This window comes from Psammomys obesus, unplaced genomic scaffold (assembly GCF_907164565.1).
Source record: "Psammomys obesus unplaced genomic scaffold, mPsaObe1.curated_primary_1811, whole genome shotgun sequence".
Taxonomy (NCBI): Eukaryota; Metazoa; Chordata; class Mammalia; order Rodentia; family Muridae; genus Psammomys; species Psammomys obesus.
Window position 1 is genome coordinate 1,335,829 of NW_026596034.1, and position 68,645 is coordinate 1,404,473.

The following is a 68,645-nucleotide window of genomic DNA, read 5'->3' on the forward strand; positions in this document are numbered from 1 at the left end:
TTCATTGCCATCAGACTCAGTTTTAAAACACCCTGATTGGGGCTGGAGAGATGGCTCAGAAGTTAAGAGCACTATCGGCTCTTCCAGAGTCCTGAGTTCAATTCACTTGAAGTGCTAATACACATAAAATTCATAAACAAATTTCCCCCTTCAAGACAGGCTCTCTCTATGTAGCCCTGACTGTCCTGGAACTCTCTGTAGACCAGGCTGGCCATGAGCTCAGAGACCTGTTTGCTTCCACCTCAGTGCTGGGATTAAACCTGTGAGCCACCATGCCTGGCCATAAATACAAAATAACAACCCACTTCGTACAACTGCTTTTTTAAAATTTTGTTTTGTTTTTGGGGACAGGGTTTCTCTGTGTAGTCTTGGCTGTCCTAGACTCACTCTGTAGACCAGGCTGGCCTGGCACTCAGAGAGCTTCCCGCCTCTGCCCCCCAGAGTGCTGGCATTACAGGCAAGCACCATTGTAGCTGGCTCAAATAACTGCTTTTTGATGTTTTATTAAACTGTTTTATTTATTTATTATGTATGTGTGTTTTCCCTGTGTGCATGTCTAAGACAATGACTGATTCTCTGGAACTGGCCTTACTGCTGTGAGTAGCCATGAGGATGCTGGGAATTGAACCTGGGTCTTCATCAGAGCCATCTCTCCAGGTGCCTCCCCGACCCCACACCTTTGAGATGTGGGTTTCATTCTGCATCTCTGGCAGGCCTGGAACTTGCCATGTAGACCAGGCTGGCTTTGAACTCAGGGACAGCCACCTGCCTTGAGTGCTGGGACTAAAGGTATATATTCCCAAACCTGGTTCCTTCTTAAATCTTGCACCCATGTGGAGGTTTCTTGGGATTCCCTGGCCTGGAATGCTCGTCTGTGTCACGCCTGAGAAGTCTCCCAGGTCTCAAGGACAGTAGGCCCCCTCAGGCTAGAGAGGTCCTGAAAAATGGGGAGAGGCCTCCAGCCCCAGCTTTTCCTGTAGGCATTAGAAAGTCTGAGTCAATTAGCCTGCTGTGTGAGTGGGCCCTGAAAAAAAAAAAAAAAAAGATCCTCTGCTGCCCTGGCAGTGACTCAGGCGGCCAGAAAGCCCCCTCCCCGGGGATGCCAGGCCATGGATGGTGACTTTTCACTTCTGTGGCAGATATCCAGGCCCAGGCCAGGTTCCTGGGGGTGGCCCAGAAGTGTCTTGGTCCCACAGCTAGGACCTGAGAGGGCGCTAGGGCTGGGTGCGGATGAGGAGCTCTTCTCAAAGATCCTTTGTAGGAGCGGCTGATGGGGGAGGTGCCGGGGACCCCGCCCTGTGACTCAGCCTCATTGCTGGGCAGTGACTCATGCCCAGGCCCCCTCCGAGCCACCCGCAGCAGGTGCTGCCCGCTCCAGCTTCCACAAGTGTCCTTTACAGTCCCTTCCATGGCAACTACTCCGGCCTATGACCCACACTCACTTCCGGGAGTGCCCACGTAGCTCTGACTGCCTTGGGCTGCTGGGTGCGACCGTAGAGGGCACCTACACCCTGCCCCTCCTGTGGCAACGGGCTGGGCTCCCGGGATGTCCTAGCCTTTGACTCACTTTTGATACATGAAATTCTCAAACCGGATTGGAGGTAGCCTCTTCCTGAGTCCTTTAAAAAGTGAGGAAACTGAGGCTACGGAATTTGGTGCAGGCAGTAGACTCAAAATGGGTCAGTACTTCTGCAACGAGGCCTCCATTTTACTCATGTGAAAGGTAAACTGAGGCAGCAACCCAAAGCCCAGGCCTGCCCGGCTCCGCCCCCGCCGCAGTCCTCTCTTTGCCGCCAGCCCTGGGCTGCCAGCCAGCCCGCCCGGCGCCCGCCCGTCCGCGTCACGCCGCGGTGAGTCATTGCCTGCCCCGCCCCCGCACCAACAAACAGCGCGTTGCCTGGCAACGGCGGCCGACCATCTCCTTGGACCTGGGTTCGAGCCTCCAGCCAGGGCAGGAGCCAGGCCCTCGCCTGGAGACTTTTCCTGCGTTGGGGTTCAGACCAGGTCTGCAGTTCCGATGTGTACAGAAGGTTCAGGAGACCGCTGCGGTTTGAGAACAATGGAGTTCTCAAGTAGACTCACCCACCGCTGGGTCCCTGAGGAAAGGCCCGTGGGAACTGGACCTCGCCAGTCAGAGTTGCCCTTGTAGAAGCAGACTGCTTGGGTGGATGGCAGTCCAAAGTCTGCACAGGGGCATTTCCATTTCTGCTGAACGCCCCGATTCTAGGCAGGTGCTTGACATCTGTTATTAACAAGTTAATTTTTGGTGGTGGTGGTGGGGGGGCGGCGTTGGTTCATTAGACAAGGTATCTTGTGGTACAGGCTAACCTGGAACTCACTGTGTAGCTAACGATGACTTCTGTCTCCTGACCCTCCCACCTCCCCGTGACAAGCCTGGGCATTCCTAGTCTGAGATGGGAGACAGCCTCAAAGCACTGACATCTCTTGAGGACAGAATCCCTGATGTGTGACTTGAATGGTTGCTGGAATTGTTGTGTCTGGAATCTTCTAGTCCACACTGGAGCTAGGCGCTTTGCTGGAGCTCTGGACACAGACAGCTAAATCCTTCCCTGAGGAAGCAGAGAAACTTCCCTAAGTGTCAGTGTTAATACTTTACTTTGGGCTCCTGGCACCCCATAATAGTCATTAGTCACTTGGCCTTCTTTTCTTTTTTAAGATTTATTTATTTATACATATGAGCACTCTGTTTGTTTGCATGTTTGCCTACATGGCAAAAGAAAGTATCAGGTTCCTTTATAGATGGTTCTGAGCCATCTATAAAGTTGCTGGGAATTGAATTTAGGACCTCTGGAAGAGCAGACAGTGCTCTTAACTGCTGAGCCATCTCTCCAGCCCTCACCTGGCCTTCATAACAACTGCCTAAAAGGAGATGGTTTTTGTCCCATTTAGGACAAATGTAGGGGCTGCGGAGGTGGTTTAATAGTTAAGAGCATTTGCTGCTCCTGCAGGGGACCTGAGGTCAGTTTCCACCACTTAAGACTGGTGGCTTGCAACTTCTTGTAACTCCAGTTCCAAGGGATCCCATGCCACCTTCTGGCCACTGAGGGCATCTGTACTCATGTGCACATACTCCTGTCCACACACTATAGTCATAATTTTAATTTCTAAATTTTAGGTTTATTTATCTTATGTGTATGAGTATTTTGTCCACATGTATGTATGTGCACCCCATGTGGAAATCAGAAGTGGGTGCTGGATCCCCAGAAATTGGAGTTATAGGCAGATGTAATCTTAACCCCCCCAGCCATATCTCCAGCACCACATATACTCATAATTAAAAAAATAAAATCTTTAAAAAATATCTACAACACAACGGTCCCAGCCTGTGACCCTGTCGCTCTGGGGGGCAGGGGCAGGAGGACTGATCAAGTTAAAGGCCAGGCTTAGCTAGACAGTGAGTTCCGTCAAGCCCAGACTACACAGCCAGATCTTGTCTCAACTTCCACTGCAAATAAAAAGTAAGGTTTAGTTGGCATACAGGGTAGTGCACACCTATAACCCCGGAATTCGGGAAGCTGAGGTGGGGCTGGGGTTCCCCCTGGTCCTGCACACAGACAAACACACTTTATTTTTTTGAATTTTTGTTTGTTTGTTTTGAGATAGTGTTTTTCTCTGCAGTTTTGGCCCTCCTGGAACTCACTCTGCAGATTAGGCTGGCCTTGAACCCACAGAGATCCGCCTGCCTCTGCTGGCATTAAAGGTGTGTGACACAACTGCCTGGCAATAAAATGTACTTTTGAAAAATTCATGCTGGAGTGTGGTCAGGAGGCAGAGGCAGGCGGGTCTCTGTGAGTTCAAGGCCAGCCTGGTCTACAAAGTGAGTCCAGGACAGCCAAAGCTACACAGAGAAACCCTAACCCAAAAAAACAAAAATAAATTAAAGAAAAGAGAGAGAGAGAGAGAGAGAGAGAGAGGTGGAGAGATGGCTCAGCAGTTAAGAGCACTGTCTGCTCTTCCAGAGGTCCTGAGTTCAATTTCCAGAAACCACATGGTGCCTCATAACCATGTATCCTGGGATCTGATGCCCTCTTCTGGCCTGCAAGTGTACATGCAGATAGAGCACTCATATACAATAAATAAATTAATAAAATCTTTTAAAATAAGTAAATAAATAAAATTCATGCTGAGCCAGGCAGTGATGGCGCACTGCTTTAATCCTAGCACTCAGGAGGCAGAGGCAGGAGGATCTTTTTGAGTTCGAGGCCAGCCTGATCTACAGAGGGAGTTCCAGGCCAGCCAGGTTTACTTACTGAAACCCTGTCCCAAAACATACTTTAACTACAATTAAAATAAAATGAAAAGCCCCTTTAGTTTTGAATTTAGAAGACAAAGTAGCTCATTTTAATATAATTTTTGTGTTTGTACAGTTGCCTCCTAAATATTGTACAGGGGCGTAGCTGGATATTTTGTTGTTACTGTTGTTTCTTTGAAATGGTCCTACAAGTGGCTGTCCTGGACTCATTGTATAGACCATACTGGCCTCAGATTTACAGAGGTGCTTCTGCCTCTGCCTCCCAAGTGCTGGGATTAAGTAAACCAGACTCAAATTTACATACTTTAAAAAGGAAGAAAGCCGACCTAAAACAAGACTATGAAGCAGAGGCAGGCAAATTCCAGGACAACCAAGGCTACAAAGAGAAACCTGGTCTCAAAAAGCAAAAACAAACAAAAAGCCGGGGTGGTGCACACCTTTAATCCGAGCACTCGGGGAGGCAGAGGCAGGAGGATCTTTGTGAGCTCGAGGCCAGCCTGGTATACAGAGTGAGTTCCAGGACAGCCAAGGCTACACAGTGAAACCTTGCCTCGAAAAACAAACAGACTAACAAACATAACAAAAAACTATGGCTGGGCCTATAATTCCACCACTTAGAAGGCTGAAGATGGCTAGGAGTACCTCAGCCCTAAGCTATACACTTAGTTCCAGCCTTGTCTTCCAAAACACGCCCTCCCCGCCCAGCGAAACAAAGACATAGAGTGTATTTGGAAATCGAATGGAACTGCATGCTTTGTGGTCTGGAAACCCCACCTGGGGGTGGGGGTATGAAGCACACCTGGAGCTAAAGTCATTTAATTGTCTTTGGCGCCAACTTGGGGTCCCTCCCTGCACCTGGCAGAAGCTAGTGGATGCGAATCTGTTCCCATTGTACAGAGGTTAGGTGAGGCCGGGGGAGATCACCAGTTCTTAAGTACGTGGGTGATGGGTTTGGCGGGGACGGTGGGCCTGGTCCTCCCTGTCCCTGCTCTGGTTGTTGCCCGTTCGCTTGTTTTACCTCCTCCCGCAGCCAGCGACAGGAAGTGCACACGCATGGGAGCGGCGGGGCGTCTACTCAGTCCCCTTGTCCAGACCCATCTCGGAGAGCCCTGGGACAGGGATCCCCCCCCCCCCCGCCCCGCTCCGGCTTCAGGACCCCCGTGCCGAGCCCCGCCCCTGCCACTGTTTACTCCGCGGCCGACTCCAGGAAACTTTGCTCGGCCGCAGTAATTTTATTTGGGAAAGTCGGCCGGTTACCATAGCAACCACACTGACGTCAGAGGGGCTGGGGCCCGAAATCCCCCGGAAGGGAGGGGGTGTCGAAGAGGGGAGACCCCAAGAACAGCTCTCTTTAACCCTGTGCGCTCCAGCACCTAGCGCCCGCCCACAACCAAATTTAACTTCTTGAGCTGCCTCCCCCTGCCATCCACGTTCCCCTTGCCAGGGCTCCATGTCAGCTCTGGTGTTGGGCTAGGCCTGGGCCCAACATCCTTCTGGTAATACCTCTCCGATGGGCCACTCCTGTGTCACCCACTCCAACGCATCCTGGTAACTACCCATTCCAGGCCACTCCTGAGTCACTACCCATCCTGGGATAGTCCTGTGTCACCCACCCCAACAGCGCCCTGGTAACTGCCCATTCCAGGCCACTCCTGTGTCACTACCCATCCTGGGCCACTCCTGTGTCACCCACCCCAACAGCGTTCCGTAACTACCCGCCCCGGGGCTATTCGTGGCCACACACCCCTCCAGGGACCCTCGCAATGCTGTTCATCTCCAAGGACCCCTCCGAGCCGCAAATGGCAGGCCGCTCTGCCCTGCCTAGCACTAGGCCCCATACCGGCGGCGGAATGGCAGAGCTGGGCGCCCTCCCCGGATGCGGGGAGCGGCAGTGCCCCAGCGAGGGGGCAGGGATCTGGTGGGCCCGGGACAGTCCACAACACAGCCGGTCGCCACGGCGACAGGAGGCGGGCTGCCTGACGGCCTGAGGAGCCAGCCGCCAGCCAGTGGGGAGGAGCCTCCCTAACCGCAGTGACGTGCGGCCTCCCTGTTTGATGTCTCTGTGCTGGGTTGCCATGGGGCCCAGGGCTCCCTGCGTGTGCGCCCGGGTGACCTGTGGGGCGACCTTCAGACCTGACAGGGTCCCTTCACACAGCCCTCCCCCGCTCCAACCAACTTGGTGGGATCTAAGAGGTTCCACTTCCTGAGGGCCAGAGCATAACAGAACCAGCACGCAGACATTTCAGTCTTGTGTATGTGTATGTGTGTATGTGTGCGTGCATGTACGTATGTGTGTGCCCACATACCTTTGTCTTGCCTTGTCTTGGACCCCTGCATTTCTTCCCTGATCAAAAAGTCAATAGCTGAGTTTGGTGAGCTGAGATCCTGTTGGCTCCTGTCTTGGGTTGGGGCAGATAACGAGGGATACTGGGGGCTCCTTCCTTGGGACTGGGAGGTGTTGCTTAAGGCCACACGTGAGGGTGACGAATCTGTTCACTCACTGGTGAATGGATGTGACGGTGCATGCCTGTCATCTCAGCTCTGGGGAAACTGAGGCAGGGGGATCATGAGTCCCAAGCCAAAAGAGCCTGTGGGGAACAATGAGACTCAGTCTCCACAAAGCAAATTGGAAAGAGAAGTGTCCACAGAAAACAGATGAGACTTTGGCAATGTGTGTCTGAGGATAGGGTGAAGGGGTCTCCACAGGGCATGTGGAGGGGTCACCCCAGGGATTGGTCTGTGCCTGAGTCTTTCTGTATGACTCTGTGTCTATACAGGACACCAGGGGAACCATGCATGCTCCTGTTCTCTCTCTCTGCCTTTATCTCTTTCTTTTTTTGAGAGACAGGGTCTCATGTAGTTCAAGCTGGGCTCAAACTCACGATATAGCAAAAGGATGACTTGGAACTCCCTATCCTTCTGCCTCCACCTTCCAGACAGGGAGGGATACATTCTGCCGCTCACTCTGGCCTTCAGCTTGTCATTCCTCTGCCTCGGGAGTGCTGCGCTGACCAGCTAGAACCCAACTTTTTGTCCTCATTTATACCTGCTCAGGGGCCATGAGGCCATCTCTCCCACTTCCCAGGGCCCTCCCTGAGTTGGAGAATTCTGTGCCACCCCAAATCCTCCCCTGGGGCCCCAGCCGGGTGGGCCGCTCTTTCCCCTCCTGCCCCAACCTGTCAGATCCTGCACTGTGGGCCAACTTTGCCTGTCGGGCCCCATGTGGAAGGAAGCTGCCGAGTCCCCAGGGCTTGGGCCTCTGGGTAACAACTTAGTGCAGCTCCCCCCCCCAAGTCCCATGCACACCCCAAAGTTCGAGAGTGCTGGTCTGAGAGGGTTAGGGTGGAGAAGTGGCCGAGGGCCACCTGCCCCCCCCCCCCCCGGGTGCCAGGTCACCTATCTCCCCTAGCATTATTCAAAGGGAAGGTCTTTCCTCCCCTCCTCCCAAGATGGGGACTCCCATAGCAGTCTTTGGGATTGTTGGGGGTGGCTGGGAGGAACCGCACCCAGAGCAAAGGCTGCCCGGTTCTGGGAAGGCCTTGACCCGTGCTGGTGTTCAGTGTGGGCTGGGGTCTACCCGCCCCTGTCCTGCCCTGCAGAGGGCCAAGTGGCCGTCCAGCACGCCCAAGGAGGTTGGCGTGGCCACAGAGGGCACCCTGCCCCTCCTTGGCTGGGTTTTGTTCCCGGCCCCCTACCTGGGCACCAGGCCAGGCCCTGAGGCAGGGAGGGCCCCGTCCGGGGGAACAATGCCACCATGTTCCTGATGGGGGGGGAGGCCTAAGGATGAAGAGGGAGAGACACGCACAGAATAAGGGAAGGATGCGATTGGGGGAGGGGGCTCTTTCTCAGGAATGTACCCATAGCTGTGGAGTCTCCCAGAGGTCCCTGGCGGGTAGGAGAGGGTGCCGGGAAGCCTGGAAAGGGGAGGGGCACAGTCTCAGGGGTCACCTGGCCTACAGTCAAAAATTCTTTTCCACAACAGCAAGAGAGGATTGGGTGAGCTACAAGAAGGGACTTCCTAGACTGGCGAAGTAGGCGCTGTCGAAGTGAAGACTGGTGTTTGGCAGGACCCCAGAGTACCCCGGCCCATGCCCATGCCGGATATGGAGAAAGTTGGGCCTGAGTTGGGGGACAGGCGAGAGAGCGCGGGGCGGGCCGCCTCGGGGGCACATGACGGCGGCGCCCGCCCCGCCCCGCGCCCGCCCCCTGCCCGGCCGTGGGGGGAGGAGACGCGGAGGTTTTAAAGGCGATCTGGGCCGGCCGGCGGGGTGGGGCGCGGCCGGCGTCGTCTCGCCCGCGCGCAGCCGGGCTCCCCTCCCCCGCGGGGAAGTGGGGTCCGGCCCGGGAGAGACTCGCGGGGCGCGGGCGGCGACAACTTTCCCGCGCGGCCCGGGGACGAGAGGGGCCGTGACCGCCTGGCCTGGGAGGAAAGAGCTGGATCTTGCTGCGGGCGACAGCAGGTAGACTTGCGGGCCCTGAAGGCCTGACCCCGGCGTGGTGCGGCGCCCAGGCCACAGCCCTTGGTCTTGACGAGAGGCCTGGTGTCCTGTGCTGGCCCCAGACTGACCTCTAGATTTGCAGGCCACTGAACCCCCTCGGCTGGGCTTGACCTTCCAGCTTGGCCAGGCCCCACTGGACCTCCGAGTGTCTAGGAAGTGCCCAGGCTCCCTGTACCTGCCCCCTTCCCAGCCAGCAGCAGCTGCCCGCCTCTGGCAGGGTGGCCTGAGAAGGTAAGTCTGAGGACTGGAGAGGACCCTGGCCCGGGGATTGCCCCAGCCAGCCCAGCTCAAAGCCTGCAGGACCCGACAGGTGCGCAGGCTTCCAGGCGAGGTGATGCAGGCCCGCGCTGGCTGCTCACCCACGCACTGTGCCTGGGCCAGCCTGGGCACGTGTGTTCACACCACCATAGTGCTGGGAAGGGAGGATGCTGCTCTGGGGAGCATCGTAGCTCTCTGTCCTTGTCCGGGAGGGTCCCTTGAGAGCATCCTTAAAAACCCTCAACTGGGCAGTCCTTGTCTGAGGACCTAGCAGGGGGCCTTAAAATAGCTGTGGGCCCAGCCCAGGGCTGGCACGCGGCGCATATGCGTGACAGGGCGTGTCTAGGGGGGTCGGGCCTGTCTGCGCTGGCCCAGCCTCTGAGCTTGGCAGATTCTTGCTTGCTGGAGAGAGGCAGCCAAGGCGGATGCCCCGCGAGGCACCCCCATGCCATGGCCACCCTGTGCCTATTGCAACTGGAGGCCAGATGTTCCTAGCAGGCTCCAGCTAGCCCCATCCTTCTGCGCTTCTCTGCACCAGGCCTGTGTGGGGCAGGAGGGTCTGGCCGCCGTGCTTGTGCGGCCCAGGTTGGCTCAGGACTCAGTGAGATCCTCCCGCCTCAGCTTCCTGAGTTCCCTGATGACAGAGTGCACTGCTGTGCCTACCTGTTCCCACAGCGCTGTCAGGCTAGTTTTGTCGTCTGAGACAGTCTCAGGGAAGCCCGGCTGCCCTCAAACTTCTGAGCCTCCTGTCTCCCACCTGAGAGCTGGGTTGACTGAACCCAGGGCCTGTGCATGCCAGGCAAGCATTCTGCCTTTTGAGCTACATTTCCATCCCTTTTTTAGGTGATGGAGACAGGGTTTCTGTGTCCCTGGCTTGCCTCAAACTTGCCCCGAAACTCAGAGTGGTCTTGAACTCCCCATTCTCCTGCCTGCAACTGTCAAGTGCTAGGATGATAGACATGAGCCACCAGCTCCAGCCCAGGCGGCCTTTTTTTTTTCGTGGAGATAGTGTAGACACCTGGGAATGACGCTCCTGCCCCAGTTTTTCCATCTGTAAATGGGAACATTTGGAGAAACTGGAACGGAGCACACCGTCCCTTCAGTCTCCTGGAGGGTCCTCTGGCCTCTTCATCTCCTGCTGTTGAGTGTCCTGAGTGGAGGCGTGTCTTCGCCGCTGGTCGTGGGGAAGGACTGAGGGTGGTGGCGTGGGCGTGAGAATTCTTGGGTAGGGAAGGACAGCCCATGCCGGGCCTGGCTGAGTCACACTCCGGCGGCGCCCTGCCTCAGGCTGCTGGAGCTGGCGCCACCCTGGGTGTGGCTGCTGAGCTGTGGCCCTGGGCAGAGCAGGGCTGGGTGGCCAGAATGGGCACATGGGCCTTGAGGGGTTTGGGGGAGCAAATTTGAGATTTCCCTTGGAACCTCCCTTTTGTCTATAGAGCCGCCTTCCAGGACCGGGGCCACAAGTATGCGTTGGGGGCTCTGAAACCCTGAGTCTTGGGCCTGGGAATAATAATAAATATAAATTTTATTGAATCAAAAGAACTTTTTTGAGGCATGGCCTCATGTAGTCTATTCAGGCCTGGAACTGGATAAGTAGTCCAGGATGGCCTTGAACTCCTGATCCTAAAGCCTCCACCTCCTGAGTGCTAGGATTACTTGTGTGCACAAGATCCCATGCTTCCTGCAAAAGAGCCAAGCACTCTCTACCCACATTCAATTTTGAGGGTTGAGACAGAGTCTCATTTCAGAGCCTACTGTGGTCTTGAACACATGGTAGTCCTCCTGCCTCAGCCTCCTGAATGGTAGAATGACAGACAAGCCTCACAATGGCTAGCTGGTTCCTGAAAGTTTTACAGTGTGAAGGGAGTGAGCCAAAGCCTTCCAGAAGACAGTGAGTGATGGAGGCCAGGGCTCCTATCTCCTATCCCAGGCCAGGCCAGGCCTGGGATGAACTTCACCAGTGGACTCTGATTGGTTTGAGGGGAACCCAGCGCCGCAAAAAGAATGTTAAGAAATGGGAGTAGGGGATTTGGTTGGACTGTGTGGCTGGCGGGCAGCGAGGGTGGGACGTGGCTGTCTTTCCCTATTTATACCAAGTGATTCAGTTCTCCCTCACCCCTTCCTGCGCCCCCTCCACTCGCGGGTAGGCACAGAGCCCACCCACTTGCCTATGCCCTGCCCCCCAGCCCAGGCCGGCTGTCTGGTCCCTGCGTGGGGACGGGCGTGGAGGGCAGGCATCTGCGCCGCAGGTCGGGTTGGCCCCAGCCCAGCCGCCGAGCTCCTGGAAGAGTCTGGGCCATTAGCGAGCGCTGGTGACTGGGGCGGGGGCGGGGCGGGGCGGGGCCTGCAGCCCTTGGTATTTTCCGATCCTCGCTGCTTCGCGAGGGTGGAAAGTATTTGGGGATCAGGCTCGGGGACGGCCGGAGGGCCTCTGCCTTCTTTGGGGTCCACTGTGAGTCCTCCAGGGAGGCAGAGGAACAAGCACCAGCTGGGATGCCACAGCCCAAGGCCCGCCCTGTTCCCTAAGGCCTCCAGCGACAGGACCTCAGTCCCTTTAGGTCTTCTCCTTCTACGAGACTGAGAGGCACGGTCCTTGGTACAGGGTGTCCCAGCTGCTGAACACCTGCGGGGTAATGCCCCTCCACGCCAGACACAGACCTCTGGTGTGTGTAAGGATGGGAGTGGCCTTGGCCGTAGCCTTGGGCTCTTTGTAGGGGAAACCCCACAGGAAACCAGCCTGGCCAAATGGCCGCCCTTCCCGTTCTGCTCCCTGGGACGAATGTGCTGTCTCACTTCCGGAGTGACTGGAGAGACTGGTCAGCCCGAGGCCCTGAGTGGCCCCCAGGCCCCAAAGGGACAGGTGTGGGCTGGGACCTGGTGGGAAGGAGGGTCGCCAGTGTGTGTGTGTGTGTGTGTGTGTGTGTGTGTGTATGTATGTATGTGTTCGGGGGACACACAACCGTCATAGGCAATGCCAGATCTAGACGTTAGGACGTCTTGACGTCTTGCCTGTCGTTGATGATATGACAGAATCCTTTTGTCCTGATGCCACATGTCCTCCAGTTCCTTACGAAGTAGAGATTTTCTTTCTTTTCTATGGTGTGTGTGTGTGTGTGTTGGGTATGTGCATGTATGTATATGTGCCTACAGAGGCCAGAAGAGGGTGCTGAATGCCGTGGAGCTGGACCTGTGGGCAGTTGTGAGCTGGGGAACCACACTCAGGTTCTCTGAAAGAGCGACATGCAGTTCAGGCCACCTTTCCAGCCCTGAGCATTTCTTTTCTCATGTACCCCAGGCTGGCCTCTGGCTTGCTCTGTAGCCACATTTCTTGATTTGTTTTCTTCTAGACAGGGTTTCTCTGTGTAGCCCTGGCTGTCCTGGAACTCACTTTGTAGACCAGACTGGCCTCAAACTCAGAGCTCCACCTGCCTCTGCCTCCCCGGTGATGGGATTAAAGTCATTCGCCACCACTGCTGGTGACCTTAAATTTCTTATCCCCGTCTCCACTTCCTGAACACCGGGATTACACCTGTACTTCATGGTAGGGTACCGGGGATGAAGCCAGGCCCCACACAGTGCTAGGCCATCACCACTGACCCTTAGTCCTTGTCGCTTTTTTTTTTTTTTTTTAATTAAAAATTACTTATTTTGTGTGTATAGGTGTTTTGTCTGCATGCATGTCTGGTGGTCGCAGAGTCCAGAAGAAGGCGTCGGATTCCCTCACACTGGAGCTAACAGCTGTAGGCAGCTGTTAGCCTCCATGTGGGTGCTGGGAACTGAACCCGGAACTTCTGAAGAGCAGCCAGTGCTCTCAACCACTGAGCCATCTCTCCAGCCCTTTCCTGTGAGACACAGTCTCACTTGGTAGCCCAGGCTGGCCTCTAAGCCGGGATCCTCTTCCCTCCCTCCTGGAGGCAGGCCTTACAAGTCTGCCACCATGTGCCATTATATTGGGGTCTGAAGTCATTCATTATTGCTATTTTGTGGACAAAGAGACTTTGTCACAGAGAGAGGCTATGTTCTTTGCCTAGAGTCAACCAGCCAAAAAGCTGCTTGGTCACATTGCAGGCCAACAAGCTTCAGAACGGAGTTCACCTAGCCAAAGGCCTTTACCCCTCCTTTTCCTTTTCCTTTGTTGGTGTTTGTCTTCCTTTTGAGAAGGTCTCAGTATGTAGACCAGGCTGGTGTGCACCACTGTAAGGCTTTTACGAGACCTGGTCCCGTTGCATGACATGGGCTGTCTGAAAAACCTTACCCTTCTTCCCGTGTGTGCAGAGTGCAACCTCAAATGTACATTATCAAAAATGAATGTGCGTGTGGTGTCCTCAAAGGTCAGAGATACTGGGTCTCCTGGAACTGGAGTGACAGGTGATTGTAAGATGCCACATAGGTGCTGCGACCTGAACTCAGGTCCCAACGAGAGCAAGTGCTCTTCCCCATCTCTCCAGCCCCTGCGTCCTGGAGCTGGTGAGGCAGGCTGACTGTGAGCGCCATGGACTCCTCTACCTCCCCAAAACGCAAGTGTGAGCTGCCATGCCTGGGATGGCACAGGCACTAGCGCTTACGTGGTAACCGCTTAGCTGATCGACCTGTCACCTCAGACCCTGACACTTTTAAAAGAAGATGTGTGTGTCTGGTCTGTGTGTGGTTTGTGTGTGTCAGTGCCTCAGAGGCCAGAAGAGGAAGTGAAATCCCCTGAAACTGGAGTTACAGGCAGTTGTGAGCTGCCTGTTGTGAGTGCTGAGACCACCCTCAGGTTCATGCTCTAACCACTGAGCACGTCTCTCCGTGCTTTCCCTGAGACAGGGTGTCACTGTGTAGCCCTGGAAGGTCTGAAACTCCTTATGTAGACCGGTCCGGCCTTGCGCTCACAGAGGTCCACTTTCCCCTGCCTTTCAGGAGCTGGGGCGAAGGTGTGCGCCATTGTTCCTGACTCTCTTATTCCTTCAGGTTTTTGAGACAGGGTATCTCTGTGTAGCCTTGGCTGTCTTGGACTCTCTTTGTAGATCCAGGCTGCCTTGAACTCACAGAGATCCGCCTGCCTCTGTCTCCCAGAGTGGTGGGATAACAGGCTTGCGCCACCACACCCGGCTCATTCCTGACTCTTAAATTTGTTTTTATTGTATGTTTGTGAGTGATTGCCTACATGCACAAATGTGCACCAGGTGTGTGCCTGGTACCCACAGAGGCCAGAAGAGAGCATCAGAGCTCTTGCGATGGGAGTTAGATAGCTGTGATTGTCATACGGGTTCTGGGAAGGGAACCTGGATCCTCTGCTAGAGCAGCAACCGCTCCTAACTGCTGAGACGTTTCTCCAACCCTGAAATTCTATGCTTTTTATATTTTACATTTATGTGTGAGTGTGTGTGTGTATGTGTGTGGTCACAAATGCAGAGCTCAGAGGACAACTTGTGGGGGTCAGTTCTTGGGGTTTGAGCTCAGGACATTGGGCTTCATGGTAGGTTTACTTGCTGGACCATCTTGCTGGCCCCTGGAATTTTATTGGCAGTTGGGGAAGCTATTCTACATTGGGGGGTCCTAAATTCTGTGGCTTGCCCTGGTACTCGGTGCCAAATATCTTCTCTATAAATCTGCACTGGCCTACCTGGTAGAGGGTCTCGGTCTTTTTGTTTGTTTTGTTCTTTGAGACCTAGGGTCTCGGACTGCAGCCCATTTTGGCCTAAAGCTCATTGTGCAGCTTGAAGCAGGCCTTGGACTCCTTCTTGGCCACCTCATGTCTCAGTCTCCTGGGTGCTGAGATGAGCTTGAGCCAACAGTGAACCAACTGTTCTTGGTCCACTTTACAGATGGGGAAACTGAGGTTTGGAAGACCTTTGGGAAACTTGGGGAGCATGTCCTGAAACTTTGCTGAGGTAGTATCAGCCTGCTTCTCCCAGCTTGGGTCCTGGATCGTGTGGGGTGGGGGTGGGGTATGCCTGAGCTGGCTGGAGGAGCTGGAGGAGACAGCTTTGAGACAGGAGGTGCTGGAGTTTCCTCCTGCCCTTCAGGCTTCTAGGAAGTGGCGCCAGCTAGGATGAGGTCACTTCCTCCCTCCAACCGCCCACCTCCCTCAGCTTCCTCTCTCCATGGCCCCATTTGGCCTGCTTTAGGCTCAGGGCTGTGGGTGGGGAGAGAGACAAGCTGAGTGGAAACCAGCTGAGAAGGCTTTGCAGCCTGTTTGGTCTATTAGGCTTTCTGGCACCTCCAGCTTTGTACAAAGGCCTGGGGCTGGAGGCACCCCTGGGCTCCCTCCTGGAAGCAGATAGAGGGCTGGGGTGTGGCTGAGCAAGTCAGTCTCCAGCACCTTGTAAACTGGGTGTGGTGAGGTGCACCTGTAATCCTAGACTGCAGAGACGGAGGCAGGAGGACTACCAGTTTAGAGACGGCCTCAGCTATGTGCGACCCCACTGGACATAAATAACAGAAGATAGGCAGGCAAGCACAGTGTTCCCAATCTCATTCTCCTTTCTTTCTCCCCTGTAGGTGCTGCGCTCCGACCCCACCTGCTGTCCCCGCACTGTGCCTCGGCCGGCTGGGGTTCCTGGGGATGGGATTTGATGCCAGTCACAAATCACATTGCCAGGGATTTCCAACTGACCCTGTGCTCTGCCTTGGGGGCTCCTGTTGCCAAGGGATGCCTGTCCTGGGTACTGGGTGACAGAGAAGCCCATCGTGACAACTGGCCTGAGGAGCAGGGCTTAGCTGCTTGTGAGCAAGGTCCACAGCAAGTCGTGTTCACAGTGGCTAAGTTCCGCCCCCTGGACCCCATCTCTCAGGCCGCTGCTGCCCACCCTGCTCTGCTTCCTGGCCAGCATGGCTGTGCCTCTCCCTGGGCTCCGCCTCCTGTGCCTACTGAGCTGAAACAGTTGATTCCAGTGCACTGGCTCAGTTCAGCAGGAACAGGAGTCCAGCCCCCTAGGAGCTGGCACCCCTGCACAATGGCTGCCATGACCGGAGACCTGGATGGAGTGGGGGTCGGAAGCAATGCGTGACCAGTCCTGCCTAGGTCCAGCTATCTGCTGTTGGCCCTTCCTCTAAGCCCACATCCAGGAATCCCACCCCACGTGGCCACACCTTGAGATTTTTGTGGTTCCCAAAAAGAACAGATAATGAGTGGGCGATCCTTGCATTAAAAGGCATAGCAGTTGTGTCCCCGCAGGGCCTGGAGGCCCTTCCTCTCCTCAGCCTGGTGGGGCCCAGGCACCACCCCTTACAGACACCTTCCTTGTAGTCAGTTACCCAAGAGGAAGCTGTTTTAGGCCTTCTGACCGTTAAATGCCAACTCCCGGCTTCCGCAGCAATCCAGGGTGCCTAACACTCCCATGGGGCCCACAGCTTTCTCCTGGTAACAGTGGGGCAGACAGCAAGCTCTACACAGGTCCTCAAAGGATAAGAACAGATCCCAGCCCCCTCCCCGCGTTGTGCCTTTCGGAGTAGTCTCCAAGAGTTAAAACGTTGCCTGCTCCCCTCCAATCAGAGTAGATGCAGACTAGTTGGCATGGGGCTAAGTCACACTCCCCAGACCCTCCGTGTCACCTCCCCACCCTGGCAGGGGCAAATCAAAGCTTGGGGGAGGAACAGTCAGAGCTCGCATTGAATGTTGTGCCTGATTTCCAATGAAATAAAAACTGCCGGCTTCATCCCTTAAAGTCTGGTGTCTCTTCATTCCCGCCTCCCGCATATGGACGGCTGGCGTTTTTCTTTTCTCTTATTTTGAGATGGCGGCCCCCTGTGTAACCAGGCTGACCTTCAGCCTCTGGAGTTTGGGATACCAGTTGCAGCGGTACGCCCCACCCTGGGCTCCTGACTGCCCCTATCCCCAACCCTGTCCCACCTTCTAAGGAGGAAGGTGTCTCAAGTTTATTTCTGTGGTCAGAAGTATCCTGATTAGACGGTGCTGTGTGGAGACAGCTAGGACCTGAAGATGCTGAGTGGTGACATCTGGGGGCGGCCTGGACTGGAGGGATAACTCAGGCCTGGGGTGTTCATGAGAGAACAAATGTGGAAAAGAACTTGGGTTTGAGGTGTGATAGGAAGGAGACACTAGGCCTAACGGGGTGGGCGACATGGAGTAACAGGCAAACCAGCATGCAAACCTCCCGGTTCCGCGAGGGAGTATATTCGTGACCGAGAGGAAATGTCCCAGGTCCAAGAATGTCATCTGCGTACGCCGGGCCACCCCTGCCCACGAGGTGCCGGAGCTTCGAGCAACTTGAGTGCCGCCCACACACACCTGAGAATCCTGCGAGGCCGTCCGCCGCGGATTGGCTCCCTGCGGCAAAGGCCGGCACCCGGAGCCAGCAGGTGCGGCCAGCCCCACAGGGCGCCACCTCGAGCGCTGCTGCGGCGCCCCACCGCGGCCGGCAACCCGGGGCACCCCGCCCCCGCCCAGGGGAGAACGGACCTAGAAAGTGACCCAGACAGTGGCTAAAGATACAAAGAACCCGACAATGAGAAGACCAAGGCACCGTCACGAGGATGAATCCACCTGAGGGAAGGGAGCCTACATGTTCAATGGGCAGGTCACCGCGGACGCAGGGGTGTCCCCAGCTGCACTCAGCACCTGGGGCGACCTCCCAAGCTCCGAACGGCATTCTCTGGAGCCAGGCGCCCTCTGGCGGTCATTTTCTCGGACGTACGGGCAGTCTGTAGGTTCGGGCATTGTTAGTGTCCTTCCTGCCTTGTACGGAAGTTATGACACACAGACGGTAAAGCAGTAAGGCTGCCAGTGAGAGCTGGCTCTTTGTGTCACCAATATGCTACTGGAGGAAGCCAGCAGCCCCGCCCTGTCCCACTCTTGAAGCTGTGCCCAAAAACCAACATGGAAATTGTTTTTGGTTAATGGAACCCAGCCCTGGGTGTGTGTGTGGCAATGCAACCCAATCTCAAAGTTAAAAAGAAGTTCTGTTCAATCTTTAAAAAAAAAAAGAGAAAAGAATACAGTATAGGATTCAATAAATAGGAAAGAAAAGTTACAAAATGATGCCAACTTTTTCCTTAATATACAAGAGAGAAGACAGGTTCATCAGGGTGGAGTCCCTCCCTTCTCTTCCTCCCCAGGCCAAGGCCTGTGATGAAGGGCAGCCTTTGTGAGCAGCTAGGGCCTGAGAGAGATGCAGAAATGGCTACACTAAGGAAGTGAGGAAACAAACGGAGGTGTAGAGCAAGAGGAAGACAGGACGGGGTCCCTGACTGCCTGCCTGTGCCTCCCACAACAGGTTGGAGGACAGCCTGGTTCCTGAGTTGTGTATCCAGTTACTAGTGGTGGGGTCTGGGCAGCAGAGAGCTGTGCCCAGTCTACCCTGTGACCTTGGTGCCCAAGAGAAGACAGGTCCTGGCTGGACAAGGGCATTTGGGGTGAGGTATGTGGCAGAGGCCCAAGACCTCTTAAAATCCTTCAGTGGGGGTGAGGCATTGATTTGTGCTGGGCGGCTTGGGCCAGGAGCACAGACCGGCGGGGCAGGACCCCTGAGCTGTGGCAGAGAGGGAGAAACACTCGGGATTTAACCACCTGATGTGAAGTCCGCAGGCACCTGGGTGGTCTCTAGAGGATCTGCTACACTGAATTTAAGGGCTAATTTCTGGAAAGTTCTGCCTCCCAGCCCTTCTCCGGAAGCCCTAGCTAACCCTGTGAGTTTGGGAAAACCAGAGCTTGCTTCTTGCTTATGGGGTGCCCAGGCACATCCCCTCTGCAGGCATCTAGTTAGTGGTATGGCTTCGGATCCTTAGATCTCCCATTTGTCCGCATACTCCTAGGCACACACTTGGAATGGTGTCACCTCCTGCCTCCCACCTTCTGTGACTTAATCCTGAAGTGGCCAAAGGCCTCCTGTTTCAGGAAGGCAGGCCGGGGGATCCCCATGCTCCTAGTTTTCTGCAGTCCCTCAGCCAAACCGCTCCCGAACCAATAGCATCAACTTCTTCTTCCCCTTGTAGGTCTGTTTAAGGTTCTCTAAGAACTGTGCGAACTGGAGGTGCCCGTCCGGTGCCAGAAGGAAGGTCTCTCGGGCTTTGCCCAGGAATTCAATGAAGTCACCATAGTGACGTGGGCTGATGTGGGTGAGGCGTGAGTGGCTAGTGGTGATGTAGGCAGCTACTGCAGCATCTAGGAGCTGGCAAAGTGGTGCCCTGTCAGTCCCAAGTGGCTTGGTAGCCCTGCGGGCTCCCAGTGGGCCCAGACCAGGTGCTGAGAGCGTCCAGCGCCGTAGGATGTCTGAAAGCATGGGTGCACAGTGGATGCTACGGATGATGAGAGGGACAATGGCTGATAACTCATGCCGCCCCAGCGAGTGACTGAGTGAGCAGGCCCACAGCACGTCATTGACCGCGGGGTGGCTGTCTTGGTTGAAGGCGATGCTGAGTTGTGCCAAGGCTAGCGTGGCCAGCTTGTAGGCCCGCAAAGGCAGGCCTCTATGCTCCATGTAGCGTGCCACAGTGAAGAGATGGGCATGGCCAAGGCCACCGGCTGCAGCATCCAACACAATCTGGTAGGCAGCCTCGAAGGCTGCATGGTTCTTTTCACACAGGGTCAGGGCTGGCAAGGCGCAGTTCTGGGGATCCTTCATGGCACACTGTAATGCCAAGGTGCGGGCGCAGGCCCAGAGCTCCTCTCTCCCGGTTGTGTCCAGTTGCAGCCGCAGCAAAGTGGCATGCGTAGTGCCTGTCACTGCCACTATGGTGACTGCCTCCACTGGGGTGAACAAGGAATACCAGTTCTTCATGATGCTCATCAGCGCTGGTGGGCCTAGGTACAGGGAGAGGGAGCAGAGCAGAGTGTGTGTGTGTGCAGCAAGGCCCTGCCACTTCCCATCCCGCCCTGAACCGTCCAGCTTCACCAGGCAGACTTTTTTTGGAGGGGTCCTCACTGTGCAGCTCTACTTGGACTCAAACTCAAGAGAGCCACCTACTTCCACCTTCTGAGAGCTGGGATGACAGATGTGGGTCACCATGACCAGCTGGTTGTTTTTGGTTTTTTAAAAACAAGGTCACATGGGGCTGGAGAGATGTTTGGTTAAGAGCACTGGCTGCCCTTCCAGAAGACCTGGGTTTGATTCCTAGCACCTACATGGTAACACACAACCACTCCTAACTCTAAGGGATCGTCTGGCCTCCACAGGCACCAGGTGCACATAAGGCACACAGATACACATGCAGGCAAAACACCCATACATATAAAATTAAGTAATTAATTTAAAGCCAACAGGCAAGGTCTCCTACAGTCCCGGCTGACCTTAAGGTTGCTCTGTGGCTAAGGATCCACTTTTGGTCTTGCGGTTTCCACCTCCCACATGCTAGGATTAGTCATGTGCCCAGGGTGTGCTAGCCCTGCACTCTAACAAATGAGCTACCCTTCCTTTTCTACTGGCACTCGGGGGATGAGGTTAGGAACCTTGCCCCCGCCAAGCACTTACTCTACTGCTGGGCCACACCTCTAGCCCATGGCGTCTTCAGACAGGGCTTCATTATGAGCTCAGGGTGTCTATACTGCGGGTACTCCTGACTTAACATCCTCAGTGCTCAGGTTCTAGGCACACCACCATGTCTGGATAGAATAAATTCCCTTTTTCAAAGGAGCAGGAGCGGCTGGACTGAGTGGAAACCATGGTGGTGGCTAGCATCTGGAGCCTCCTCCCCACTCCTAACTACTTCAGCCTGGCCAACCACCAGACTGGGTACCACCCCACCTGTGGTTCCCTCCACACTGGCCTAGAGCTGGCAACAGACAAGGAAGGGCCTGCTTTTGTTTTATTTTTATGTGTTTGCTTTCAGGAAGAATTTTTACTATGAAGCCTTAGCTGTCCTGAAACATTCTATGTGGACAAGGCTGGCCTCAGACCCATAGATCTACCTGCCTCTACCTCCTGAGTGCTGGGGTCAAAGGGCTGCACAGCACGCCAGGCAGGGCCAGTTTTTCTGGTGGCTGTGTGGTTTCCTCAGCAGCCCCTCCAGGTACTCACCTATCTCTGTGGCACAGCTAACAAGCCATCGCACCATCTCCCTGCGTCGCCAAGTCATTGTGCTCAGTGTCATCCGCATCACCTGAAGGGAAAGGGAATGGTGGGTCCCCAGAGTCCTGCTGATGGCTTAGGCCCAAGGAGGCTGGAGGCAGAGCTGCTGAGAATCCTCATCTCTCTGGCCCTACTTTCTAGCTCAGTGAGACAGGGATAAAAACAGACTGGGAGGAGGGGCTCGGTAATTAAGAGCACTTGCTGCTCTTGCAAAGGGTGGGGGATCTGATGCCTCTGAGGGCACCCACACATATATGCACATATCCATACACACAGCACAAGTCCTCCTGAACATGCACACACACACTCACACATAATTAAAAATATATTTTAAAAAATGAACCTGTCGTGATGGCAAACAACTTTAGTCCTAGCACTTGGGAGGCTGAGGCTGGCAGATCTCTGAGTTCAAAGCCAGCCTGGTCAACAGAGCTAGTTCTAGGACAGCCAGAGCTACACAGAGAGACCCTGCCTAGAAAAACTGGAAATATGGCTCATTTACTAAAGTACTTACTAGGCCAGCATGAGAACCTGAGTTTGACCCTCAGTATCCATGAAGAGCAAAGATCAGGGGCTAGAAAGCTGGCTCAGAGGTTCACATGCTTGCTCTCCCAGAAGACTCAAGTTTAGCTCCCAGAACCCATGTCCCAACTCCAGCAACAAGGGATGGCCTCTTTTCTGGCCTTTAAGAGCATCTGAATGTACATACAGACACACACCTATACACAGAAATAAAAATGAATCCTGAAGGAGAATCTACTGCGTGGTGAGTATCTCTGCAGTAACGCTGACCACCACTGCTTTGGTCTAAGTTCTCTCTCAAAATCCCACTTATAACGAACCAACCAACCCCTCTTTCTAGAAAGTTCCATTCCTCAAGTCAGAAGATTCTTCCCTTTAGCAAAAGCACTCGACTGCCAGCCTTTGTCCTCTGTGGGTCGCAGCCTAAAGAAACCTCTTACATTTGCCTGTCCTGAGGCTCCAGGCCCGAACCTGCCTCTGCCACACTGGTCCCTTCTCTCTGGTCTTGTCTCCCCGCTCCTCAATCCCTACAACTATTTAGAGCCTGGGAATGATGACTCATACTGTGTGAACTGTCCTAAGATGTCCCTTCAGTTGTGAGCATGCTCGTGTGCGTGTGGAGGTCAGAGAACAACCTTGTGTGCCTTACTCAGGATCTGCCCACTTTGTAGTTGTTTTTAAAGATTTTTGGTTTTGGCTGGGCGGTGGTGGTACATGCCTTTAATCCTAGCACTCAGGGAGGCAGAAGCAGGTGGATCTCTGAGTTTGAGGCCAGCCTGGTCTACAGAGCGAATTCTAGGACAGCCAGGGCTACACAGAAAAACACTGTCTTGAACTCTTCTCCCCTAAAACTGTTTTTAATTATGTGTGTATGTATGTGAGAGTATATGCATGTCAGAGCAGGTTCCACTGGGAGCCAGAAAAGTTGGATCCCTTAGAACTGGAGTTATAGGTGGTAGTGAGCTGTCACCCAGGGGTGATGGGAACTGAACTTGGGTCTTTTGGCAGAGCAGCATGTGTCTTAACCGGTGATCCAGCTCTCCAGTCTCCACCTTGGCCTCACCTGCTAGGATGCACTGGTGGGTCAGCAAGCCCCAGGGCTCTGCCTGTCTCCAGAACATTTTCAAATTTCTCTATGTATGTCTTTGGTTCTTAATTTTTTGAGACAGGATTTCTCTGTGTAGCCTTGGCTGTCATGAAACTCACTTTGTAGATCAGGCTAGCCTCAAACTCAGAATCTGCCTGCCTCTGCCTCAAAAATTCTGGGATCAAAGGTACACCAATACACTCAGCCAATTATAGCTTTAAATTTTTCTTAATTACCCTGGGGACCTAATTTTCATCCAAGCACATTATTGACCGGGCCACCTTGAGAGCCAGTCTTAGCATCTTTTATTTGTCTGGTCTTTTTTGAGACAGGGTCTGCAGCCCATATTGGCTGTGAACTCAGGTCCTGCATAGCCTCCTTAATGGCAGGTGTGTGTCACTACATGAAGTTGGTTTTCTTTTATTTTCTTTTTGGTTTTTCAAGACAGGGTTTCTCTGTGTGTAGCCTATCTGTCCTGGAACTCACTTTGTAGACCAGGCTGGCCCTGAACTCACAGAGATCTGCTGGCCTCTGCCTCCTGAGTGATGGGAGCAAAGGTGTGTGTACCACCACCCACCATCTGGAGAGCATGGAGCTTTTGGAAGAACAATCAGTTTAACTGTTGAAACACCTTTCTAGCCTCATGATTTTTATTTTAAACAACAGCACCAAGAGGTAACCTCTGGCTCTATTTCTTTCTTTTTTTATACTGGGACTGAAACACAGGACTGAGTATACCCTGCTACAGACTTGCAGAGTCATACCCAGCAACTGATTCAGTTTTGCTTGTTACAATCTTTATGGGTTGGTTTACCTATCTCTCTCTCTCTCTCTCTCTCTCTCTCTCTATCTATCTATTTATTTTTGAGATAGGGTCTCAAATAGCTCAGACCGACCTCTAACTTTCTGTGTAGCCAAGGTTGGCCCTGACCACTGATCCTCCTGCCTTCACCTCCTGAATGCTGGAATTATAGGTACGTACCAACACACCTGGCTTATGTGGTGCTAAGGCTAAAGCTTTGTACATGTTAGGCAAGCATTCTACCAGCATCCTCAGCCCCTCTTGTGGCCCCTCTTGTGGCTCATCCATTAGCTTGCAGACCTTGCCCTGCCCCTCAGGATTCTCTGCATCTTCAATCACAGTCCTGGAGATGGGTTCCCACTCATGAACCTCAAACCTATAGTGATCTCCTAGCACCTCAATTTTAGTCTATAACTCCATCGTCAGAAGTGTGACTCCTATGCCAGCCTTTGCCCCAGGGGCAGAGCACCCACTCAGCCATCCCAGGCCACAGCACCCTCCTGGTGCTGTTAGCTGAAGTACCTGCAGACCAAGCTCCAGTGCGATGCCCAGCAGCATGGTGTCAGGTGGAGCGCTGGCTGGTGTGGCTGTCTTGCAAGCATCCTGTGCCAACTTGAAGAGCAGGGCTGGGGAGTGGATGTTTTGCTGGACCGAGGCCAGGACTGCATGCAGCCACTTGGTATCTCCTGGGCAGAAGTAGGAAAAGAGGACACAGTTGGAACATCAGTGTAACTGGAGCTGAATGGCCTGTCACACCAATTCTCACACAGGACCTCGTGTGTACAGCAGCTCTAAGAGGCTGCACAAATGTTAGCTGTTTTCTATGTTTGCAGGGGGAGGAGATCGACCTTGTGCGTCGATCCTCAGGAGCTGTGTCCACAGCCTGAGGCTGGCTTTACTAAAGCTGTCACCATTGCTCTAGATTCTATACTGCCATCACTCTGTTCCAGACACACTAGTCTTCTGTTTAGCATTACCATAACTTTGCAGTGCTGGGAATGGAACCCAGGGCATCACACATGCTAGGTTAGCACCCTATCTCCAAGCCACATTCCCATCCCATCACTGGAGGATTCTAGGGAGGGCCTCTACAATTGAGCTGCAGTCCCCATCCCCACCCCCACCCTCATGTCTGATTGAATCTTGTTCCACAGCTGTGACCCAGCCTCTGCACTGGCTGTACCCCTCTGCCCTTGAAAGAAGTGTGGATTAAACTGTCCCCAGTCTCCTTCCAAATTCTTGAATTGGAAACCTCTGATGGGATGGGCAACCAGGTTAGATGAGGTCAGAGGGTGGGCCCTGTGAGGGGTTGGGTACCCTTCAGAGACAAGGAAGAACTTTATGTTTCCTCAGTCTCCCACTGCCTCCACTAAGGAGTGTCTGTGTAAACCAAGAAGGGAACCCTCACTGCCAACCAATCCTTCTGACACCTTGATCTTGAACTTTGGCCTCCTAATCTATGAGAATCACACTTGAGCTGCCCAGCTTCTGTTACTTCGTTACTGCGGCACAAGCATGGCTTTGCCCTCATATGGGTCTGTATTTAAGCATCCAGCAGGTTGAGCAAGAGTGTGGCTCAGTGGCGGAGTGCTGGCCTAGCTTACACAAGGCCTCGGTCCCACCCTCAGCACCATGGGAAAAAAGACACGGCTGCCTACTTTAGTGTCCCATGTGACACGGGTACCTTCTTTCTTTGTGCACTGATCGTCTCCTTGTTTACTGTCCATGTTGTGTGTGTTCATGTGAGTGTGGATGTGTACATGCATGTATGTGGAGGCCAGAGGTCAAGCTCGAGTGTCATTCCTCAGGCACTGTGCACCTTTTAAAAATATATTATTTTAGCTCTTAGCGATGGGAGACTTAAGATCTTCCCTGCAGAGGACAGCAGACAGTGTGGACTTCTCCAACCTTTCCCCAAACCTCTGAATAAAGTTGTTATAATAATAATATATATATATATATATAATTATATGTATTATACGTATATGTATATATATGTGTGTGTGTGTGTGTGTGTGTATATATATATATATAATTTTTTTTTTTTTTATATAGGCCAGAACAATGTGTTGGGTCCCCTGGAACTGGAGTTAAAGATGGCTGTGAGCCAATACATAGCTGCTGGGAACTGAACTCTGGTCCTCTGCAGGAGCAGACAGTACTCGTAACCACTGAGCCACCTTTCTAGCCATCCCACATTTCTTTGAGACAGGGTTTATCACTGGCATAGAGACCCTGAGGATCCTGGCTCCTCTTTCCCAGTGCTGGGGTGACAAGTATGTGCCACCACACCCAGCCTTTTGTATATTTTACTTCAAAGACAGGGTCTTAGTATTTAGTAGCCCTGGCCAGCCTGGAACTTACTATGTAGACCAGGCTGGCCTCAAACTTACTGAAATAGGCCTGCCTCCGCACCTGCCTCCCAACTGCTGGGGTTAAAGGCAGGTGCACCTAGCCTTACTTCCACCTTCTTATGGATCTGGGGACTGAACTCAGGTCCTCTCCTCCCTCATGCTTGTGTGGCAAGTGCCTTACCAAATGAGCCACCCTCTCCGCAGCCCATCTGTTTGTTTTGGGGGTGGTAGGGTAGCGCAGGGTTTCACACATGGTAAGCAGGGTCTCTAACACTGAGCCCTGGGTCCCCGGATAGTTGATGCAACTTCACAGAGCATGGGGTTGGGACAGTTTTGTTCCCCGCCACCTCCCAGCATTCAGCAAAGAGTCTGCTGGGTGCTTGCAGAGGATGTGCAAGCTGCAGTGGGAAAAGCCATTTGGTGAAAGGAGTAGAGCAGGTATGGTGGAGCATATGGCCAAGGGAGGAAGATGATGATTCAAGCATGGGCTGCACAGTACACTCCAGGCAAGCCTGGGATTCATTGTAAGACCACGTCCTACAACAAAAATGGCCTGGAGAGAAGGCTCAGTGGTTAAGAGCATCGGCTGCTCTTGCAGAGAACCCGAGTTTGATGGCTAGCTGTGCCTAGTTCTCACATAGCAGCTCACAACTCTCTGTAGCTCCAATTCCAAGAGATCTGATGCCCTCCGTGGGCACAGCACACACATGGTGCACACTCAGGTAACGTGCATACACACAAAAAAGAAAAATAAAAACAGCAAATAAATGAAGGGTAAAAGTGGGTAGGAAATGGAAGAGGGAAGGAGAGGAAGCCAGGGGGACACCAGAACACCAGGACAACGGCCACTGCTCTCACCCTTGGCAGCGGTCAGCATGGTGGAGGCCAGTTCACATTGGCGGGTCTCCAGGTGGCCAAGGATGAACCAGCGGGGAAAGCGGTTGCTGACGATGGAGTCTAGTGGGTTGGGGTGAGCTTCTCCAGCTGGGAATGTTGTCTCCAGCACAGGCAGCCTGGGACAGGAAGGAAGCAAGCAGAGTGAGCTGAGGCTGCCACTGCTACCTCCTGTCCCTACCTAGAATTTCCCAGCGAGAGGCTGGGAGTGGGGAGGCAAGACTTAGTTGGTAGAATCCGGCACGCCGAAGGCCCTGGGTTCCATCCCCAGCACTGTAATAAAAAACAGCTGGGACTTTAATGGCTACTATGCTACAGAGAAGATATACACCCTGGCAAAGATGGGGAGAAAGTAGAACTTACTGAGGTCCTGAGGTCTAAGCTCAGTATTAGAGCAGTTGCCCAGTAAGCACAACACCCTGCATTTGGTACTGTGCTCCAAAACAAAAGAAAACAGAAGCTTACACACTGTTGCCATGTGAGTTAGTACAACCATCATAGAAAGCAGAAGTCCCTTGGGAAACTAAAAACAGAAACACAGGCACACAGCCTAGCAAGTAAATCAGAGTGTCAAAGACACAAGGTGCCTGCTATGCACTGCACCACAATTCACAATGGCCCCAATGTTAAGTCAACACCCAGGAACACGTTGAACAGCTACAGAAAACTTAACACCTGCACACAAAGGAATATTATTCAGCCATAAAGAGAATGAACTACTACTGCCTGCAGCTCCATGGTTGGAACAGGATGGTATTACATTCACTTCGACAAGCCAGGCACAGGCAGGAATGCCACACTTCAGTCATGAACAGGAGCTAGAGCCAGGAACAAGCCAGGTGTGGTGGCCGACACCTGCCCCAGCAGCACTCCAGAGGCTAAAGCAACAAGGTTAACGTCTCAGGGCAAGGGCTGGAGAGACTGCTCAGTGGTTAAGAGCCCTGCTGCCCTCCCAGAGGACCTGGGTTCAATTCCCAGTACCTACATGACAGCTCACAATTGTCTGACTCCAACCTCAGAGAATCCAACACCCTCACATAGATGTACATGCAGGCAAGACACCAATACACATAAAGCAAAAATAAACAAACTACTTAAAAGAGTCTCATGCCAGCCTTGATTTCCCAGAAAGAACCTGTCCTAAAAGAGAGAGAAACAAACAACAGGTGATATTCTAAAGGGGAGTGGTGAAACACTGCCTATGCTGGGGAGTACAGGTGAGGGGCGGGAAAAGTTGGATCATAGGTGTCGAAGTACATACAGTCTTTATCATCCATCCAACTATAATTATTTACATATTCCCCATTACCATCATTCTCTTCCTCTCACACCATGTATCAACTATCTAGGTTTTGAGATCCAGTCTTGTTATGTAGCCCAACTTGTTTTGGAACTTGAGATCTCAACTCAGACTCAATGTGCTGGGATTACAGGCCTGTGTCAGCATAGCTGACTATTAAGAAAATGCAGGGCTGGAGAGATGGCCCTGAGTTTAAGGGCACTGGCTGCTTTCCCAAAGGTCCTGAGTTCAATTCCTAGCAACCACATGGCAAAGAACCATCAAAAATGAGATGCAGTGCCCTCTGCTGGCAAGCAGGTATACATGCAAGCAGAACATCACATAAATAATAAATAATAAATAAAAAAAAGAAAGAAAGAAAGAAAGAAAAAGAAAATGCATTTAGGCCTGGAGATGGAAACACTCCTTTGGAGGCAGAGGCAGGTGGATCTCTGTGGGTTCAAGGACATCCAGGGCCACACAGAGAAACAGTGTCTTAAAAAAACCATCAAACAAAATAAAGAAAGAAAATGCATTTAATCCAGGTGTGGTGGCATATGGCTTTAGTCCCAGCATTCAGGAGGCAGAAGCAAGTGGGTCTCTGAGTTGGAGGCCAGACTGGTCTACAGAGCGAGTTCCAGGACAGCCAGGGTTACACAGAGAAACCCTGTCTCAAAACAAAACAAAACAAAACAAAAACCAAAGACAAACAAACAAAAACAAACAAACAAACAAACAAAAAAACTGAAGGAAAAAAAAACAAAGAAAAAGAAAATGCATTTAGCTAAGTGTGGTAGTGCATGTCTGTAATCCCAGGTGCCGGCAGAAGAATCATGAGTTCAAGGACAGACTCTGCTTCAAAACAAACCAAACCTCATCAGAGAAGACCAGGTACTGCTTAGCTGTTCTGGGAACCGGTAGCTTGTGACAGGGGGAGGTGTGTGTAGACACACGCCGTGTCACCCCTTCCTCTCACTGGCTCCGACCACAGGCCTATGGAGAGCTCAGAGGCTGCGTTTCCTTTGTATGAGCTTCCACAGGAAGAAAATGACGCTGTCACCCTGCAGATGCGCTGGGGACAAGTGTGCCCAGAGTGGCCACCAGGCTCTGCCGGCCAGCCCCAGCCACTGCGTGGAGCACTCCTCCCACCCACAGGGCCCTTCTGCTCCCCTCCAGGGTCTTCAGTGATTTTTTTGCCAGGTTCCCTTGAAGCCCACATGTAAAACTGCAGCTTTTTGTCCAAGTCACCCCTTTTTCTGTTCTCTCCCCACCTCCTGGAGCACCAGCTGCATGAGGCAGAAGGAGTCCCTGCCAGCCTGGGCTCCACCGACTTTGTGCTGCACTTGCAACCACCAGCACATTACTTGATCCAGCTGGGGCAGAAGCATTTGTTGAATGACTTAATGTTGCCACTAACCTAGACATACTTTACACATGAACAGAAATATAACTGCTGAAGAAGCACGTGTGTATATGGGCAATGCTTGGCACTGACCCCAACCTTAGAACACAAGGCCAGCCTAGCACTGCTGAGTCATGCCCCAGGGTGGGACCCTAACCCTCCACTGAGACAAAGCCTCCTAGAAAAGCCTGCACGTGGACAGCCTTTGCGGTTGTAGCTGTGAATCATTCTCCAGCTCATCATATTAGACACTTTGATTTAACAGTGAAACACACACCCTGCTGCATGCGCTGCGGGAAGACTCACTAGCTCCCGGCCCTTTACTCCCTCTCCCGCCCTTACCTCATGGCTCGGAGCGCCAGGCGGAAGGCCAGATCTGGGTCGTGGGGCAGCAGGGCAGCAAACAGGTATCGGGCACAGGTGTGCATGGGTACGCTCTCCCGGAAAATCACTTCTCCGAAGCCACTGAAAGGGCCTCCTACAGGGACAGGGTGACCTCAGTCTCCACTATCCCTGTGCTCCAGATGAAGGTGGAGGAGAGGAAGAAAAGAGGGGTGCCTAGGCAACACTGTGTGGTGGAGAATGAGGCTACAGGATGAGGAGGCACACCTACCCCAGCAACAGCAAAAGCGGAAGAAGACTTAGCAAGAAGACAACAGGGCCAGACAATGGGCGGGGCTACACTATGGGGTGGGGTTTACAGTGCGGTAGGCTTGACAGGTCAGGCACCTTTGGACCACAGGCTGAGCGGACTGAGCTGGAGGAAAGACCCCCACACCCGGTCCCACAGGGCTACAGCGGCTGGCTGCAAGCGCGCTCACCTTCCAGCAGCAGCCCAGCCTGCTTGCGCAGCACCTGCACCAACCGCCCGTCCAGCTCCACCTCCTCCAGCAGGGCCAGCAGCTGCTCTTCGTTGCGCACCACTTTGTCTTGGGCATACAGGCCCTCCGGCAGGGCCCGCTGCTGCCCCAGCCCCAGCAGCGCCACTTCCAGGGCTAGTGCCAGGTAGGACTCTCCAGGGCTCCCCGGCACTGGCACATGCTGGTACGCCAGCTTTCGCTTCTCTGGGGCGGAATCTGGGGAGACACGTCCACAGCTGCCGAGGTCCAGAACACCTCCCCCTTCTACAGTCCCAAGCTTGGTAACAGTAGTGGAGAGAGGTTCCGGGAGAGTTCCACGTCTCTTAGCCCTGGCCAGTGGCCCCCTGACTTCGAGGAGAGGCTACTGGCTCCTGGCCCTGGTAGGGCGCACAGCCAAAGCTACCAAGCTTGCCATCTGACCTACATTATCTGGCTCAGAGTGGGTGCAGGCCCTCCTGCTGGGGTTCTCAGGGTGAGTACCTGGGAAAAGATTGTGAGGCTCCTCCTCCACGCGGCAGGCCTCCAGAAGTGCCCTGCAGAGGCAGCCAATGGGATCCAGGGGATGGCCCACCCAGCCTTCAGTGCTTGTGACGCAAGTAGCACCTTTCTGGAGCAGTTCTGAAAAGGGAAGAGGCAGGCTCTATTCAGCCCCCCCCACCAAGCTCCGGAGGCTTCTTCTCCCACACCCAGTCTCCCAGTCCTACCTGCCAGGCTACTTCGTCTTACCTCGTCCTACCTCGTCTTCCTGAGACATGCAAATCAGTGTTCTCTTCTCCTACCCTGACCCCCTCCACATCTCTGCAGCCAAGCTCAAACTGCTTTGAGGCCCACCCAGAGGCAAAAAGTTCTCCTAAGACACCTGTAGGGCTACTTATCCACTGACCTCGGAATGATGCACCCTTGCCTCTGAGTTCTCCCTGTGCTGTTCCCGAGTCACCTAGAGATTAGCTCTGACTCCACCATTCTTGAGCCTTCTCCTCCCTTATACCCCTCATTTCACCAGCTTCATTGCTGAGAACTCAGCCAGTAGCTTCCTGTCTCCAGATTTAGTTACGGTATCTTTCTTTCTGACACAAGATTTCTCTGTAGCCCTGGCTGTCCTGTAGAGCAGTCTGTAGAGCAGTCTGGCCTTGAACTCACAGAGCTCCATTTGCCCCTACCTCCCTGAGGGATTAAAGGCGTGCACTATCACCACCTAGCTTGTCTTCCTTTCGTTCAGTGCGACTGGTGTTACGTTTATGTGCATATGGTACATGGACCTGCACATGTGTGTGCTTGCCCCAGGCATATGATGAGGGGAAAGTTCAGGGTTAGGAGTCCTCCTCCAGCTACCTCTATCTTTAGAGACAGGGGCTCTTCAGTGACCCTTCAGACCTGGAGCCCACCTGCTAAGCTACACTCGCTGCCAGCATGCCCTGTGACCTGCCTGTCACACCTAGCAACGTGCCCAGCTTTTATTGCAGGTAACGGGTATACAAACTCAGACCCTCCAACTCTCATACTTGCACAGTCAGCACTTTAACTAGTGCGCCATTTCCCTGTCTTTTCTTTCCTTTTTCCTTCTTTTCTTTTGAGCCTGGGTCTCACATGTCTGGGTGGGCCCTGACCTCTGACCTTGAAGCTCTAACTCTCTTGCCTCCACTTCCTGAGTGCTAGGGTCGGAGGCATGCCTGGCTTATCAAGTGCTAAGGTGTAAAATGCATGCTAGGCAAGCACTCTACCAAATAAAACAGACCCTCAGCCCATGTTTGTTGCATCTGAAACACAATTTGCTGCCCGTGTTTAAAAGTGAGCAAATTCTACATCAAATAGCCCAGTCTTCTAGCTTCTCTTTCCAACCTGCAACCATTCTTGATAGTCATGTAGTGCAAACCTGCCTACTACAGGGTCTGGACACGTCTACATTTCCCAGTCTCCTGTGCACGAAATGTGAATGAAGAAAGGGAATGCCATCATTCTTCTGTGGCAACTGCCCTGTGGGTAGGGGTGGCCAAGGCAAGGTACGAAAAGAGGTTCTGGTGGCAAGTTAGGGTGTCTTCCTGGGAACTGGCCCAAGAGCTGTACATAACTGTTAGCAGTTTGAGCCAATTCCTATTCTTTTCTGTTCTTTTTCTTTTGCTGCTGGGACTCAGACATCAACAAAGACTTCTACCACAGAACTGCCCCTGAGCCATCGAGTTTTCCCACCACCTAGCACTTCAGTTTTAACCAGTAGTGTTTTTTTTATGATAAAATCCTTTCTATCTGTGAAACTGAAGCGGGAGCTGGGATAGAATCCAGACCCTCTTTGTGACTTCTTATGGGGCTGGTGTTTATCTTGGGCACCTGGGTCTGGAGTCCGTGTCCCCACGCACCTTTTTTTTGCTGCTTGTAGCTATCGAGCTGGTGCCGCCGCTGCAGCCGCAGGGTGTTGATTATGGAATAGGCCAGCCGCAGAGCCTTGTGGGGGTAACCGTGGGCTCGCAAAGTATCCACTCGTGCACAGGCAGTAGGGAAAGGCTCGCCCAGCCAGATGGGGTGGCCCTGAGGGTCAAAGGTTGGCTTGTCACCTCCCATGTTGCCAGTGAGGCTGGGGCCACAGGAATCACTGGCCAGGATCCTCTGCAGGTGGCTGTCATTCCAGTGCAATTCTCCAGCCTGCAGTGCTCGGCTGAACACCGTCCGGCGGGGGCTGGTGCCTGTCACCTCCTCTTCATCCTCTGAGCCTGCAGGAGAGGTGCCCAATGTGATAATGCTGGTGCTGGCGGTCTTGCTGGCGGTCAAGTCATAGCCAGCTTCTCCCACTAGTTGCCAGCCATGAGTTCCACCCCAGGCAGGTGATGCATGTGAACTCTTGAAGCAAATCTTCAAAGGGAAAGTGGGGCTAGTGTCTGTCACAGCGCTGGTACACAAGTCAGAGAAGTCTCCTTCCTCCCTGCTTGCCCATTCTTGTTCCTTCTCTCCTCAGTCTCTTTGCCTCTCTTTAATCTCTCTGCTGTTTTTCTGCCATCTCCCTCTTTACTTGTCTCACCCATACCCACATCACTGTCCTCTCTTACTGGACTCCTACCCTTTTTCTTATCCATCTTCTCACTGCATCTTTTGCTAACTGGAGGTCCATCAAGCACTGTATCGCACTGTCCTTACAGTGTCATTACTTTTGTCCCCAGGTGTCATTGCTTGGCACTTGCTCCCTCTGGCTAGGAGGACAACCAGTGGTCAGAGCCTTCTTTCATCTCTCTCCGGGGGCACAGTGCTATGATAGAAGGCGGTGCTGCCGTGAGTAGGGATGTTTTTGTTGGAAACAGGTGGCAGGGCCCCTCCCCTACCTGTCCTGGAGGTCAAAGCAGGCTGTCGGCTGGGGATGTCAAAGGAGTAGTTGCCCTCTTCCAGGGGGCACACATCTAGCTTGTCCCACGAGCCAAGCAGCTGCAGCCAGCCTGACCGCTCATCAGGTTTGCAGTGGGGGCTCAGAATGACACAGACCCATAAAGCTCCTGGAGAACAGAGAGAGGCTCAGCATCCAGGCCAACATCATTAACACAGGCTGACAAACCGATGCTGCTGCTTGGGCATGTGTCCTGAACCTGGGCTGCAGCTCAGTTTCTCCTCACATTTACGGAAAAGAAATAAAATAGGGCCAGTGAGAGGGCACAGTGGGTAAAAGTGCTTGCCACCAAGACTGATGACCTGAGTTCAGTCCCTTGGACCCACACACAGGAGACAACTAACCCCACAAAGCTGTCCTTTGACCGCCATGTGTGCAGTGTGGTATGCCAACATAGATACACACAATATAAATAAATGTAACTTCTAGAGAGAGAAAAACTGAAGTATAGCAAAGAAACTCCACTAGTCTGCCTGCAAGCTCGTCAGGGCTCAAGCCAGGGTTTGCTGCCTACCATGTCTGTGTGTTATCTCTTTCTCCTTTTTCTTTCTCTCTCCCCCCACTTTTTTTTTTTTTTGACAGGATTTCTCTGTGTAGCCCTGGCTGTCCCAGAATTCATTCTGTAGCTCAGGCTGGCCTCGAATTTATAGAGATCCGCCTGCCTCCGCCTCCACAATCTGTCCCAGTCCCTCCCTCCCCCTGCTGCCCCTTGGAATCTCTTGTCAATTGAATATTAAGATAAGATTTGTCTTTGCTCTTGTTTTGAGGCAGGGTCTCACCCTGTAGCTCAGGCTAGCTTGGAACTTCACACTTCTGTCTCAGCCTCCAAGGTGCTAGTACTATAGGAATTCCCAACTAGCACTGCCACATTTTCACATTTTTGAATGGTGAGAAAAAAATATTAAAAAGAAAAAGGAGAATATTTTGTGACTCATGCAAATGATACAAAGTTCAAAGAAACAAGAGTAGCTGAAGGTTGTGCATGCTTGTAGCCAAGCACTCAGGAGGCTAGGCAGGACTGTGGTGTCAGCCTAGGGTACAGCATGAGACCATCTAAAACCAAAAACTGCCCATAGATATATTGTTCAAATACCTTCCTATGTGTTCAATAACTGAGTGCCTGTGTACAATCCTGTGGCCTCGTTCCTGCCACACAAACACCTGACCACTGGCTGCGCCCCAGCCCCTTGGTGACAGATCTGGCTGCTTATCTGCTACACTGGTGGAGCCCAACAAAGCTCAAGACACTGTTTAGCTTTGGGAAACTCTAAGTTGTGGCCTGGCCTAAAACTATCAGCTCACATTCTAGGATCCATCATCTGTTGCTTCTATTAACCATGATGAGGGTTGAAAGGATTAAAAAAAGAGCAGGAAGGCACGGTGGTACAAGCCTATAATTCCAGCACTCAGGGAGGCAGAGGCAGGTGGATCTCTGTGAGTTTGAGGACAGCCAAGGCTACACAGAGAAAACAGAACAAAACAGAACAAAAGCAGGACAGGAGCAGGCTGTTATTATTCTTCAAACAATACAATGACAACTATTTATTTCTGTGGCCTTGACCTTGTACTTTAAGTCACTAGCGGTAACTTAGAGAACACAAAGGGCCAGCTGAATCCCAGCTCAGGAGTGCAGTACATGCTTAGCAGGCCTGAGGCCTGGAGTTCTATTTTCAGCATCAATCAATCAATCAATCCAGCCATTTGTGATGGTGACCTGGGAGGTAGAGGTAGAAAGACCAGGAACCCAGGGTCATCCCTGGCAACACTGTGAGCTTAAGGTCAGTCTGGGCTATCCTGAGATACTCTATCAAAATCAAAACAAAGCTGTACAGAAAGGATAGGTATAGATTCTCTGTAAACACTGCCTAGTTTTATTTAAGGGTCTTGAGCATCCCAAATGTCTGTGTCTTGGGAGGATTTAGGACCAATTTTCCAAGGACACCAAGGGACAAAGCTATGCAGCACTTAAGCATCTCTGCAAGCAAGCATCCTCCCATCTACCCACCATTCATGAACATATCCATCCATACTGGCTGGAGCTGGAACTCAGGGTCTCACACCTACTAGGTGACCCTGCAACCACTGAGTCATTTCCCAGTCGTAACCATATAATACTAACCATGAGTCTTCCCCATCGAATATTAGTTCCAGTAGAGCCAAAGATTTGTGCCTTGTTCTCTCTGGGAGTTCCAGCACCCAGTAGGGTGGCCAGCATGTTGGCAGTACTTAGTAGTGTTAAGTGGAGGGAAGATCTGAAGCACAGATGCTAATGTGAATAGAAGCCAGGTTCTAGGCCTTACCCAGCTCATCCCACAGCTGCCGGCACTTGTCTGTCATGCCAGCACCCTGCTGTCGCCACAGGGCCAGGCGAGGGTCCTGCAGAAACTGCTCAGTCATGAGGATCAGCATGCGTGCTCCATTAGAGTCCCGTGCCCGCAGCATCTCCCGCACCTGTGCAGAGAAGCAGGCGGTAAGAAAGGGAAAGTTGCGCCAGGACCTCTGCTCTGCCCACCCCCAGCCCTGGCACCTTGCTGAACATGGAGCGCAGCTGCTGGCTGGCCCCATAGTGGCCACCATTGGACAGCAGCTGCTTCACCTGCTCCTGGATCTGCTCCTCATCCAGATGCCAGCAGTTGGCATCTTCTGTGCCTGCACCCGCCGTGGGATCCGGGGCACCTGCGAGTGAACAGACAAGTGTAGAGTGGGAGAGGGTGTCAATCTTTCCTCTGTCCACTCCTCCAAAATCAATAATCTATCCCATCAGAACCAACACCCACTAGTGTGCCTGTCCATTCACACCAGCAATCCACCTATGAGCTCACCACCAATCCTTTTGTCCCTCCACCCACTCATTTATTCAATTATCCTACCATCAATACATCTGTCCATTGGTCTCTCCATCTGTCCATCCACTGATTTGTCCCAAAGACTACAAGCCCCTCCACTCACTCAGTCAGGCACTCAGTTCATTCACCTACAGAAACACTGTTTGTATCCATTCATCTCTACAAAACATCAGCCACTCATCCATTTACTCATCTATCTTCTTAACCAGACACCACCCATCCATATTAAGCCAGTTTTTATCCCCTGGTTCACCTCCACACCAGTCCCTCCACACCCACATCCATTAGACCACTTACTTCACTGCCTCCAATCCACCTACGATGTATATGCTCATCCCATGACCCCACCTGCCCACCTTTCTCCTTGTCTTCCCAGTCAAAATACCCACCCTCCTATTTATCCACCAGCCAGCCATGTTGCCATCCATTGAGCTACTCTGGTTCACAAATTATGTTTCCCCTCAAGCCCATCACTCCTACATGTTCCTCCTAGAATACCTACCCATCAGTCCCTGGTGTATGCACCTACTGGTCTGTCTGTCTAGCTTTCTTTCTTTTGTTTTTTTATAAGACAGGTCTCAACTCTATAGTTCTGGCTGTCCTTGAACTCACTACGTAGATCAGGCTAGCCTCAAACTCACAGAGATCCACCTGCCTCAGCCTCCTGAGCTGGAATTAAAGGTGTGTGCCACCATGCCTGGGTACTCACTGGCCTTTCAGAGTCCCATAAAAGCCATCTCTACCTAGCTGCCCATCTTCCCCTCCAATGGCCAGCCCCACTCACCTGCCACTGGACTCAGCTACCCATCTGCTCATCCCAAAATTCTTCCATGACATCGGTTCACCCTAATGATAAATAACCTCCTAGAACCCACCCAGTACCCCATGACCCACCCTAGCTCCCACCCACTACTCATCTACCTGCTACCTTCCTACCATTCTAGCCAAACAAACCATCAGCATACCCTCCTTCCCAGCATCTCCCAGATCCATCCATGGCTCATCATGACACCCACCTTAAGCCTTTACCCTGGGATTCCCGTGTGGGAGCACCTCACACTGGGCCTGCACCCTTCTTCCCTTGCCCACTGCCTCATGTCTCTCTCTCTCAACATGAGGCAGGGTGTTCCAATCCACTTCAGCCTCCCTGGTTCTGAGATGACAGGCCAGAGCCACCACACCTTCCTTCTTTCTACTGCTTGGGTGCCCTAGGGTCAGACACCTCATGATGTGCCTCTCTCTAGATGTGTGATTCCCCCGAGGCGGGGCACGATGGCCTCTGCATCACAGTCCCTCCTTTCCTGCACTCACCATGAACCAGGTTGATCTCAGAACCCAGCAGGAGGATCTCATCAGCAAGGCGCTGGGCGGTGGGTAGCACCTCAGTGTGGTGGGCACTGATGAGATACTGCACAAACTTTTGAAGTTGATCACGGTTCATCTGTGACAGAGTCTCTGAGATGGGCAGCCTCAGCTCCACCTGGTGTGCGTGACGGATGCGGTACAGGGACAGTGCTACCACATGGGCACAGTAGAAGAGGTCTCGGTTGTCACAGCCACAACTCACAGATGTGATCTTGCAGCGGTCAAAGCTGATAGAGACGCGGTAGACCTGCTCTGGCTCTCCTGGGGCCCCCAATTCTCGGATGTTCCCACTCAGGTGGAACCCTAAGATAAAACACACACAGTAGAGACTGTATCATCCCAGCAAGATCTGGATGCACAGCCCTGTTGAGAAACTGAGGGCGAATCATTCATGCCTCAGTTTTCACCATCTGTCCACAGGCCGCAACAATGCTCTCCCCAGGCAGGTCTAATAACTAAATGACAAGCATTACTCATGGCAAGCATTTAGAATGGTTTGACATAGAGTTAAGTCACAAACAAACCCTTATTCTTTTTTTTTTTTGGGGGGGGGGTGTTTGCCTCATTGTTCTTCACTTTGTTTGTTTGTTTATTTGTTTGTTTGTTTTTAGGCATAGTTTCTCCGTGTAGCTCTGGCTGTCCCCGAACTGGCCATGTAAAACAGGGTGGCCTCAAACTCATAGAGATCCACCTGCCTCTGTCTCCTGAGTGCCAGGACTATGCTGGCCTCCACCTTATTTTCTGAAACACATTCTCTCCTTGAACATGAAGCTAGCTATGGAGATTTTTGTCTCTGTCTTCTTAGTGCTGGGGTTTACAGACATGAAATACCACCCCAGGGTTGTACATGGATGCTGAGCATCTGAACTCAGGTCTTTATGCTTGAACAGCAGGCACTTCATCAAGTAAGCTTCTCTGTCCCTATTCCAATGATCAATAAATAGTATTAGCAGTGTTGACACAATGTTTGAAATGCTTTCACCAGCCCTTGGGTTGCCGTGGTTACAACCAAGCTTCCAAAGCTCTAAACTTCCTGAGAACATGCCGAAGGCCTGTGGCACCTGAGGACAAGGGGATGATGGAGCAAGTCCTGGGCAGTCCTGGGTGTCTGTCAGGCTCATCCGACTGGTTGGGCAGCCTGTGTCATGAAACCTGTGTCATGCAAGGAATGGCTTCCTCATACCAGGGGTGACCATGGGGCCTATGGCTAGGTTATGCCCAGGTGAAGGGGTATAAAGGCTGCCACACAGGGTCACCACAGCTGAACCATGAGTAGTTATAATAAGCAGCCAAGGATAAAGTCCTAATCATGTTTTGGCTCAATCTTCTAAGCTCCATGCTAGACCTAAGGCCTTTTCCCTCATCTTCCTCCATTTTCCCAAATCCAGCCTTTTCTGGTCCTTTTCTTTCCTTCTACTTCAGAACTACTAGGTCCACTGGCTGAAGTTTGGAGTTTGCTTTCTCCAGCTCTAACTTTTGCTCCTAAGCCTGACTTAGAGTCCTGAGGTGTGATGTCAACTCTGACAGCTGATCTCTCCGAGCCCACCCCTCATGGGCTTAGCTTTTGTTTATTTTGTTATTCAATCGGTGCTATGTATACACACGCACATATATATGTATACACACACATACACACACGCATATATATATAACTTCAGTCATTTTCTCATCAGCGCTCAACAATTGTATACACTCATGGTGTACAGTGTGGTAACTCAATGTGGTACACAACACACGATGATCAGAACAGGGTGACTGGCTTTTCCTGCTCCTTCAACAGTGATTACTTCTGTGTTTGGAAGCTACCATCTTCTTCCTTTTAGTTCTTTATAAAATACACAATAAATTTTTGTCAACTATAGTCACTCTACTGTTCTACACATGGCTGCAAACCTTTGATCACAATCTCTCTCAGGACATGGCTGCCTCAGCCTCAAACTCTGTGTCCCCGAATTTGTGTGACCAGCTTCTACCTGGATCACTGAGGCCTATGATCATTCTGTTTGTTGTTGAGACAAGATCTCACTATGAAGCCTTAGCTGGCCTGGAACTCACAGAGCTCCATCTACCTCTGCCTCAGGCATGTGCCACCACACTGTTTGGTTTTTCGAAGCAAGGTTTCACTGTTTCGTCCAGGTTGGTCATGACCTCCAGACCCTCTGGTCCCAGCTCCTGAGCCCTGGGGCTACAGGTCTGCCCCTTGGCCTGGTATGCACCACTGCATCACAGATGCCCTCTGCGTGAGGTCGGGAACTTCCCTTCCGATGGTTAGCCCTCTGGCCCTCCCTGGGACCGTTCTTCCTTCTTGTCTCCCCACTTCTTCTTCCATTCTTCAGCTCAGCTGTCTGAAGTCTGCCTTTTACCTTCAGCTCACAATACTGTCTGCAAGCTCAGCCTGAAGCTCAAATTGTAAGATTGTCTCAATTTTTATAGGACACCCCACCCCAGCCCAGAATGAACTCCATCTCAGTTCTCTTCCCTTACTTGGGTCCTCCTGCCAATGCCTGGTTTTTTTCTACCCGCACTTTCTGTTTCACCTGCCTCACCCTGAGGTGCCCCTAAGTCCTGATCTCTGAGGTCTACCATATGCCTACCTTTAGTACCTTTTCCTCCCATCCCCATTGAAACAGGATCCTACTGTGTAGCTCAGGCTGGCCTCTCCATCACCTGCCTTTGCCTCCCCAGTGCTGTGCCTGGAGAATGGCACAGCATTCTTACCCACCGACCTCAGAGCAGGTGGCTCCCCAGCCCCTCTCCCTGCCTCCCCTCACTCACCCACTTGCAGAACGCGATCTACAGCCCCACTCTGCAGCAAGTGCAGCCCACGGGTGAACGGCACCCGGGTGTCCTGCTCGCCTTCTGGGGGCTGGTAGCCTAGTGAGGAGTACATACAGATCTCCCGCTCACTTCGTGGGAAAGACCAGAACACAATGCGCTTCTGAACCGGCTCCGGCACCCGAGAGAACCGCTCCTCCACCTGCAGGAAAAGCTGGTGGGTTAGAAACCTGGGAGAGAATCCTGGCTTTGCCACTTACAAGCAGCACAACCCTGGATGCCACCTGACTTCTCTGAGCCTCTGTTTTCCCAAGTATAAAACAGTAATATAAGAATCAACCAACCTATGTTGATTGGTAAGATAAAATATAAACAAGTGAGCCAAGCCTGAAATCCCAACTACTCGGGAGGCTGCACTTTAGCCAAGTAGTTCAACACCAGCTTGAGGAACACAATGAAACCCCCAGCAACAAAACAGCTTTCAATACAATAGTATTATTTACAATAGTGCCTGGCTCATAGTTACTGTTCTAGAAGTTTTTACAGCCAGGTCCCAAGGGTCTGGGGTAAAGCCCTCCTACAGCTCAGGCTTTGTGGGGGATAAGAAGTTAGATTTGAGTGAGGGTAAGAATGATCAAGGACACGGGTTCCTAGGCCTCCCTCTGTTCAGTCCCTTATGGAGATAGCATTTCATCCTCACTGGGACATGAGATGCTGAAACCACAGCACTGGGTTGGTATCACTGCCTCAGAACCTGAGGGGGTCAGCGTTACTGCCTCAGAGGAGATGAAACAAACTCATCTCTTCAGGACCCCTAAAACAAGGAGCTCAAACTCCCAAGAATAGCTCCACTCTGGGTGTTTTTCCGAGAGGGAAGGGCTATCCTGCCATCCCCTGTGGCCTCCAAGGATTAGAACACAGCTACGTGAGGCTGTGTTCCAGTCTGAGTTGGCTAGTCGCTGGCTGGGTGACTTTGGACAAGTTTCTCAACCTCTCTGTGCCCCAGTTTCCTCAAAGTGAGAACAACTCCCAAAGGGCTCCAGAAGCTTTCCAGAGTTCTCCTAGCCTGGCTGGGCCGAGGCAGATCTGTGGGAGTCCTGTAGACAGGTTTGGGGTTATTCCACGCATGTCACACAGGTTGAACAAGCAAAGGGGCCCTACCAGGGTTTCTAGGAGAAGGGGAGTCAGTGACTGGGCTCCTGACAGTTGGCAGATGACTAAAGAGGGATTTTCCGGTCATGAATCAGAGCCTGTTCAAACCATGGTCAGTCCAAACCCGTCCATCCTAACCCAGAATTGTGGAGCAAAGCACAAGACTAAAAGACGCCTGTATGGGACTGACAGGAGCCCTGCACCTTCCCATCTCCTTGGGGGACCCTAAGATGGGGTGAGGGATTTTCGGGGCTCCACCCACAAGCCACAGAGTAAGGGCTCCTGGTGCCCTTGCCTATGTATCCGAATCTTGGCTCTGGAATGGCTTAAGGGAGGGGGAAGGAGTGGGAGGAGGGGCACAGAGCCCTTCTCTCTGTGACCCTGCCTCTTGTCCCACAGTCGGCTGGAGTACTGGGATACAGGGGTGTCTTGTGTAGGCCCTACAGAGACGGGGGTCTTCTTCCTGGAGGGTGGGACAGGGACTGTAAGGCAGGAAGGGAGCAGTGTGGGTCTCTGGGCAGGTGTCCCTCTTAAGGAGGGAAGCGGGTGGAGGGGCTCGGGGTGCGGGGCCCGGGGGGTGGGGCTGGCCGCTGGGAAGGGGGCGAGGTGTGAGGCCTGGGGCAGGCCGGGGGCCTCACCTGCTCGAAGGCCCAGCTCTCGGCCACCCGCTTGGCGCTGAGGTCCAGCAGCGTCTCCGGGCGGCTGCGACGGGCCCCGGTCCCGGGCTCGTCCCCCGCGGGGCAGCCCCGGCTGCGCTTGGCCGCCGGGGGCTCCATCCGGCCCGCCGGCCGGGCGACGCGGCCCCTTTAAGAGTCTTCACAACAATGAAGCCGTCTCCGCAGCCGCTGCCTCCTCAGCCGGGGCCCCGCCCCCGCCGCCCTACCTCTCCCTCGCCATTGGCTGTCTTTGCACACTCTTCTCCGAGAAGCTGATGCTTACTCGTTTACCTCCACGTCAATCTTTTAGATAGCATCCAATAAAAGGTCGCAGGGAGAGGCGCTGTCCATCACGGGGCGGTATGAACCAATCAAAGCGAGGGGACCGCAGGGCTCGGCCTTGTGAGGAGTTTCGGGGCTGTCCCAGATTCATTCACAACATTCCTCCCCCGCCCCCTTGGGCCGGCCTACGAGCCCAGCCGCTGGGGCTGCGCCTACACACGGCTTTGTTTACGGAGGGTCGCTTCCGGGCGCGTCAGCACCCGGGTGGACTTTCTCTGAGGTGTGTGACCTTAGAAACCCGCGAAACCTCTCTGGGCAACCGTTACAGTTTGGGTGCTTGAAGAGCCGACCGGGGCAAGCAGCCTTCTAGCTTGTGGGCTGTGCCCTTGAGGTCCCTCTTGAGCTGCGAGCTAAGACACCCCAATCTTTTCTACATATGCGGAATTACCATGAAATTGCACGTTGCGACTCTTTCGACCCATGAGAGTGGCAGTTTCGTTAGGTTCGACTTAATGAATGCCCCACCTCGAATTTTTTTTCTTCCCTGACTCAGCTTATTTTGTCCGTAGCGCGGAAGCCAGCCACCGTCTTCGTCACACGTCACGCCCCACCACCATGACCTAAGAGAACTCTGCATTTTCCTACCCTTGCGGCCTCTCCAACATCATTTATTCATCTCGTCCAGTATTAGGACCCCTCGCACTACTTTCCCCATCCTTTTACTCAGCAAGGTCTCATTATGTAACCCCCGCTTAGTCTGATTGGAGAGCCTCCTGCCTCATCCTCCAAAGTCTGAAATGCCAGGTATGTGCCAGGATAAGGAGGTTGTTAAATGTCTCTGGGCTCTGAGCTCCATGGAGCAAGGGTATGCCCACTGGGAGACAAGTCAGAACACGGAACAGCGCCTAGCACAGAGTAGATGCTCAATCTAAAACTTGTTGACCCAGCCAGTTGATGCTGTAATTCCATTTAGTTGACATGCTCCTGGAAGCAGTAAAAACCTAAGCCTTACAGCCCAGGCCTCACAACTGCAATCTCTGGCACTAGTCCACTGCTTCCTTATGTATGGGTTCTCCCTATCCAAAGTGGCCACTAATAGTCACGAACCCTTGAAGCAGGTTGGTTAATGTGCGGCCATGTTGTAGGGGTAAAGAACGCACTGGAGGAACTGGAGAGACTGCTCAGAGGTAAAAAGCGCTGGATGACCTTTCAGAAGACTTGGGTTGGGTTCCCTGAAGCAAACTGCTATGACTCCAGCTCCAGGGGATCTTATATGCTCCGCAGGACAACCGAAACAGCAGTATTGTGTTAGCTTTCTTCCTTTCTTTGTTTTCATTGTTCGTTTGCTTGCTTTGAGACAGGGTTTTTCTGTGTAGTCCTGGCTGTCCTGAAATTCACTCTGTAGACCAGGCTGGCATCAAACTCACAGAGATTCACTTGCCTCTGCCTCCTGAGTGCTGGGGCTAAAGGCTTTCTCCTCTTGTCCTAGCTTTCCATAGCGTTGATAAAGAGCATCCCAAAAGCAGCTTGGGCTGGAGAGGGCTGATTTGGCTGACACATCCTGATCATTGTTCATCACTGAGGGCAGAGACCTAAGGCAGGAGCCTGGAGGCAGGGACTGAAGCAGAACCCACAGAAGAATGTTCCTCACTGCTCTGATCCCATGGCTTCCCAGCCTGCTTTCTTACACAAGCAAAGACCACTTGCCAAAGAATGGCTCCATCCACAGTGGGCTGGACCTCCCCACATTAACCAAGAGATGCCCCACAGACTTGCTTAGAGGCCAATCGGATGGAGGCATTTTCTCAGCTGAAGTTTCTAGTTCCCAGTTGACTCTAGCTTGTGTCAAGTTGACAATAAAATAAAATAAAATAAAATAAAATAAAATAAAATAAAATGAACAGAACAAAACAAAACTAGTCAGCTTTACTAACAATGAAATCTTTAACATAGCCCTAGCTGCCCTAGAACAAACTCCCAGAGATCTGCCTGCCTCTGCCTCCCGGGTGCTGGGGAATTAAAGGCATGCGCCACCACAACTGGCCTGAAATCTTTTTAGGGTAAGATGATCTAGGTTAGCATAGCAGTTCTCAACCTTCCTAATGCTTGGACCCTTCAATACAGTTCCTCATGTTATGGTGACTCCTCCCCCCAACCATAAAATTATTTTCGTTGCTATGTCATAATTGTAATTTTGCTATTGTTATGAATTGTCATAGAAATACATTGGAGATAATGGTTTGCCAAGGGGGTCACAACACACAGATTGGTAACCACTGGCTTAGCAGGTAAAGGCGATCACCACCAACCCTGACAGCCTGAGTTCAATCCCTGTGACCCCAATGGTAGAAGGAGAGAACTGACAGGCTGTCATCTGATCTTCACACATGTGCCCTAACACTACAATACATATAACAAAAAAAAATCTAAAGGCATTTTCAGAGAGCTGGGTATGATGGTACATGCTGGTCATCCTGGCACTCAGGTGGCTGGAGGAACAAGCATCATGAGTTCTAGCCTGGGATATGTACTGAGATCCTGTTTCAAAAGAAAACAAAAGAAAAAAAAAAAAAAAAAAAGAGGAGGTGGGAGAAGTAGCTCAGCAGTTAAGAGCACCAGCTGCTTTTCCAGAGGACCCCAAGTTGAATTCCCAACAGCACATCACGGTCACAGCTGCCTGTGATTCCACCTCCAGGGATCCCACACCCTCTGCTGACTACAAGGGTGTCAGGGGGATGCACAGACATACATGCTTACACCTAAAAAATAAAAACAATAATAAAATAAAACATCCATACACAGAAAATAAAAATAAACTCTCAGCAAGCAGTGGTGGCACACACTTTTAGTGCCAGCACTAGGGAGACAGAGGCAGGCAGATATCTGTGAGTTCAAGGCCAGCCTGGTCTTCAGAACAAGTTCCAGGACAGCCAGGCTGCACGGAAGAACCCTGTCTCAAACAAACAAACAAACAAACAAACAAACAAACAAACAAAAATCTAAAAGACAACACAACAAGCCTGGCATGGTACCTTTATCTTCCTTTCATATTATTATTTTAAAATTGCTTATTTATCATTATATTGTGTATATGCTTATGTAGAGGTCAGAGGCAACGTTGTAGGGTCAGTTTAGTTATTTCACTTTACCTGGGTTACAGGAATCAAACTCTGGCCTCTGGGTTTGCTTCGAAAGCACCTCTACTTCAGGAGCCATTTCACCAGTCCTCCTTTCATACTATTAAAAAAATAAAAGATTTTATTTATTTATCTTTTACATGTTTGGGTGTTTTGCCTGCAGAGATGTGCACCACCTGCACAGTGTGACCACGAGGGACAGAAGAGGGAGTCAGGTCCGCCTAACAGCAGGGGGCTTGATGCTTACCCTGCTGAATCATTTCTGCAATCCCTCATGTTACATTTTTGCAGGCCTCAGCCAGCCTTAAAAAACCACTACCTTTTCCCCAGGAGGATGGCTCAGCAGATGAAAGTGCCTGCTACCAAGCCGGAATGCCTGAACTCCACCCCCAAACCGAAAGGATCAAAGGAGAGTCTAGAATCCTACATGTTGTCACCTGACTTCCACACAGGCAGTGTGGCAATGTCGTGCACACGTATATACATTCAGACACAAAATAAGTAAAATGCAATTAAAAAATACAAGTCACTGTCTTCAATGGGTGTTCTGTGATAAGAGTGCTGGCTTTGCTTGCTAGGCCCAGAAGGCCATTCTTAGTAACAGGAGGAGGGGCAGGAAGGTGAAAGAGAGAAGCAGGAAAGATGAGGGAGGGGGGAAAAGGAATAAAATCCCCAAACCCTAGCCACAATGACAGTGACAACTACCTCCCATTTCTCAGATGAGGAAACTGAGGCTTACAGAGATCAACTTGCTGAGGTCACCCAACCGGAAGAGGTACCTTAGAAAGGCTGCAAACCCAGATTACTGAGGATCTTTGTTCTTAATTTTCAGTTTGGAGGGCTGGTACAGCAATCAGGGCCTCCAGGCTGAGTATGCTGGGGCAAAGACAGACCCAAGGGAAGGAGCTGGGGGACTTAGGCCTCCCTTTCTGAGTGTGCCTGGGGGTTGGCTGCCCAGGGAATTTTCTAGGAGTCTGATCATGTCCCAGGGGAGGAGGCATCAAGTGCCCCAACCATGAACATCACTCAACACAGATGAGGACAGAGCTTATATTTTATTTCATTTATGGACACAGTGTCTCAGTGGACCAGGCTGGCCCTGAACTCACAGTGTTGCTGAGAATGAATTTCTGATGCTCTTGGCTTCACATTTACAGTGTTGAGTTTATAGGGCTATGCCACCAAGGCTTATTCAGTGCTAGGTATCCATTCCAGGGGCATTCATGCGAACGCACTGCCAGCTAATCTCTACTTTATTCTTTGAAACAAGGTCTTACTATGTGTCCCTGAAGAACTGGAATCTGCTATGTAGTTCAGGCTAGCCCTGAACTCCTGATGCCCCTGCCCCAGCTTCCTAAGGACTAAGAGGACAGGTATATTCGAGAACGCCTGGCTGCTTCTTTCCTTTATTCTGTGATATAAATATTGACAAGATCCCATCTCACAAATGAGACCTGGGGAACAGGAAAGCTGAGTGTTGACCTGACTGGGGCCACAGTAGACAGCAGAATCTGAGCTCAGGAGCTAGGACAGATGAGGAAGTGAGGTCCACAGTCACACAGAGATCCTGGTAATATACGGGGGTCAGAATGGAGCCAGGACACAGAGATCCTGGTAATATACAGGGGTCAGCATAGAGCCAGGAAAGTTGATGGTGTCCCCAAAGCCTGAAGACTTATTTCAGGCACGGCCCCCTTTTAGGAAAAGAGGTGGCAGTGGTGGTGTTCCAGCCACTGGAGCCCTCCCTCTGCTGGAGCCCAGAGGCTCTGGCTTCAGGAAGTGCCAGTCATTTCTATTCAGCCTGCCCCATGAGCTCACTGTCTAAGCATCTGGAGCTCCTAACCCCAAATCCAAGTGCTCTCAACCCACATGCAAAGTAGACCTGCCCTACAGGCTCAGAAGAGGGAGGGGACACAGATCTGAAGCTTGGGGGACATGTCTACCCTGAGGGTTCCCCTGTCCTGCCAGCCCTGCCAGCAGCAGCCAGCTGGCGCAGGGCGTCTGGCTTGCCTGTGTTGGCACCGCAGCTCTGTAGAGCCCCTGCTGGCCAGTTCAGCTTTGTGACTCTACTTCCTCTTAGGAACACAAGCTCATAGGTAAAGTGTTGCCAGGAAAAGTGGCATTCCAGACAGAGAAAAAAATGAAATCATATTTGATGGTTCTCTGGTCCTGCTGAAGGGAGGACAGTTCATGACCACGCTAAAGAGCCTTGAGTACTCCAGGCCCCTGCTTTGCCCAATTACTTAAAATGGAGACCCAGAATCCCACCATTCTGGGTCTCCATTTTAAATAATTGGGGTTATGGTGGCTAGGAGAGGTTATCTGACTTGCTGACGGTCTCCCCCACACAGCCAGGAGGTGGCTGGGCCTGCCTGTCATCCCAGCACAGGCTAAGGCAGGAGCATGTCAAGTTTGAAGCCAGCCTGGGCTACAAACATCTGTCTTAGAACACAAGATCAAAACACCTTCATGTAGAATTTGAGGTGTGGGAACCACTAGCATTATGGAGGAGGAAAAGTGAGGAAGGAGATCATCAGGGAGGCCTGGGGGACAGGTGTGTCATTCCAGATCCTTGGCCACCGGGCCTTTTGAAGAGGATCACCAAGCTGACAGCAGAGCCATAGGGCGGCTCCTCTCAGGGCTTCCTGGCTTGCCTGCAGGCTAGTTGGGAGAGGCCTGGCTGGCCTCCTGGCATCCCAGAGCCAGGTCCCATGTGTCTTCTGCTTTTCCCTATTCCATAAAGATGGGTAAAAAGATAGATTTCAAAAGGAGGTACCCTGGGGGCTGGAGTGATGGTTCAGAGGTTAAGAGCACTGGATGCTCTTGCTTAGGACATGGGTTTGGTCCCCAGCACCTTCGTGGTGGCTCACAGCCATCTGTAACTCAGCTCCATTGGAGCCAGATCCTTCCAGCCTCAGTGGGCACTGAGCACACATGTGGCACACATACATACATGCAGGCAAAACACTCCTCCAGACAACAATTAAAAAACACAACAGCACACTAAGCTGAGAATGCTCCTGTTGCTTGTGGGTGTTGTGTGGTGTGAGCAGTAGCTCACAGAAGATGAATGATTACTGGTGAGGCTCCCTATGCAGCAGTGGGCCCACCTGCTAGGGCTCACAGTGCTGGGCTGTTCAGCAAGTGCAAAGGCAGAAGCAGAGCAGAGTGGGTGGTGGACAGTATGTTGAGGGCAGAGCAGCTCCTCAAACACGGGACTTTCTTGGCAGGAGACACCCTCCCTTCCCCATACACCAGCTACCCTCTGGTCTAGAAGGCAGAGACATGTACAAAGTACATTCTTGGCCTCAACAACAAAACACACAAGAAGGCAGGAGAGACAAGCAGGGCTGAGAGCTAGCTCCTGGGAGAGCTTTCTTAGGGAAACCCTGGGGTTCACCCTCAGCTTCAGAACAAACACAAACAGGCCTCCTAGGCCCAGCACTTCAATCTTTTAAATCTCAGCTCAGGCCTAGCAGTGGTGGCACACGCCTTTAATTGCAGCGCTTGGGAGGCAGAGGCAGGAGGGTCTCCATCAGTTTGAGGCCAGCCTGGTCTACAAAGTGAGTCCAGGACAGCCAAGGCTATACAGAGAAACCCTATCTCCAAAACAAAACAAACCCCACAAGAGTGGCAATCAAATCCCCACCAGAGGCAGAGGTGGGGTCCAGGGAAGACTAATTACAGAAAGAGGTGGCATCTGGGGAAGAGTACAGGTGGAAGGCCACGGGAGCAAGGCAGATCAGAGGGCAGGCGGCTAGCGCTGGGCATTGTCCTGCTATTCTCTCTCTGTAAGACTAGGTCAGCATTATAGGATACTTGTAGTGAGCCTGAGATGTCTTAGAGCAGGTGCAGTTGGTTTCGGGAGTCAGGAGATAAACTAAAGGAATCGCTAGCAAGATCCAACACAGTACGCATCTTAGTCTCTTTTAAAAACAAAATCTCTGTTTAAAGACAAAACACCCAAACCAAACCCAATTATTTTTGTATGTGCACAAGTGCTCATACATGTACATGGAGGTCAGAGAGCCTGTGGGAATCTATTCTCTCCTTCTACCATGTAGGTTCTGAGGATTTGACTGTAAGGCCCTTTACCTGCTGAGCCATCTTGCAGGCCTCATTGTTCCTTTAGAAAAGCAAAGTTAGGCACTTCTATGTCAGAAGCTATTGCTAAGAAGCATGAAGGATGCAGTCTGGGTTAGAAGGCCCTTAACGGCAGGATGCTATCCATTGTTTGAAGCAGTCAGAGACAGCTGAGAGCCCTGATTCCCAAGTGGGCAAGGGTATGTTTCTGGGGTTGTAGAGACCAGTCCTTTAGGGACAGGGAAGGAAAGAGGCTTGACCCCTATGGAGCTCTATTACCAGGGCAGGTAGTTTCTGTCTTCCTAAGTGGAAGCTGAAAGTGAGCTTCCTGGAGCACAAGAACTCAGAAACCAGACCATCGGCCTCAAATGCTGACCTGGCCCTCCTGGCTTTAGTTTTTCTTGGTGAATGTCCCTCACAATTTTTGTGCTGTGCTGGGGATGGAACTGAGGGCTTTGCCAGTGGCAGGTAAGTTCTCTACCACTGATTACCCAAATCCTGACAGTTTTTTTTTTTTTTTTTTTGAGACATGATTTCTCTGCGTAGCTTTGGCAGTCCTGGGACTAGCTCTGTAGACCAGGCTGACCTCAAACTCACATTGTTCCTCCTACCTTTGCCTTTTTGAGTGCTGGGACTAAAGGCCACCATGCTGGGCTCTGATAGTCTTGAGTCTACAGCCAAGGCTGTCCTGGCAAGCCTTACATTGCTAGTGATCTTCCTGCCTCAGCCTTCCAAGTGCCCATTACCATTTTGGCTACATTTGGGGGCTGTGTGTGTTACAAATGTGTATGTCCCAGGGCAGAGGTGGCGCATGCTTTTAATCCCAGCACTTGGGAGGCAGAGGCAGATGGATCTCTGAGTTTGAGGCCAGCACAGTCTATATAGGGCGACCCTGTCCCAGAAAACCGAACAAAACCCAAGACAGGCTACTGGTGAGCTCATGGTTCTGGGGGCTGTATCTACAGTGGGGTGGACCCATTCCTCTGAATCTGTCGTGAGGGTACCAGAAGATAGGTGTGGTAGAGCTGCCCACCATAGGCATGGGCACTAACAACTTCTTCCAGCCCAGCCTTGAAGTAAGCTACGGCTTCCAAGGGCACTGTCCATGCTCACAGCACAACAGTGTCCTGGTAGGACTAAGACCAGCAGGTCTTTCTGGTGCCTTGGGAGCTCAGACTAGGGTGTGGCTCAGAATTCTTGCTTAGCACTCACCAAGCCGATCAGATCACCAGCAGCCAGAAGCCAGCCCCGAGCATTAGACAGTCTCAACTAAATTCTAACCAACAGTGTATGGGACCAGATTCACCCAGGAAGGGTGGGAGCAGTCACTGGCGACCTGACACTCTTCTGCCTCCTTAGTGATGAAAAGACTGGACAAAGGGATGAGCCCCCAACATACTCATTGTTTGCCCCAGGGCCACACTAAGGAAAGATGCCACCAGGTCAATCAACCCTGCATATGACACCACCACCATGTGGCCCGGCAGGTCTGAGTACCGCCAGGCGTGTGAGCCACTTGATGGACAGGAGCAGAGCTGCACCGTGGACGAGGGTAGCTGAGCTGGCCAGCTGCTGGCTCTGGAGTGTCAGCAGGCTAGCTTACCTAAGACAGAGGTGGCAATGGAGTAGGTGAGCACAAGAATGGGCACACATCCTCTGTAAGCACAGCTTTATTGGGTAACATTGGCGGATTCCCAAGTGGCTCTGGATCACTAGTGTGACAGGATGAGGCGGCACCTCATTGACAATATGGGACCCTTCATGTAGAGGACAGTGACCACTAACATTAGATGACCAGAGGGGGCAACCAGGGGAAGAGACTGTTCCCAAGCGGCCAGCTTCAGGTGTGTATCACTGTCCTTTCTTGGGTCTGGGGCTGTCAAGGGCACTGTGTGTGGGGGAGAAATTTCTTGGGGAGACCAAAGAGGCTTACCTAGCCCCTGAAAACCTCCCCATTGAACCGCGTGAGAGCTGGAGGGATAACAGAGCCAAGTTCATGACCCCAACACACCAGTAAAGAAAGCCGAGCACCTCTTCTTCACCTTGGGGGCTAGACCAAGGCTTTACCATCACCTGCCCATTGCTGTTTCAAGTGCCACCAGGACTGGAGCAGGGTCTTCTTCCCTCAAGTCCGGCTAGCCTGTGGGACAACCTGCCAAGTCCCAGTGCCTTTAGGATGGTGTCTTGCTGGCGGGGGTGGCCCCAGTCTTCTTTGGTGCTCCCTTCAGCAGTGCAAGCTTCTTAGGCAGGCTGGAGCTGGCTTTCATCACCACGTCATGCTCAATCTTCTTCCGGATTCCCACTTCCAGGCTCTATGGGGTGACAGAGCAAGCCCTCACTCTCCTTAGCCAACATACACACACCTTGCTTTGTTCTTTGAGAATGGCTTCAGGCTCAGAGCCACATGCCTCGACTTACCACTACAGGCCTGTGCTGCCATGCTCAGGTCAAAAGCAAACTGAATTCTTCCATCTCTGTGTCTCTGTTCATGTATGTTTTACAGATGGGGAAACAGAGGCTCCTGCATTAAGCAGGCACCTGCCTAGGCTCCAAGCTAGGAGTGACAGTCCCTTCTGTCCCATGACTCACCTACTTTCCTGGGGTTCCAAGTAAGGCCATGAGCCAATTAAGTCACTGACTGGGAACTTGGTCTCTACCCCACCCACTCCTGGGACCATGATGGCTGCGTGTGGTGAGCACAGGAGTTCTGAGGAAGATAACACTGTGTCAGTCATGAGAATATGAGAAAAAGTACTGCTAATAAGAAAAGATTCCAGGGACAATGTATGCTGTGCGAGCACATTGAGTGATGTCTGGGAGAACAGGTCTAGCAGTGGGACAGAACCAAGGATGAAAGGCGGCGAGGAAGAGGAGGTGAAGAACTAGAGCTTTTTCTGAGCAGGAAGCAACCATGAAAGGTTCTGGGCAGAGGAGGAACCAGTTTTGGGCACAGGCAGGCACTTCAGCTGCTGTAGCAGGAAGAGGGTAGAGTTGGCTAGGGTGGGTGTGAAGTGAGGGGCAGAAGTAGGTAGACTCTGGATGTACGCTCAGAAGCATTAAACTGGATATGCGTCAAGGATGACCTTTAACCTGGGAGGGCAAAAGCAGTGGGAGGAACTCACTTAGGACCTGAGAGTGGGTACCCCATGGAGAAGAGCAGGCAAGTACCCTGCTTGAGGAAATCTCTGGGAGACAGAATGGGCTTAAGAGTTAAACCAGATTGAAGCTTCTAATTTTCTTATTCATTAAAAAAAAATTTTTTTTGTGTGTCTGAGTATTTTGCCTGCATGTATGTCTGTGTACCACATACATGCGATGCCTGTAGAGACTAGAAGAGGGCACTGGAGAGGCCCTGGGACTGGAGTTAGAAATGGTTGTGAGCTGCCATGTGGGTACTAGAAACTGAACTGAGGCTGCGTGGAAGAGCAGCCAGTGCTCTTACCACTGTCCAGCCCCTGAGTCTCTAATGTCTCCACCAGCTCAATCCTTCCTACCTGGACTGCTAGGTGACTCTAATAATACCCCTGTGTCTGATGAACAGCCCCAGACCCAAGAAAGGGCTATCAAGGCTAGTTCAAGGCCAGCCTGAGCTAGAGTCAAACCTTGTTTCAAAAAGAGGGGAGTGAGTGTATGGTGCACGCTTTTAACCCAGCATTCAGAAGGCTGTGGCAGAAAGACCTCTGTAAATTCTAGGCTAGAAATTCTAGTGAGTTCCAGATCAGCCAAAGCTATGTAGTAAGACACTATCTTAGGAAAAAAAGGGGGTAGGGAGTGGACAGGCTGAGAATGAGGCTTCATTAGTAGAGTGCCTGACTAACACTCACAGGTCTGAGTTCAATCCACAGCATTACATAAACAGGGCTCAGTGGCCCATGTCAGTAACCTGGGCACCCGGGAGGCTAGGCGATATATATACAGCTCTTGGTTAGCCTAAATTGGTGTGACGCTGTGTCTCAAAAGCACAAAGCAGACAGAGCAAAAGATAACAAGGGGTTGGAGAGCTGGCTCAGTAGTTAAGAGCACTGGACACCCTTCCAGATCCCCAGCTCCCACACTGCAGCCACAATCATCTGTGACCACAACTCCGGGAAATCTGCTCCAGACAAGCAGTGGTGTACAGACATGCAAAATACTCCGACAGATAAATAACATTTTAAAAAGGGAGTATACAGAACTGGGCAGTGGTGGCACAAGCCTTTAATCCCAGCACTTGGGAGGCAGAGGCGGGTGGATCTCTGAGTTCCAGGCTAGCCTGGTCTACAAAGTGGGTCTAGGACAGCCAAGGCTACACAAGAGAAACCAAGTCTCAAAAAACTTAACCTACCTACCTACCTACATACATAATAAGTAGATGGAGGCTATGACCTAGAGAGATGGCGCAGTAGAAGAGCACATACTTCTCTCACAGAGGACCTGAGTTCTGTTCCTAGCACCCAGGTCGTGTGCATACCACCTGCAACTCCAGGACTGATGCCCTGTGGTGGCCTCTGTGGGCACCCGCACTCAGGTGCACACACCACTAATTAAAACAGTATTATTTTGGAGGCTAGAACATCACTCAGCTGTTAAAAGCACTTGTTACTCTAATCTGTAGACCTGGCTGGCCTTGAACTCAGAGCTCCAACTGCCTGAGCCTCTCGAGCGCCGGGATTAACCGATTACGCTACCACGCCTGTCTTTAGCACTTCTGACTCTTTTAAGACCAGCACACCCATGATGGCTCAACATCGTCATTAACTCTAGTTCTAGGAGACTGGACTTCCTCTTCTGACCTCTTTGGGTACTAGGCACATATCAGACGGATGCAACACACAGGCAACACTCATACACATCAAAATACAACAGCAACAACAGAAAACCGGGTGCTAGCCTATCTGCTGACAGTTCCTAACGCGCATCTGAAGCCCTCAGAAGCTAAGTGAGGGGTCTGGACCCATCGAACACAGGAGGACACAGACACGGAGTTCTCGTCAGCCCGCTATCCCGGGTCACCGACCTTTGCATCATTCCACTCACCTTCTTCAGCTTTTGCTGCTGCACGACGCGCGCCTTCTTGGGAGCGATGATTCGACCTAGCGGAGAAACACCAGCCGATGAGCCTGGGCGATGAGCCGATGAGCGAGTACGTCGCTCCCTCCTCCCCACCCCGTTACTCACCGCCTTTCCGCGGCCCGTGGCTCCGCTCCGCCGCCGCCGCCTTGCTTTTAGGTTTCTGCGCCTGGAACTTGCGCTGTCCCTGCGCCATGGTCTACCACGAGCCGGAAGAGGCGGTGCTAACGAGCAGGAAGCCGGAAGTCACGCATAGAGTCCAGGCCTTACGGGACGCAGAGCGGCACACTTAAACAGCTGGCCAAAAAATTCGAAGGAAAATTATGGTACCATTTTCAGGGGTCAGGTCACATTTGTGTATTATAAAACATGGTATTTTGTGCTTTTTATACAAATAAAAAGTTTGCCTCGGTGTGGCAACCGACGAACTCAGTTTTGGAGGAAAATTAAAGGAGTGCAAAACAAATAATAAAACAACAACAACAAAAAAAATGAGTAATAATGAGATGGCTCAGTGGGTAAAGGTGCTTGCCGCCATGTCTGATTACTTGAGTATGATCCTGAATAGTGCGCGCGCGTTTAAGCTCAGCACTTGGGAGGCAGAGAACTGACTCCTGTAGACTGTTTCCACTCAAGAGAATAAATAAAAGTGTCACTAAAAAAAACAAACAAACAAACTCTTAGGCAATGATTAATTTTACATTAATCTTGCAGCTGTGCTGGGGACAGAACGCAGCTTCATACTTGCAGCAAAAGAGCTGTCTCTGCCAAATTAAAAAGATTTAAAATATATTCCTGGTGCTCATTGTTTATGGACCTGAGCTGCAGCCAGTGTCCATGAGTGATTGTGCACATACCTATTATCCCAGTGCTGAGGAGGCTGAAGACGATCCCCGCAGCCTAGTCTAATTGTTGAGGTTCAGAGATTCTCTCAAAATATAAAGCAAAAGTTGTATGGGCTCATGCCCTTTACCCTTCACTCAGGAGGAAGAGGCGGAGGCAGAGGCAGAGGCAGGTGGATCTCTGAGTTCGAGGTCAGCCTGGTCTACAGATTAAGTTCAAAGACAGCCAGGGCTACACAGAGACTGTCTTTAAAAGCACACAAAATCTTGACTATTAAGCTACGGTGTCCTCTTTTAAAGTTGCTCCTGCAGAGAGAACCTGGGTTCGGTTCCCAGGATCCACATGGCAGCTCACAATCATCTGTAATTCTAGTTCAAAGAGATCCAGTGCCCTTTTCTGGCCTCAGAGAGCACCAGATACTTGAATGTAAAACACTGACACATGAAAATAGCCAGACAGCAGTGGTGCACACACTTAAGTCCAGCACTTAGGAGGCAGATATCTCTGAATTTGAGGCCAGCCTGGTCTATAGAGAGAGCTCCAGGACAGGCAGGGCTACAGGAGAAACCCTTATGGAAAAACAAAACACAAAATCTTCAAATGTAACTAAGAGACCATCTTGATTATCCCTACATTTTTTTTTTTTAATCTGTTGCCCAATGTAGCCTAAAACCCAAAGAAATCCTCCTGCCTCAGACTCCCAGAACTAAGATTACAGGTGTGTAACCCATCTGGCTTTTCACACCATGCATAGGTCATTCAAAGGATAACTCTGTGATGTAGACTGGGCGGCTCTGCTGTGGATGCTGGGACTCTCCAGAGCTGGGAAATGTCTGCTCCTGCAGCTGGAACAGGGCTATGGTTGATGATTAGCTTCTGGGTAACCATTTGAGAACTTTATTATAAAACCAGAGGAAAGCAAGGCAGGGCAGGGAGGGCCAGCTAGTCACATCTGGGCACTGTCGAAAGTCCGTTTCTCTGAGAAGACAGAGGCGCTCAGGGCTGTCCGGAGTTCCTCAGGGGCAAAGACACCCAGCTCAGTGATGATGCCACCGGTGATGAGCTCGTGAGGGGTGACATCAAAGGCAGGATTCCAAACCCGGATTCCTGCAGGGGAGAGAGGACACAGAAGGTGGGGGTTTTGCTCTTAGAACTCTCTGTTGTCATTTGTCCTCACCACAGTAATTCTTGGGCTAGAGACTGCTGAGAATCTAGGGGTTCACATATATCAAAGAGCTCATAAGAGTGCAGGCACTGAGGTGGGTAGTACAGCTTCTTCCTGTTGCCTCATAGATTTCTACCTGACTCTTGCCTGCTCCTAAGATTTTAAGAATTCCAGAATCCACCCCAGGGCCTTTGCACTGAATCAACTGTGGGTGTGCACTGTTGCTACATCTGTTTTTCTGGTTCTGGGGTGGAGCCCTTCACAGATGTTTTGAAAATCAATTTAAAAAACATAATTACTTCTCTAAGACAGGGTCATACATGTAGCTTGGGCTGGCCTCAAATTTTCTATGTAGCCAAGGCTGGTTTTGATAATCCTTGTCTTCCTGTCTCTACCTGCTGAGTGGTAGGTTTACCACGTGTATACCACCAAAAATAGCAAATTATTTTAAAATGCCATTTATTTTTTGAGACTTTCGTATGGGTATATGATGATTTTGATTGCTTTTAATTGAAAATGTTTTTTATGTAGTGTTGTGGTTGAATCTCAGGCATTGCACATGCTGGCAAGTGCATCTTTGGTCCTCTTTAAAATGTTTATTTTGAGATAGAGTTTATATTGGCTAGGTGATCTTCCTGCCTCAGCCTCATGAGCAGCCACCAGGGTCCAGGTTTCTGATACTTTGTTTTTGAAACACGGCTTTTCTGTATAGCCCTGGCTGTTCTGGAGCTCACTCTGTAGAACAGGCTGGCCTCAAACTCAGAGCTCCACCTGCCTCTGCAAGTGCTGGGATTAAAGGCATGTACTGCTACCACAACCTGGCTCTTTTTGAGAGTGAGACTGGGGTCTCACTCCATAGCCCAGGCTGATCCGGAAGTCTCAGCAGCCCTCCTGCCTCAGCCTCCCCAGTGCTGGCATCACAGGTATGTACCACCACTCCTGGCTGTTTATGCAGACATTTGTCTAGGCAGAAACTTGTTGGTTTTAGGCTTTTCTGATGTTTTTTGGCAGGCCTCACTTGGTAGCCTATACTAACCTGAAACTCCCTTGTACCATTTGGCCTTGTGTGGCTCCTCCTGTCCGGGCTCTGGAGTATTGGGATTCAGGCTGCACCTCCACACCCAGCAGTATTCTTGACATGTGTGCACTTGCTCTTCTTGCATTAAAAGACTAGCAGCCAACCTCAGTTGTGGTTCCTTAGGGACCATCCAACTTATTTGCTCTTTTTAAGATTTATTTATTTATTTACACGAATGCTCTGTTTGCACATACACATGAAAGTTAGTAGAAGGCATCTGACCCCATCACAGATGGTTTTGAGCCACCATGTGGTGGCTGGGAATTAAACTCAGAACCTCTGGAAGGGAAGAGAAGCCATCGCTCCAGTTCCCATCCAACTTATTTTTTGAGACAGGATCTTCTACTGAACCTGGGTTCCCTGACTAGACTCGGCTGGCCACAAGCCCCAAGGATCTGCCTTCTCCGCCTCTCCGTTGCTGGGATCACCTGTGCCACCACAGGCTTTTCTAGACACCAAACTGAGGTCCTGATCCCAACCCTCCACCAGTGAGTGCCATCTCTAGCCACCCAGTACTATTTACCAAGCCTGACCTTGGATCTAACCTCCACCATCAGAATCCAGCTGAGGAGCTTGAAAGTGCCACGCAGTTCATGCCACTGAAGGCCACAATACCCAGAGTGCCAACCCCACCTTACCCTGTGCTGCAATCCTGACTCCATTGACATCAGTCAGCTCCTGGCTGGGGCGTTCCTCTATGACAATCTCCTTTCCGGTCTCTAGATGGAGGTCACAGGATGAGCTGGGGGCAGCCACGTAGAAGGGGACACCGTGGTACTTGGCGACAATGGCCAGCTGGTAGGTGCCTATTTTGTTGGCTGTGTCTCCGTTGGCAACGACACGGTCAGCTCCCACCACCACAGCTGGGGAATGGGTGGAGAGTTGGGGAGGTTACATGCATGGCTCTGGATTCCCAAGGTGCTACCCACCCCACCATGTCTAGCCCACTGACCTGACACACCCTGGTGTGCCATGGCAGCAGCTGCCATGCTGTCAGCGATGAGAGTGGCAGGGATCTGCTCATATACCAGCTCAAAGGCTGTCAGCCGGGCTCCCTGGTTGTAGGGCCGGGTCTCTGTGCAGAAGGTATGCTCCAAACGGCCCATCTCGTGGAGTGAGCGGATCACACCTGTCGGTACACAGGCAGACAAGCAGGGCTGCAAGCGCTCAGGCTAGTGCAGAGCACAATGCGGCTCCCAACCTCTCCTGTGCCTGACACACCATTCCCACCTCCCCACATCTTCTTCACATCTACTTTCTGACACCCGAGGTTCCTCGGTCTCACACAGCAGCCTTGCCATTCTGATCTTTTGTCCCTGTCCAGTCCATGTCATTTAGAACATTTGTTATTGTTGAGACAGGATCTTGCTAAGTTGCTTGGGTTAAGCCTTGAAATATGATCTTCTTGCCCTAGCCTGTTGAGCGGCTTTTAGCACCTTTTTTTTTTTAGATTAAAAAAAATTTTTTTATATTAATCACAGGTTATTTACTTTGTATCCCAGCCGTAGTCACCTCCCACATCTCCTAACTGCCCCTTTCAAAGTCCACTGATAGGGGAGGTCCTCCTCCCCTTCCATCTGACCCTAGCTTATCAGTTATCTTCAAGACTGGCTGCAATGTCTTCCTCTGTGGCCTAGCAAGGCTGCTCCTCCCCCTGGGTCAAAGAGCCACTGAGTTCATGTCAGAAATAGTCCCTGTTCCCCTGACTAGAGTAAACACTTGGATACTGAGCTACCATGGGCTACATCCAAGCAGGGGTTCTAGGTTATATCCATGCATGGTCCTTGGTTGGAGAAACAGTCTCAGAAGAGCCCTGTGCCCAGATATATTTGGTCCTTGTAGAGCTCCTGTCCTCTCCAGGTCATACTAACTCCCCCTTCTTTCATATGATTTCCTGCACTCTGCCGAAGGTTTGGTTATGAGTCTCAGCATCTGCTTTGATACAGTGCAAGGTAGTCTTTCAGAGGCCCTCTATGGTAGGCTCCTATCCTGTTTCTTGTTTTCTACTTCCAATGTCCATCCCATTTGTCTTTCTAAGTGAGGATTGATCACCTTAAGAGGACCCCAGGTCCTCTTTCTTGTTTATCTTCTTTAGGTGTACAGATTTTAGTATGTTTATCCTATCTTATAGGTCTAGTATCCACTTATAAGTGAGTATATACCATGTGTGTCTTTCTGTTTCTGGGATACTTCACTCAGGATGATCTTTTCCAGATCCCACCATTTGCCTGCAAATTTCATGATTTCCTTGTTTTTAATTGCTAAGTAGTATTCTATTGTGTTTTTAGCACCTTCTAATAATTTGTTTTGTGTTTGTTCTTCAGTGCTGGGCATGGGAGGAACCCATGGCAATGCATTTTGGGGGCAGGTGCTCTACAGCTGGACCACAGGCCCAGCTCCTCAAGAAAGGATTCTCAGCCGTGCCTCACTGCTTGCCCATGCCTCTGAGCCCCTGCTCATTCCTCTTTGTACTCAAGGCTGCAGGTGCCTGATATCTCTTCCATGGTTCACTACTGTGTTTTCACTCCCTGGAACAGTCAGTAGTTAATAAATGTTGGCTGAGTCAATGAATGAAGATCTGGGTTCCAAAGATGGAGTGCTGGGCTCAGAAAGACAGTGGAATGTCCTAGACACCAAAGGCAGAAAGAATCTGCTGGCTTGACCCCCTAATCTCTATCTCTTAGCCACAGCTTTTGTAGACTTACATAGTGTGTGTCACTCTCTGCTCCCCTGTCCCCTGGGGGTCAGTCAACAAACACTGTGCCCCTTCTCTAGGCATGTGGCTCAGGCCAGGCCGGGCAGATGACCCAGGAAGTTTCTAGTCTCTGAGAGCAGAACTACTTCAATCCGTGGGCAAAATGAGGGACAGGGTCCTAAGGCCATTGGTTGAACTCCTTCATATACCCGTACCTGCAGACCAGTTCCTAAGTGCTTCTGTACAGGAACTGGTCTACCAAGGGTAGGGAAAAAATAACAAAAAACCAGCAAACCAATTAACTGGGCTGAAGAGATGGCTCAGTGGTTAGGAGCACTTGCTTCTCTTCAAGAGGACCTGGGTTCAGTTCCCAACACATATGTGGTGGCTCACAATCATCTGTAACTCCAGCTCCAGGACATCCAATACTGCCTTCTGTCCTTCCCAGGCATGAGGCACATGCATGGTGCCCACACACACAAGCAGGGAAAAACACTCATATAGACATGAAAACAAAACTAAACTAATATTCACAACTCTGTAGCCAAAGTTGTTTCTTCTTTTGGGTTCTGAAGACTAAATCCTAGATCTTGTGCATACTAAGCTAAGTATGTACTCTTTTACAGTAATTATTTATTTTAAATTATATATATGTGTGTCTACATGTATGTGAATGCAGGTACCCATGGAGGCCAGAAGAGGGTGTTGGGCCCTCTGAAGCTGGTGTTGGAGGTGGCTTTGAGCTGTTCCACATGGAGACTGAGAACTTAAAAAAAGTAGCCTCCCACTCTTAATTGCTGAGCCAGCCCCAGCTAAGCAGTACTCCTGTCACTGAACTATACCCCCAGCTCTGGTTGCTTTGCCTTGCACCCAAAAAAGACCGTCCCATGCCGTGACAATTGAAGGTGCCTCCTCACCTAGGGCTGTACCATAGCCAGCAGTGGCCAGAGCACCAGTGTTACAGTGGGTCAGCACGGTCACCTTGCCACCCTTGGGGCTGGTGTGCTCTAGGAGATGGCGCGCTCCCAGGTCCCCAATGCTCTGGTTATCTCTGAGGTCCTTCTCCAACATGTCCTCGGCGGAGCGGATCACTCTGGGAACAAAAGGAGCTCTTACCACTGTTGGAAGAGACCTGGCTAGCTGCTCTACGCCTTTCAAAGTCATGGGGTTTGCCTGAGATCTTCTCTGGTGGCACACCTGACACTCTGCTCACTAGTCTGTGCGAGGCACAGCAGTAAACACAACAAAACCCTTTGCCTCCGTGGCGATGACTTTAGGGTGGGAGAGGCAATTGGGGAACTGGTATAATGAAGGGCAAAAGGGCACAATCAGGGACAATCAGTGTTTATACAGAAGGGGAAGGGAGGGAGCAGGAACTGAAGATGGAATTCTAACTCTAGAGTCTAGTTTTAGGCAGAGGCAGGCGCCATAAAGTTGCAGAAAATAAACAAACAAACATTGAGAATGAAGTGGCTTGACCGGAAGTGGGAAGGGAAAGGAAAAGTACAGAGGAAAGCAGGGGAGAGCGCACAAGATCTCAAGGCAAACCTGACAGAACCCGCGTAAGAAAGCTGGTGCGGTACTGCTAAGGGGCTGAAATCAAGGACCTGGGGAACACAGCGCAGGGATGGACCCATAGTCCTGCCAGTGGGCTTCTGGCCATGGCACACGTGTGCCTGCGTCTGCTTCCTGGTATCAGAATGAGAAAGAGGGTCAGTAGCTTCCGCGTGGTGCACTGCCCGGTCCAGGATCCGGTACCTTTCCCGCACGGTGTCCTCAGTGGCACCCTCTCGTTCAGCCTCCCGGGCCGCCACGCGAGCCAGATCTCCGGCGGCACGGGCCATGTTGACAGCGGTGGGCCGGGCGGCAACGAGGAGGCGCAGCTGGTCTCGCACGAAGGTCACCAGAGCGGCGAGCCCCGGGCCGCCGGCGCCGGCCCGCAGCTCCACGGCCAGGCTCAGGCAGCCCACCAGAGCGATGGCGGGGGCGCCGCGCACCTTCATGGCGCGGATGGCCTCCCGGGCCTGCTGCACGGAGCTCAGCGCCTCGTAGTGGCAGTGCTCAGGCAGCTGCAGCTGGTCGAGGATCTGCAGCGAGCCCGGGGAGTAGCGGATCGCTTCCAGTCGCATGGTGCCCAGCAGGCGTGCAGGTCCACACAGAATCCCATACAGGTTTTGGGGGCGGAGTTGCGTTCTACCGCTGGCGCACGCGCACAAGCCACCCTGCCACTCCAGCAATTGGTTTCTTCCGTAGTTGCCACAACTTGCCGCAAAGCCTCAGAGCTGGGAACTCCAAGGTTCTTGGTAACAGGGTTATTTTTGCCTACTGTCCATCCGTCACTGAAGCTACGACTTGGCAGCCTCTCAGCTCTGCTCATCCACAGCTCACAGATACCCAGTGCTTAATTAGTGTGTTAAACGACCTTCCTTGGACCGCTTTTATCCCCGTTTTTTTTAAAGCAAGCACCATGAGGGTCTTCTATTCTTAGGGGCTGCAGAGATTGTTCAGGGTTAAAAGTGTACAGTGCCCTTACAGAGGCCCAGAGTTAGGTTCCCAGGTGGCTTCCCGGCTGCCTCTACCCCCAGTTACAAGGGATTTGAGGCCCTCATCAGACCTCAGCGGGGCAACATACACAGGCAAATCCTTAAGTGAAAATAAATCTGAAGCCGGGTACGGTGGCACTCGCCTGTAATCCCAGCTCTCAGGGAGGCAGAAGCAGGTGGATCTCTTGAGTTCAAGGCCAGTGTAGTCTACAAAGTGAGTCCAGGACAGCCAAGGCTGCACAGAGAAACCCTAAAAACAAATCTGTCAGACTTTGATCCTAGTTCTGTGAGTCTAAGGCCCCACTAGTCTACATAAGTGAGTTCCAGGACACCCAGGAATGCAAAGAAATCCTATCTTAAAAAACAAACAACAAAAACACGGATGTCTCCATGTAGTCCAGGCTGGACTGGACCACACCTTGTCTCTAGAGCTGTGGTGCCAGGATGATAGGTATGTGCCCACCATGCCTGGTTGGAGCAGGATGTTTTTGGTTGTTTCACTGGTTGGTCATCATGAGTGGCTCACACCACGCTATGGTAAGGAGTCAGGACGTCTCTCCTGTCTACCTCTGCTACCCCCGCCTGTGTTGTGGCCCCAGCAGCCTGGCCCTCTTCCAACCTTCCTTAGGTAGTCCCTCCCACAGAAGTCAGCTCAGGCAGTCTTGACCAGTATCTCCAACCCTTCATCCTGATGTGTGGGGACCACATTGCTGCCACAATAGTGCTGCGTTGTTGGGTGGAAGTGAGGGTAGGCGGCTACTGTGTGAGTTTAGTGACCCAAGGCAGGGACCAAGAACAGGGCTTTAATGTTAAGGTGTCAGGGTTACAACCAAGGCACAGGCATCCTCACCAAAACCAAATAAATAAGAATCTGTATAGGAAGATGAGTCTGTGGCTTGGCTGGCAGCAATGGGACCTGCACCCCTAAGGTCTGGATGAGTCAGTCATGGCTTCTGGTCCTGGAACCCCAACCCCTTACTCGCTCTCGGAGTCAGAGTAGTCAGCCACTAGGGAGGCATTGGGGTTGCTGGGGTGCAGCAAGTCCTCCTGAGAGGAACCTAGGGGTAAGGCCTGGTCTCTACAGTTTCTCTTAGAGTCTGGTGTCTTGTTGGTCCTGGATGCCTTTGCTGTTTCTTGAGGTGTGTCCTGTGTAGTTCTTGGTGGCGTTCTTGGTCCTGCTGACAAGGAACTGTCTGCTGCACAATGGGGACTTTCTGGAACTTCTTGAGACCTTCTCCTTACTATGCCCAGGTCCCCTACTGTGCTTGAGGTGCTGGGGGGTGGCCTGCGGCTCAGGCACAGCTTCTTCAGGACATTGCTAGCTTTGCTGCTACTTCCACTAGATCCCTGGGCTGAAGGGAACCAAGAACGGTGGATGATCTCTGTCCTCTTCAGTCTCTGTTTGTCCTCATAGGCTGTAGGGAAGAGGGGTTATTGCACGAGGGCCCGAGGCTCAGTGGACAGAGTGTGCACAGAGCATACCCCAAGCCTTGAGCTTTCTCCTCTTTCTCCCACCTCTGTAAGCAACAGGACCCCTAGGGACCAAGTGCCCCCAAGCCCTGCAACCTCTGCTTCCTGTGAACCCCCAGCCATGTGCCAGCACTCACAGTCCAGGGTGTGCAATCTTAGCAGGGCAGCTAGCCTTCGGTCATCCTCCGACTCTGGCATGAGAGGGATGGCTAGGCTGGCCTTGGCCTGCAGGGCCTGGTCCTTCTCTTCCTCCTCCTGCATGGCTTTCTTTTTCTCCTGTGGGTGGATGCGGCACACAGGGAGAGACATCAGAACCTCACCTCCTTGAGAAGACCCACAGGCCTCAGGCCAGCCACTGGGTCTCAGTGATGCAAAGGTGGCCTCGTGTGTGGGGGCTCTGAATGTTAGCATCCTGCATTCAGTCCCTCGTGCATTCATGCCAAGAAGATGGCCATGTGTCATAATGCAACTTTGGTCAATAGTGGGCGTGAGGTGCAGCCCACTAAATAAACCGTATAAGATCCGATAAAGGTGTGGTGGCCCATGGGAGGGCCAAGTGGGGGATGGAAAGTTTAAGGCCACTTAAGCCTGAGCCATACTGCCAATTCTGGGGTCTTAGATTTTTTTCCTACCCATTTATTTTCTGGGGTTGGGGGCAAGGTCTCCCTCCCAGACAGACCTGGGATCTGCCTCAGCTTCCTGAGTGTTGTGGTTATAAGCATGAGTCACCAGGGCCAGCTTTCTGTTTTTGAGGTTAGTCTCCAACTCCTGGGCTTGGGTCCTCCCATTTCAATCCCCTGAGCAGTTGGAACCACATACAGACATCATCAAAACTGGTTCCCTGCTTCTGTGAAACTTAGCTGCCCGTGTGACAGCTGACAGGAGGCTTTGGGAAAGTGACTCTGTGAGGCCTCTCCTGATGAATGGGATCAGTGCCTTACACAGGAGTGCATGGAGAGTCTGTGTGTCCTGCCTGCCCCGTGATCCAGCAGGAAGTTCTGAGGAGCAAGACTGGGCACTCTGACACTCAATCTGTAGGCACCTCACTGCTAGCCCTCAGCTTGCACAGCAGTGAACAATACATTTTTAGAAGACAAACCTCCTAGTCTGTGGTACATTAGTTATAACAGCAAGAAGAGAGTTATGCAGGATGTGACTTGTGCTGGGAACTTGTGCTGGGGCTCAGAGGGAAAACAATCAACTTGTAGGTGGGGTGTGGGACACAGATCTGAACCATGGCTTCCCAGCTGAGCCTGCTGGTGCTCCCCTGTGGAGCTGCCCTCACCCGGAAGTGCCTGCGGAGCATGCTATTCAGAGCAAAGTCATCCTTCCAGGCATTCTGTGCCTCCTGAATGTGGCTGAGTGTGGGGAGGGCCTTCTTCAGTGTGCTGCGGTCCGCCTCGCTGTGCTCCAGGCGGAACATGGCATCTGTCTCCAGTTTCTCTTTCTTCTCGTGCTCTGCAAGGACAGCATAAGTGTGACTCTGGGGAAGCAGCCCAGGCACATGTGGGGGACAAGCAGATGGCACTCACCCGTGGTCAGCACCTGCTCATTGTCTTCCATGTCCCAACGCTCCTCCTTGCGACTGGCACCACTCACAATCACATAGTCACAGTTGGCAGGGTCCGTTTGCATCTCGATGTAGTTGACACAGAGGTGGCACTTCATCCGGAACCTGGGGAGGAACTGGAGCTAGGATGCGGTGACCCTGCCCTGAGAGCCCAGAGCCACTGTCCACTTCCTTTGCTATACCGAACCCTTCAAGGAGTCACTGAGCACCATGGCACCCAGCTCAGATCAGGGAGAACCCTGAGGAAGACAGGCTTGCATACAGATGGAGCAACCCAGAACCTGAAGACGGTGCTGGAGGTTCAAAGTACAGGGCCTGCTCAGCATGCTCGTGTTGGCTTTCCCCCAGTGTGACAAAAACCCCAACATTTAGTGCTAGGTGTGGTGGTACCCACTTGTGATCCCAGCACTCCCTAGGCTCCACAGTAAGGCTCTGTCTCCAGCTATAATCTACTATCCAGATGCTAAATCTGGCTCTTTAATTCATTTGCCCATTCCTTCCTTTGTTCATTCTTCACCTAACTATGCACCCATTCACCTACCCATCAGTCCATCTACTCACCTACCAATCAATTTATTCATCCACATGTCTGTCCACCAACCCATCTATCTACCAATCTATCCATCTACTTACCTGCCCATTGGTCCATCTATGCATCCATCTACAGATCCATCCATCTACCTATTGATCCATCCACCAATTCATCCATCTACCCATCCTCTACCTGTTGATTCTTCCAGCTATCTTGTCACCCACCTGGGCATCCTCACAGCTACGTATCCATCCATTCACTCCTCCCTCCCTCCTTTCCTCTATTAGCTATTCTGTGTCACGATGGGCAGCAACAGCTGGAAAGCTGCTCGTCAATGGAGTAAGACAGTCTGCCCTGGAAGGGCTGATGTGCCTGAGGTGAGCATGTACCAGCAAGAAGAGATGGCATACACGAAGTGATGGCTTTAGAAAAGGTCCCTTTGAGGGTAGTGTTTGAGCATCACAGGAATTGAGCCATTTAGTTTCTTAGAGAAGAGCTTTCTTTGTAGAGGGACCAGAGGCTAAAAGGCCTGAAGCAGAGTATGTGAGAGGGCTTGAGCTTTTGTTAGGGACGGTGGGAACCATGAAGGGCTGGAGGATGTTGACAGGCCAGGACGGACAGTTCTACAGAGAATAGCTCTAGAAGAAGAGGACGAGTTCCCTTCCCCTTTGAGACTCCTCTAAAGTCTTCAGCCTGTGAAGACACACCTCTCGCTGAGGGGCCACCAGATGCTCCTACCTGTAGATTGGAGTCGTGTAGTAATTGCCAACCTTCTTCTTTTCTGCATTGTAGCGCACACCTGAGGGGGTGAGGAGAGAGGCTGGGACCAAGGCACCTTAACAGCTTTGCTTTGGGTGGGGAAAAGACAAGTTTGTTTTGTTGCCTGCTGGGGCAGATGCCCTGGAAGGACACAGAAATTCAAGGTAGGAAAGAATGAAGTTTGGGAGGCACTGAAAGTGTGGACTGGAACAGGAAGGCTCAGTCAGGTTCTAATCCTGCTTCCACTGCCTCCCAACTGTGCACCTCTGAGCAAGGTGCCTCATCCCTCCTCACTTCGTTTCCCATCTAGTCAATAGAGATGATGGTAATTCTGTTTGCATAGGGCTCTAGGAAAAAAAAAATGTTGATGGAGAGCTGGATGTGGTGGCATGCCTATAACCCCAGCACTTGGGAGGCAGAGGCAAGACAGAGTTTGAGGCAAGCCTGGGTGACATAGGCAGACCCTGTCTCAAATAAATAAATACTACCTGAGTAAATAAACTCAGCTTTCACTATTCTTTTAAACAATGTCTGGCTTTTTCCTGGGAGGTAATATAGTTCCACTTTCTGACCTTGAGTGGTCCTGAACTTGCCTGGAACAACTGAGCCTGGGTGCTTCCCATGGCATGACCTGGCTGTTTTCCTCTCTGGGACAGCTGCTTTAGCTTTGGCTGGAGGTGGCCATGGGGCATCTGGGATGGTTCAGTTCCCTCAGTTCTTAGTGCTGGGAACAAGACCCAGGGTCTTAAACATGGCCTGGACCTATCTGTTCCCGCAGCAAAAGGGTACATCCTTAGGTAGGTATGAGGGGCTCATGGGTCTCTCTCTCATTCCTTAGCAGCACAGGCCTCAGCCTTTCTTTCCACAGCCACCTTGTCTCCCAGCATTGTGCATCTGGGCTGCCACCCTCGCTTCCTGAAGCCTTGCTAGCCCCCAGCAAAGCCACCTAACCCTGCTTTTCTTCCCTGGTGCTGGATCCAAATAAAGTCCCCGCCCTGTCCTGTCCTTACCCAGGATCTGGACCCAGAGCCTAACCTTCT

General features: G+C 51.9%; 4 protein-coding genes and 1 long non-coding RNA gene across 7 annotated transcripts in view; 1 reads left to right on the forward strand and 4 right to left on the reverse strand.

The window, feature by feature from the left end:
* Positions 1-8,660: 8,660 nt before the first annotated feature.
* Positions 8,661-16,679, forward strand: LOC129687003 (uncharacterized). The gene is made up of 2 exons (XR_008721724.1): positions 8,661-8,733; positions 15,514-16,679. It is a non-coding gene; the product is annotated as an uncharacterized LOC129687003 (long non-coding RNA).
* A 1,323-nt stretch (positions 16,680-18,002) lies between these two features.
* On the reverse strand, positions 18,003-42,567 carry Zswim4 (zinc finger SWIM-type containing 4). 3 transcript variants are annotated; one of them, XM_055621547.1, is made up of 14 exons: positions 42,382-42,567; positions 40,592-40,793; positions 37,763-38,119; positions 36,202-36,281; positions 35,906-36,056; positions 33,547-33,714; positions 32,593-32,943; positions 30,719-30,856; positions 30,200-30,454; positions 29,721-29,856; positions 26,662-26,816; positions 23,972-24,135; positions 20,988-21,069; positions 18,003-19,774 (listed from the first exon to the last, which is right to left on the reverse strand). In XM_055621547.1, the coding sequence occupies exons 1-14, from the start codon at positions 42,517-42,519 to the stop codon at positions 18,915-18,917; spliced, it is 3,237 nt and encodes a 1,078-aa protein (XP_055477522.1). In that variant the 5' UTR covers positions 42,520-42,567; the 3' UTR covers positions 18,003-18,914. The 3 variants fall into 3 exon arrangements, with proteins under 3 accessions (XP_055477522.1, XP_055477521.1, XP_055477523.1); XM_055621546.1 differs by having other exon boundaries at positions 36,133-36,281; XM_055621548.1 differs by lacking the exons at positions 40,592-40,793; positions 42,382-42,567 and adding an exon at positions 40,411-40,450 and having other exon boundaries at positions 36,133-36,281.
* An 8,988-nt stretch (positions 42,568-51,555) lies between these two features.
* On the reverse strand, positions 51,556-55,270 carry CUNH19orf53 (chromosome unknown C19orf53 homolog). Its single transcript, XM_055620953.1, has 3 exons — positions 55,059-55,270; positions 54,918-54,973; positions 51,556-52,213 (listed from the first exon to the last, which is right to left on the reverse strand). The coding sequence occupies exons 1-3, from the start codon at positions 55,144-55,146 to the stop codon at positions 52,073-52,075; spliced, it is 285 nt and encodes a 94-aa protein (XP_055476928.1). The 5' UTR covers positions 55,147-55,270; the 3' UTR covers positions 51,556-52,072.
* A 1,404-nt stretch (positions 55,271-56,674) lies between these two features.
* Mri1 (methylthioribose-1-phosphate isomerase 1) lies at positions 56,675-63,466 on the reverse strand. The gene is made up of 5 exons (XM_055620952.1): positions 62,490-63,466; positions 61,649-61,824; positions 58,989-59,165; positions 58,675-58,899; positions 56,675-56,900 (listed from the first exon to the last, which is right to left on the reverse strand). Exons 1-5 carry the CDS (start codon positions 62,858-62,860, stop codon positions 56,740-56,742), a joined length of 1,110 nt encoding a protein of 369 aa, XP_055476927.1. The 5' UTR covers positions 62,861-63,466; the 3' UTR covers positions 56,675-56,739.
* Positions 63,467-64,063: 597 nt separating this feature from the next.
* Yju2b (YJU2 splicing factor homolog B) overlaps positions 64,064-68,645 on the reverse strand; it is a 13,790-nt gene continuing 9,208 nt past the window's right edge. The window contains exons 6-10 of the mRNA XM_055620951.1: positions 67,585-67,645; positions 66,277-66,419; positions 66,030-66,202; positions 64,882-65,020; positions 64,064-64,689 (exon numbers count right to left, since the gene is read on the reverse strand). Of these exons, the coding sequence (XP_055476926.1) occupies positions 64,250-64,689; positions 64,882-65,020; positions 66,030-66,202; positions 66,277-66,419; positions 67,585-67,645 (956 nt within the window). The 3' untranslated portion in view covers positions 64,064-64,249. The remainder of the gene's footprint in view (positions 64,690-64,881; positions 65,021-66,029; positions 66,203-66,276; positions 66,420-67,584; positions 67,646-68,645) is intronic.

Excerpts from the sequence above, each read along its gene's own strand:
- Zswim4 (XM_055621546.1), bottom strand. The coding sequence starts at position 42,519 with ATGGAGCCCCCGGCGGCCAAGCGCAGCCGGGGCTGCCCCGCGGGGGAC. Across the intron at positions 38,120-40,591 it reads AGATCGCGTTCTGCAAGTGG|GGTTCCACCTGAGTGGGAAC; the intron begins GTGAGTGAGGGG and ends GTTTTATCTTAG. Across the intron at positions 36,282-37,762 it reads TGAGATCAACCTGGTTCATG|GTGCCCCGGATCCCACGGCG; the intron begins GTGAGTGCAGGA and ends GTTCACTCGCAG.
- CUNH19orf53 (XM_055620953.1), bottom strand. The coding sequence starts at position 55,146 with ATGGCGCAGGGACAGCGCAAGTTCCAGGCGCAGAAACCTAAAAGCAAG. Across the intron at positions 54,974-55,058 it reads CCACGGGCCGCGGAAAGGCG|GTCGAATCATCGCTCCCAAG; the intron begins GTGAGTAACGGG and ends TTTCTCCGCTAG. Across the intron at positions 52,214-54,917 it reads AGCAGCAAAAGCTGAAGAAG|AGCCTGGAAGTGGGAATCCG; the intron begins GTGAGTGGAATG and ends GTCACCCCATAG.
- Mri1 (XM_055620952.1), bottom strand. The coding sequence starts at position 62,860 with ATGCGACTGGAAGCGATCCGCTACTCCCCGGGCTCGCTGCAGATCCTC. Across the intron at positions 61,825-62,489 it reads GAGGACACCGTGCGGGAAAG|AGTGATCCGCTCCGCCGAGG; the intron begins GTACCGGATCCT and ends TTTTGTTCCCAG. Across the intron at positions 58,900-58,988 it reads GGCACACCAGGGTGTGTCAG|CTGTGGTGGTGGGAGCTGAC; the intron begins GTCAGTGGGCTA and ends CCCATTCCCCAG.